A 72,089-nucleotide genomic window follows, 5' to 3' on the forward strand; every position below is an offset into this window, starting at 1 on the left:
AGCACCCAGTAAGTGCTTAATAAATGCTGGCTGGTGTTAAATTGAGCTTAGGGACCAGTGAGAGGGAGCACATAGCCTCTGGCCATGGAAGGTCACTTTATGACCAACATGAGGCCAGGATGACAGCAGAGTGGGCCGAGGCAGGCTGGTCCCCTGACAGATGGGGCTGTGGCCCTGCCCCTGTGCTCACCATCAGCATCCTCCCCAGAGGACACCTAATCCTCTGCTCGTGACACCCCAGCCGCTGTGCTGAGAGCTGAGAGGTGGCCAGGAGGGATCTGCATGGCCTGGGACAGGGAGAAGGCAGGCTCCGCCCACTGACACCCAGCCCACCTTTCCTGGCCGTCCAGTAGGTGCTCAGAAGAGGCAGCCTCGGTGACTTCCTCTCCCCTCTTCATGGGAACATCACCCGGATTTATAACCAATGTGACAGCTAAGAGTTCAGAGTCTGGCTGTTATGAACAGATCTTAACATTAACCACTAGGGGTTGGCTAAGGTTAAATACAGGAAGAAAAGGAAAGTGGCAATATTGTCACCAAACCAGATCCATTGAGCTCTCATTGTTCTGCAGAGACATGACCTTGTGGGACCCAAGGTCAGGGCTCTGGTCCCACCCACTGCCCCACAGCAGGCAAAGCAGCCAGCTACACTTTTATCATATAATGGGCTACCCTCATTGGACTAAACGATTCTGTTACCAAAAAAATTGGAAAACCCCTGTCCTGGTCCAATTATCCTTTTCATCAATTAATTCATTTATTCAGCTAGCAAGTATGGAGACCTACTAAGTGCAGGCATACAGTGGTGCTGAGCACAAGAATACAGTGGCCTCTGCCCTCATGGAACTTTGGGTATGGAGGGAGAGACAGACATCAGACAAGTAAATGTAATGCCTCCAAGGTGATGAGAGTGAGGCGGGACTTCTGTGGAGTTATGAGAATATGGAGCTGGGGAGCCAGGGGTGGGAGAAGCAGGCCAGGCAGAAGGGCCTCTCCACTCTTAAGGATAAGAGGCAGGCAGGGAAGCTACAACACCTGGCATAGATATTAAGAGGTACCCCTGGCAGCTGAGTGGAGAATGGTTCGTAGGGGATCAGGGAGACAGGGAAGCCAGTGAGGAGGCAGCGAGAAGCAAGCGATGCTGGTGGCCTGGACCAGAGCAAGGGCATCTTCGTCGGTGTGCAACCTGTGCAACCGCACAGGGCCCTCACCCAGAAGGGCCCCACACTTGGTTTAATACCCTGCTGTCACTGTCTTGAAATTGTTAATAATTTTTGAACAAGGGGCCCCACATTTTCATGTTGCATGGCCCCGGCAAATTACACAGAGGGTCCTGACCAAAGCAGAGAAAGAATCTTTCTTAAACACTCAGAGTCATAAACATTTTTGCACTGGTGTGCTGGAGCGGGCTTGTACCATCTCGGAGAGCCAATTTTTCAATTTTGAGGAATTTTGTTGTCTTGTTGGTAGCTTGAAATTGGCCTTGGTGGGAGTATTTACACCATGGAAATCAGCAAACATTACAAGTCAGAGTTCGCCTGAGGTGGGAGTGTGCGGGTCCAGCTTCAGGTCAAGAACTGAAGTCCCGGGCCTGGGACCCATACCCGCCTTCCCACGTGGAGGCCAAGCCCAAGGAGGAGGTGTCACTCACAGGGCTGACCTCCTTTACAGGACTCCTGGGCGAGGGCAGGGACCTACAGAGCGAGCTCCTAGAGGACGAGGGAGCAGCGCACACCTGCCGCACCTCCTCGCCCGCCCGGTCCCTGGGGCTCAGTAGATAATTATTATTATTACGATTGTTGTGGTTATAATGCCCCCACCCACCCACCAACCCCAGTATCCCCGCGTCCGTCTCTCTCATCAGACCCCAGAAAGCAGGCAGGTGGGGATGGCTGGGGTGGGGGGGATTCTAAGCCCATGCCCATCCCACCTCCCCCACCCCACCTCCTCTCGCCCTTCCCTCCAAGGGCGCAGACCACCCGGGAAGAGCCCATCCCCTCCCAGAGGTTCCAGCAGAGCTCGGTGCCTCACTTCCTGGGAGATGGCGCCACCTGCAGGCACCCGGGCGCGCGGCAGCGTAGGTCCCTCAAACCGGGGAGGAGGGGGCGGGAAGGACCCCACTCTCTTTGGGGGCCGGGGCTCCTGCACTGCACCACAGCATCACACCGCCTACTGGATGGAGTGGTAGCAGAGTTTCCCAAAAAGTGTTCGGTGGAAACTACACCCAGATCGAGAAGTTTGGAAAACGCCCCCTGGAGATTCTCCGTGCACATTTGCCCTGAAGGCTGACGAGTTAACCCTTCAGTTCAGTTCAGTTCAGTTAACCCTTCAGTATGAATCAGTTATCCATATACAATATCCGCTCTTTTTTAGGTTCTTCTCCCATATAGGCCATAACAGAGTATTGAGCAGAGTTCCCTGTGCTATACAGTAGGTCCTTATTAGTTATCTATTTTATATATCATAGTGTGTATATGTCAATCCCAAGCTCCCAATTTATCCCACCCTCCCTCATGCTCTTTTAGAACTAAGCCTGCCCTCATTGGGTGGTGGAGTTCCCCTCCCCTTGAACCTGGGTGGGTCTGCAATTCATTGGTAATCAGTAAAACACAGTGATGTGACTCCGCGTGACTTCCAAGACTAGGTCATAAAGGTGAGGCACCTCCACAGGACAACTACTCTTAGAGCCCTGAGCTCGGACTACATTGAGGCCTGCATGCTGTGAGGAGGCTCGAGCCACATGGAGAAGCCACACATACCATGCCACTGAAGAGGCCTCCAGGCGGTCCAGCTGTTGACGTCACCAGCCTCCGGGGCTTTGCAGGTGAAGCCCCAGTTACCATGGAACAGAGACAAGTCATCCCCATTGGGCCCTTTCTGAATTTCTGACCACAGAATCCGTGAACATAATGAAACAGTTGCTTTTCACAACTAAGTTTCAGGGTGGTTTACTGTGAAGCAATAGATAAGCGGAAATGCCATCGAATATACCACGGGATCCCTGTCCACACTTTCTGCAAGGGAACCAAGTGTCCCCCCCATAGCTGCCCAAGTGGAGGAGGAAGAGAAGGAAACAGAGGTAGTACTGGTGAGACGGTTTGGGGGAAAAGAGGTGGGGCCTCGGGGTGGGAAGGGCAAACCAGCCCCAAAGGAGTCCCATCCTCAAAGCCCCTTGTGGAAGGAGCTAGGAGCCCAATTCCACTTGTATGATTCTGACCCCACAGCTCCATTCCAGGTCACCTGGATGATTCTAGATCCTGTTGCCTATGGCCTTTCTACTCTCAGTAGGAAGATTTCCGAGAGAGTTGGCCTCCTCTTTGGACCTCAGCACTTGGTCACATTCAGAGTGGCACCTTCTAAAGGAGACAGGGGAGTCCCTGCGAACCTACCCCTCTCCCACCAACATGGCAGGGAAGGGCTTGGGGTCTGGACTCTTGTGGCTCCGCAGCTCGCCAGCTCTGTGACCTTGGGCCAGTCACTTTATCCCTCTGAGCCTATTTTCTCAGCTGTAAAATAGGACAATGAGTGGTCCAGCCCTGAAACAGTTCTTGTGTGGATTAAATGAGATGAAGCAGATTAAGCACCTGGTCTTAGTAAATGCTCCCTTAATGTCTGCCATTCTTTCGAGACTGTTATTCTTGATGAAAACCAAAAAGTCCAGGCAAGTAACATCACTGTGAGCAGGAGAACACACGTCTGCTTTCCCCTACTGCGGCCCAAGTTGCCCAGTGGGAATTTGGGTCCAGTTTAGCCTGAGCCTCACGGAAATCTAGCCTGGGATGGGTGCAGAGTCTGGGCTGCGGGACCCAAAGATTTATGCTTCTATCCTAGCTCCATCTGCTTCCTCTGTTTATTGGGTAAGGCTAGGATGCAGCCTAGCAGGAAGGAAGGAAGCTGTTTCTGCAAGGTGGGTACCCAGGGCAGACAGGAAGAGACCTGGATGGGGAGACGGGGACTCAAGTCAAGTTCATGTCTTTTAGCTCTGCCTGTACTTGCTATAGGACTTGAAATGCCTTGGCACCTCAGTTTCCTCATCTGTAATTCATTTCATAAATACTTACCAAAGGTCTATTGATTCTGTGTCATTGTCCTGCTCAGACCCACGAGCAAGCCCAAGGTGGCCTCCGGGCCTTTGCACATGCTCTTGAAAACTATCCTCCTGGCTCCCTGTCTTTCACATCTTTTCCTTTTGAGTCCTTAGCACCCCTCATTCTTGGCTGAGAGAGTGCTTCCTCCCACAAGCCCTCCTGGGTCAGGTGCCCCCTTCTCAACTGGTTTCACTGCATTGATTATCCAGCCTGTGCTGGCAATGGTGATGAAGAGGAGGATGGCGATGGCCTAATTTTCCCACCAAGAGCTTTGTGAGAGCTGGCACAAAGGTGCCCAAAGTACAGTTGTTGAATGAATGGCCTTCATAGTACAGTTGTTGAATGAGTGGCCTTCTTCTCTCTGTCACTTATTAGCGGTGACACCCAAAGCTTCTCTAAGCCTTGGTTTTCACATCTAGCAAATGGGGCTTGTAATACCTCACAGAGCTTCCAAAACCCTGCTGGGTGCTTTACAGGCCATGATCTCACAGCTGCATGAGGCAGCACAGTGGGTGAATAGTGTCCCCTAAATTAATGTCCACATGGAACGTCACAATGTGACTTCATTTGGAAATAGGGTCTTTGCAGATGTAGTTAAGGGTCAAGATGAGATCACATTGAATTAGGGTGGACCCTAACGTGATGACAAGTGTCCTTGTGAGTGACAGAAAAGGACACACAGAGACAGGGAAGAAGGCCATGTGAAGATGGAGGCAGAGATTAGAGTGATGCAGCTATAAGCCAAGGAATGCTAGGAGCTACCTGAAGATTGAAGAGATGAGGAAGGATCCTCCCTAGGCCTCTGGAGGAAGCGTGGCCCTGCTGATACCTCGATTTTGTACTTCTGACCTCTTGAACTGTAAGAGAATAAATTTCTATTGTTTTAAGCACCTAGCTTGTGGTCATTTGTTACACCAGCCCTAGGAAACTAATACAGGCAGGTGTGTTATGACCTGCATTTTACAGATGAGAAAAACTGAGGTTGAGGCGTGAGGTCACCTCCCCAGGCTCACACAGTCCCTGGGCACTGCAAGGGGCAGGATCTGAAGCTTGTGCGCCGGACTCCAGAGCCCTGTGCTCTTGGCATCTGTATACCTTGTCCTGCTGCTGCGGTGGTCTGTCCACACACCCACCCAGTGTCCAGAATTTTACTCCACGGTACCGCTGCTTCTAAAAATGCTACACTCACTTCACTAAGGGAAATGGGAGGCAGCCTAGAAAGCTTCTTCTCTACCCCTCCTCTGGCCCCCAAATCATTGCCTGAGCAACTGATTTTCTTTCCTCCTTTCCCCCTGCCCTCCCGCCCCTCCTTCCTTTCTCCCTTCCCTGCCTGATTCTTAAGGACTGCGTAGACTCCTTACTCTCAGACACTCCAGATCCCTGTCCAGCCCCAACCTCTCCACTTCTACCTCCCACCTCTTCCCAAGCAAGCCCTTCCCGGAGTCAAATCCTCCTGAGGCAGCCCCTCAGCTCCCTGCCCCCTCGTCTCCCTTCACAAGCTCCCCTGGGTCTAGAACTCCCCATCCCTCACAGGCACACAAGCCCAAGTGCAAATTCCACCCCGTCCTGGCTAGGCAGTCCTCTCTGACCGCACACATCATTCACACAAACGCCCTCGAGTACCTGACCTGTGCCAAGGAGATCCAGGAGGCAGGAAGTGAAGTGACCTCACTGTCTGGGGAGTGAGTGGGGAATCACAAGAGCCGGGGGGGGGGGGGGCAGGTGGGAGCAGAGGAAGCAGCAAGCCCGCACAGGACAAGGCGGGATGTGTGCAGAGGAAGGCCCGGGGGCTGGAGCCTGCATGAAGGGGAGACACGGGGGGAGGTGAAACAGGGGCAGGTCACTGGAGGGGCCATGTAAGCCATTCTGCCTTATCCCGTCCACTTGAGTGCTCCAAAGTGTAGCCCCAGCCCACTTACATCAGAATCACCCAAGGGGTCCCCACCCACCTCTGGGGATGGGGCCCAGGAGACTGAATTTTTAACAAGTTCCCTGGGTAATTCCAATATACCTTTAGTTTTCCAACCACAGAAGAGGAGAGGGTGGAGGCAGATTGAGGGGTTTGAAAGGAACACGTCAGGATCCAATCTGCTTTTTAGAAGAAACTGAAGCACGTAATCTCCCATCTGTCTGGTTTTTGGTATCTGCCTCCAAGGCAGATACTTGATGCCACCTACTCAGCAACCATCCCCTCTTCTTCCTTCCTGGGTTTCTGGAGAAACCCAGTTTAGTCCAGATATCAAGTGGGCAGTAATGGGCTCCGGGAAGGGAGGCCCCCAACCCCGCCCCAAGTGGAGGATCCTGATTGGACCCCTTTGTCTGGTCCCCACTTTCCCAGATACCTTTGCAGCAAGAAGTGGCCATGTGACAGTTATGGCCCATGAGACACAGGGGTAGTTTGTGTAGAGTCTTCTGGGAAAGGTTTGCCTCCTGCTAACCTGGGCAGAGGTGAAAGAAAATCTGGCTAGTGCTGACCCTCCTGCTTCTAGACCCTGGGTGTGTGATAAAGGACCATCTCATGACCAAGAGGCAGCAAGCCAGATAAGGAAAAGCTAATGTTCATGGGGAGCAGAGCAGAAGGATACAAAGAACCTGGTTCTTGAGGACACGGTTGAGCCACTGCTACAAATCCAGACTCCCCCCATGCCCCCGCCGCCCCCATCCAAACCCCCGGCCAACGTAAGACTTTGTGTGTGTGTGTGGCCACACTGCATGGCACGTGGGATGTTGGTTCCCCAACCAGGGATCGAACCCATGCCCCCTGCAGTGGAAGCACAGAGTCAACCCCTGGACCTCCAGGGAAGTCCCAAACCTAAGACTTCTTGTCCTGAGATTATTAGAATATAAACATCTTGAGGGCAGGGCCTTGGTCTGCTGCATATACTCCCAGTGCCTTGAACAGTGCCTGGCAACAGGAGGTGCTCAATAAATAAGTTTTGAATGGATAAGTAAATGTCTTTACTGCTTTTATCAGTTGAATCTTCTGTAGCTTGTAGCAAAGGAATCCTGATACGGTCGCTTCTCTCTCCAGCCTGAGAACCTCCAGAGAGCAGGAAAGGGACTGGGCATTACTGAACAGTGCATCCCACAGGCCCGGCACGAAGCCCACATCTAGTAGGATTAAGCAGCTGTTTCTCAGAGGAGCCCCAGACACTGCCCAAGAATTAGCTTCAGGCCTGCCAGAGCTGGGTGCTTGGATGTGCCAGCTCCCCTCCCCTATTCCTGGGGTGAGAAGCCCCTGAGGCAGTTGACAAGAAGAGCGTAATGTCCACTCTACATTTCCCACACCAAATGATGCCTTCGGACCACCAACTGCAGGCTGAGAAGATGGAATCTGGCAGCAAACGTTGCCACTAGATTCTTGTTGAGGTGGAAAGAACTTCTGAGAATGTCCAGACCCAACACCCAGACAAGTCATGAATTTTCAAGCTACTGTGGTCAAGTCCTGATTCTAAGTGTGGCAGCCCTGGGAGGAGGACCAGTGAGGGGTGAGGGGCGGGGCAGGAGCATCTTCTCAGACAGGACATCTGAAATGATCTGGTCCCGCCCTGCTGTTTCACACATGGGAAAATGTGATCCAGGGCAGGTGGACAGCTTGGAACCCAGTGAGCGATGGCGTGTTTAACTGTGAACTCAGGTTGCCTCTTTTTTTTTTTTTTTTTGACTTCTCTTTTTTCCTTATTTATTTTTTTATTGAAGTATAGTTGATTGACAGTGTTGTGTTAATTTCTGCTGTACAGCAAAGTGACTCAGTTATACACATATATACATTCTTTTTTATATTCTTTTCCATTATGGTTTATCCCAGGATACTGAATATAATTCCCTGTGCTATACAGTAGGACCTTGTTTATCAGGTTGGTTTTAATCTCAAGAGGTTTGGGGATGGGTACTGGAGGGCAATCCTCTCAATTCTGCCAATTTGCATGCAGAATTAGGGATGAATAGGCATAGATCCACTTTTCTGAAGGAGAGGGTCCACAGTGTTCATCAGATTCTTAAGGTAGTATAAGACTAAAGAAAACTAGAGACAGTGGAAGAGGCCGGGTCAAAGTCACAGGGCAAGTCACAGCAGACCTGAGACTAGGACTTGTGAGCTAGATTCTCAGTCACTGCCCTACGCTTCCACCCCACAGGAAAGGCACCAGATGGGCCTAGTCAGTGGGCACACCAATGTTTCCAACAGGTGGAGGGTCTGTTGTCCTGCTGGCATTGCCCATGGATGCTGACGGAGAACTAGGGAAGACCCTGGAGCCACACAAGAACCAACTCACTCCTGAACTATGCCCAGAGGGTCCCCAAGCAAGGTGAAGGTCACAGATCCATGGCTTCTGGAACCTAAACACATTTCTAGTAAGACACACTCTGCTCTTGGTTCAAATTGTTGATACACATCATGCTCAAGTCTTCCATGTTTCTACAGACTCCACTGGATACCACGCTGGCCTGGAAAGGGCCAACCCCCAAAGCAAACGACAGACTGATTAAACACAATGGCAAAGTATGAAAATTAATCAAGGTATTTAATAGACGGTGCAAACCATAACTTCATCTGAATATAAATGTATGCACATGTTTCCAATGAGTTATCTCTCAGTTATCACAAACAGCAACAAGGACCTTATTTAGAGCTATGTTAGAAAAATGTATAGCTGGAATTTAACTCTAACAATCTCACACGCTCTCAAAAGAACACCAGCCATTTCAAATCAGTGTCACAAACTCCAAAAAGACCAGACGAGTGGGAGAGAGGAGTGGGACAGAGTGGGAAACACAGGGGCCCGTACACACGTGATGGACAGAAATACAGCTCTTGAGGAAACCAAAATCAGATGCATTATTACAACCAAGGACAAGGAAAAGCCTATGGCTTTAAAAAAATGACTCTTCTGTCAGTACCATACAAGTCTTACAAAGAGATGTGCGACAAGTCAGCTGACATAAAAGGACAGAGGCTGCATTTTCAGATCATTTCAACTGCAAACGGTCGACCCTTTCCGTTGAGGCTCAGCAGTGGAGTTAGCGTAGTCCAGAAGCTCAATGTTGGATTTGCAAATACAGTTTATTTTACAGAAATTCAACATTATAAACAGCAGGCACCTCCCAGCCCCCCACCCCCCTCCCCCCAACCCGTACCGCTGGGTGCAGACCATGCTATGCAGAGTGAGCAGTGATGCAGCCCTACTGCTTTGCAGGGAGATTCGAGAGCGACGGAACCTGCCTGCACCACGGCCTGCCTGCCCCACACACGCACGTGCCTGCCCGCCTCACAGGCCACCAGAGTCTGTCTGGGCCCAGCCCGCGCTGGACCAGTTAAATGGATCCAGCCCAGTTCTCCAATTCCTTCATGTCGTCGTCTTCCTCTTCCTTCTTCTTGGCTGTGTGAAGAGAGGAAAAGCTGTTTAGTTTAGGAAGGCTGGCTGCAGTGTTCGCCACACACTCTGGCTGGATGCCAGGGCTGCGCTACACTGCGTCTACAGAACAGCCCCGCCCCTGCAGCCAGCCTCACCTCCAGGCTATCAGCAGACTGCTTCTCTGCGCCTAAAAGCTGCAACATGCAACTCCAGATAACCAGGCACACCTTCCCCAGCACCTCCCCTCCCCCCACACCGGAGCCAGACAAAGCGGGGAGAACTCTACACTGAGAGTCCATCAGGCTCCATGCGTGGCCTCAGTCCCAGAGCATGCAAGGTGGGGGAGAGCGGGAAGGACCCCGGAAGAGCTCTAATCCCCGCCCGCCACCCCCTTCCACCTCAAGGGCTTGAGCCACCTCTATACACTGCCGGCAGCTTGCTGGACAGCCTCCGGACCCCCTCTGCCCACACCCCATCCCGGGCAGCGGACTCGACTAGAGGGGCCACTTCCCCCTGATGTGTGGAAGAGTGAGGTGACACACCTGGTCACACCCTGCTCCCTGGCCTCTCCCTCCATGCCAAATCAAGCAGCTTCACCTTTTCTAGAAGCTCTGTGTGGAATACTTCTACCCAAGGGTGAAACAGTGCGGGGCGGCGGGTGGTGTGGGCAAGGAAGAAGGAAGTGAAGGTTTTATAGAACCAGGTTTCTAAAAAAGCCAAAGCTGTTTCCTTCCTACCGTGGCAACCTCTGAGGCCCCGGCTTTTACAGGTGTGCACAGCACGGGGTACTAGATGGGGAGCAAGAGCTGTCAAACTCTCCCCTTGTTTGGTGACACAGCGAAAGTCATTCTACAATAATGGTTCTCAACTGGCTGTGACCCGCCCCACCCCCCAACATCTGGCAAAAGCCGGTGACATTTTTGGTTGTCAAAACCTGGGGAGGGGGATGCTACTGGCATCTAGTGGGTAGAGGCCATGGGTGCTGCTAGACATCCACAGAGCACGGGACAGGGCCCCCCTCCCAGTCCCCACCCAAAGAACGGTCTGGCTATGTCAACAGTGCCAAGGTTAAGAAACCCTGCTCTACAGAGAAACTAGGAAAGAGCAGGTGACACTGTCTTTAGAGCTGTCACAACAGATCCTATCTGGTTCTCAACTCTGGGCAACTCAGGACCCAAACTGAAGCCAACCAACCACAAGATTAACCACCACGTGGGTCATGGGTATGTCATGACTGTGGCTAAGAAGTACTCACTGGGTTTTGATGGTAGGGATATAGAGGGAACATTTGGTAGAGGGACTGTTTCCGGTCCACTGATTTCCAGCAAATTCTTGTCTAGTTCCTCCTGTTCTAGTTCTTCTAATTCTGCCATGAGCTCATCCTGGTAAAAGCAAACACAAAAATGAGAGACAACCTGGGAATCCCAGCCCCTCCAGGGGTACCTCTTAGCTGATGGCTCAGGGGACGGCTCATTTTTTAAAAGCCCCACAGCCCCTCTGAGAAGGTCAGAGGGGAGATGAACTCCAGGTCCACACTCTGTGACTCAAACATCCTAAACATACTTCTACCGGTGAACGTAACACACTACGAGCTATTATTGCTGTCTACATCTGGGGTCCCTGCACCAGGCGGTGAGCATCCTGAGAAAAGGGATTGTATTTTATCATTCCCATTTCTTTATCTCAGAACTGGGCGCACTGAGTGAATGTTCAGGAATGTCTGCTGAATTGAAATAAACTTGACTAGTCCCTCAAACTCCAGTCTGAAAACATGAAAACCCTGGTGCTGGAAGCCAAGGGTAAGAGCCACAGGCTGTTTCCTCAGCTATACAGTGGGAATCAGCACAAAGAATTAGGTTTGATGAAGACAGCCTGACCTTCAGTGGACTCAAGTCTAAGGCAGAATGAGGTACAGGGCCTGTAACTGTATTTTAAAAACCTAACAGACCCAACGTTCTAATTGCCACAGCAGAAATTGGTAGGTGGCCAAGTTCCAGATGGATCCTTCAGGGGGGATCAGGTATAAATGTTCCTTCTTTGGCTTCACCTTTATCTCACATCAGAGTGGTCTGAGGGCAAATCCTGTAAACTTCTCCAGGGCATGGTGACCTCAGCTGCCCCAGCTCTGAGCCCAGGACTCACCACGGAAAGGTGCAGGTAACTACTTGTTGAAAACAATACTGACCTGAAGTCTGCTGAGGGGTCCCAACAAAGGTTCCTTTACTCCACCTAAGCTCCCCAAACAGTGAAAGCAGCCCTCAAAACCCAGAATTAGGGAGGGTTAATACCATGTCTATGTTCAAGTCTCTGGAGGGACGAGAACTGGTGATTTCCAAACCACATATTCCTTGCCAGAGAGGCTTCAAGAGCACATCAGAGGCAGCCCAGAAATCATCTGTGAAGCCTGTGTGATCTGCATGAAACCACTCACCTCGTCAAACTCTTCTCCAAACCCTACAGGTTTTGAAATAGCTGTTGAAATCTCTTCTGCAAGTTCCTGCTGGTCAGCAATGTCCTGCATTAACTCATCAACTTTATCGATGTCCCTTTAAATGAAACAGACAGATGTCATGTCAGACAGTCTGTGTAAAGAGGGCCTGGGAGGCAGAAGCAGAAGCCCCGCTCCCCGCAATCTGCTGCCCAGCCCCAGCCCCACAATTACTCCCTCTGAGGAATTCCTTTTTTGTCTTTACTTTGTCTTCCTCCTCCTCTTTAAAATAGAGGATCACAGAATCAAGAAGATGGAAGCATCCTCAGACATCGCCTAGTCCAACACCCTAAGGAAATAAGGCTTGGCGGAGTCAGGTGCCATTGTCAGGGTCTCTCATGCAAGCTGGTAAACACGTTAGATGAGACCCTGGGACTTGAACTCCTGGGCCAGTAGCTCTTCAAGCCCAAGGGCAACTCTGCACCAGGGGAGGTAAAATCACAAATCATAAAACAGAGCCACGCCATTTGACAGGCCCTTCCCATCTACACAGATCCACTTATGGCTCCTCTACTAGGCCCCAAAGGAAAAGCAAACAATGCAGAATTATTTTCTATACACTGTCAATCATATAAACTTACAATTAATCAATGTAATATACACATGTATACTTCAAGGCATGCACAGTATTCACTGAGACGTGCTGTGCGCCAGGCATCTTGGAGAACATGGACATGAAGCAGACATGGGCCTCACTCAGGAAGCTCAGTCCAGTGAACATCCCCTCAGACGATAGCTCAGTTATTTGAAGGCTACTTTTCCTGCAATCCCACACTTCTAGAACAGGGATCAGCAAACTTTTTCTGTAAAGGGCCAAACAGTAAATATTTTAGAATTTGTGGGCCATACGATCTCTGTCACAAAAATTCAACCCTGCCATGTGCCACAAAAGCAGCCACAGACAATATGTATTAATGGACACAACTGTGTTTCAATAAAATTTTATTTACAAAAATTGGCAGCAGGCCCACAGGCTGCATTTGGCCAGTCCCTGTTCTACAGCGCGGCTGAGTACCCAAAGGAAGCAAAAAAGTGCTCCAAGCACCCCCAAATATACGATGCCAAGTTCAAGCACTAAAACAAATGCAGAATTTTGTTCTGTTTGGGAGAGGTCCTCATTTGGAGCCTAGTGTTACCCTGGCCTTTAATTACAAATATAACAAGCTCGGTTATCTAGTTTCTTAGGCCACTGTATATGAGAAGTAGCCACATAAAGGAAGGAATGCTGAGGTCAAGAACACTGTCAACATGATAGCCAAAGCCCAAGAGCAAGGGGGGAGGCAGAAAATTCCATCAAAAACAGACCTAAGAAGAGAGGGAGTTAAAGCCCTCAAATGTACCACATTTTTCAGGACCCCTGACAGCATGAGGCGAAAGTCACGGGCATTGATTCTAATCCCAGTTCTATCCAAGTTTACACAAACCCAGGGCAAGTCACCTCCCCTCCCTGGGACAAACTTCCCCACCTTGATGATCAGAGGCTTGGGTGAGAGAACCTTCTAAGGACCTTTCCAGCTTGAAACTCTATATTCATCCCAATAACCCTGAATTACTCAGAAAACACTGTTTCATTCCATGAGATCTGCTTCCGAGGGCAGCAGGGCACATAATCCATTTTAGAAGGAGTTCCAAAAAAGAATGCAAATTAAAACAAACTCAGGTGCTTGAATGGATAAGTCAAGGGGTCTGCCCAAGGCCATGGCCCGGGACTGAGGCACTCCAGGGCCAGCACTGCCCTTCCACATGGGTGCCCCCCTCCACCAGTGGGTGACCACGTACATGTTGTCGTGGGCAGCCTTCATGGCTTTGGCGGCATAGCCCATGTTCTTGAGCACCTCGGTGTTGGTGTTAGCATTCTCCAGGGCCTCTCGCTGGAACTCGATGGTTGACAGTGTGCCATCGATCTGTGCCAGCTGCTTTTCATACCTCTTCTTGCGCTTCAGTGCCTGGAGGGCAGCTGCACAGGGGGAAGAAAACAGGTTCAGAGAGCCCAGACACAGGGCAATGTCCTAGAGTTCACTGAGTCTTCTCCCTAACTGTGATGGATGCACTTCAGTTTCTGCTTCCACTATAACAGAGGGCTAATAATCTCTCCTACACAAAAAGCACATTCAGTTTTCTAAGGAAACTATATAAGGGACTTCCCTGGTGGCACAGTGGTTAAGAATCCACCTGCCAATGCAGGGGACACGGGTTCGATCCCTGGTCCGGGAAGATCCCATATGCCACAGAGCAACTAAGCCCACTCACCACAACTACTGAAGCCCGTGTACTCTAGGGCCCACGTGCCGCAACTACTGAGCCCACATGCTGTAACTACTGAAGCCCGTGTGCCTAGAGCCCGTGCTCTGCAACAAGAGAAGCCACCGCAATGAGAAGCCCGTGCACCGCAACGAAGAGTAGCCCCTTCTCGCCACAACTGAAAAAAACCCGTGCGCAGCAACAAAGACCCAATGCAGCGAAAAATAAATTGTAAAAAAAAGAAAATTATACAAAATTCACAGACTTCAAAATGCAGCCAGGCACATAAGCAAAAGTTCACACTCTTTGGTAACCGCACACACACAAATCAAAGCATGGAGGGCACCCAGAAAAAGAATGTGCTTGGAAGTCAAATTGCCTTAGGTTCAAACCCCAGCTCTCAGACTTGGTGAGCTACTTAGCCTCCCTGATAGGTTCACTGTGAATGAGATAACATAACAGAAACACTTAGCACAACATTAAACATAGTGCACACCCAAAAAACCAGCAGCTCTAATTATTATAAAGCAGCTTTGAAGTATCATTTTATGTCAACTAAATTACAAAATAATAAATAACGACTATAGCAAATACTGGATCATTGGGGGTTAAAATGCTATCTCACACACAGCCGACAACTGTAAATTGTTATAATGTTTCTGAAAAGTAACATGGCAACACACAGCAACAGCCATAATATTGTTCCTGCCCTCTGACCCAGTAATTTCCTTCTGGAAATGTATTCAACAAAAGCAAAAAGCCCCATGCCTGAAGATGATAACTACAGCATTCCCTATCATAGAAAGCACAGCACAAGTGAAATAAAGACAGAACTCCCTGTCAGGGACTAATCTAGAGTCTGACCATTTGGTCAAATCAATGCCATCATCACTCTCAGCCTCCTGGTGTGTTAAGGCTATAGGAGATAATCTTGTTTTAAGGTTCAGTCAGGGCAAGCAATTTGATCAAGATGAGTTGGTAGCAGAGCAAGGGCCAAACCACATCTCCCGAGTCAAAACCCAGGCTCCCCTCCCCTTACTATTTTAGTTCCCCTCTTTACACTGAAAAGCATCTTTAGCACACATCTTAGCTGGGCATCAAAGCCAGGAAGGAGGCTCTGCACAGAATCAAGCAGAAGGAATGGGCTGCCGGCACCTGCCTTGGCCTGGACAGCACTAGCCTCACATACATATGTAGACACATATGCACCCATGCACTCGTGCCCCCCAGCTCCATACCAAAGCCACCTCCTGCAGGCTGTAGGCAACAGTCAATCACCTCCCCAACAGGGCTGTGGTTTCTCCATATGTCACCTGAACAGGTCACGTACTCCTTCCACTAAAACTCCCTGTTAGCCTAGGATAGCACCCTGAGAATCATTTGTCAAGGGAATAGGGCCTTGGCTTGCATGTAAGCAGTCCATAGTTCCTTTAAAAGCAGCAGACAAGGGCTTCCCTGGTGGTGCAGTGGTTAAGAATCCGCCTGCCCTGAATGCAGGGGACACGGGTTCGAGCCCTGGGCTGGGAAGATCCCACATGCCACGGAGCAACGAAGCCTGTGTGCCACAACTACTGAGCCTGCACTCTAGAGCCCACGAACCACATCTACTGAAGCCCGTGCGCCTAGAGCCCGTGCCCCGCAACAAGTGAAGCCACCGCAATGAGAAGCCCATGAAGCCCGTGCACCACAATGAAGAGTAGCCCCTGCTCACCATAACTAGAGAAAGCTCGCGCGCAGCAATGAAGACCTGATGCAGAAATAAATAAATAAATAAATTTAAAAATAAAAGCAGCAGACAAAAACCACCAGGAAAATTCCTCCAGCCAAAGGATAAAGCAGGCTAAAGAAACACTGCTAAAAATCTGAAGAACAATGAAATGTGCCTCATTAAAAGCTGAAAAACCATTCAACCTGCTATCTCCCTCATTCTGGTATGAATGGCCAGATGGCCTATGACTCCAAAAAATCCAACCTGCAGACACACCCAGGGGTCCCCAAGACCCTTTACTGAACATCTTCACCTTCTGCTAGTATTAAGCCATGCCTGCCAGGTAAGTACCTCACAACAGCGACCCTTTAAGGTAGAAATGACCACCCTTCTTAGCAGATGAGGAAACAGGTTCAGAGAGGTTCTGTAACTCAGGTTACCAGGTGGTAGGCAGCAGAGAGGGGATTAAGCCAGGTATGGAACTCCAAAGTCCATGGGCTGCCATGCTAACTGTTATGCCTCCCAATGAATGAAAAAGACAGGACCCTGCCCTGGAGGCACCATCCAGTGCAGCAGGGAGCGTCCAGGGAACTGTGGCATCACAGAAGAGGGAGTACATATTCAACCATGCCATTCCTTTGCTTAAGAACCCACAACAGCTCCCTCTGCCCACAGGACAAAGCCTCCACGTGGTTTAATGTGGCCTGCAAGGCCCCACGGGAGGCAAGGGACTGGGATTCTCACCACAAGCCTGGTTCCGGGAGCCCCAGCACCAGTTCCAAATCCCTTTGCCATTGACCGTCATGGCACAGGGAAGGCATCCGGGGAGAGTCCTGGTATGCAAATGCTCAGGGCCTGGGGCTGCTTCCTCCTGACTTCGCTGAGACTGTGTTGCTTTTCCACAGAAACCGACTTAGTCACACCCTAATCAACAAGAGATTCTCAAGCCTTCTGAGGCCAATGTCCCACACTTACTCCTTTCCCAGGTCCTCCTCAGCCTCCCCTAACACCCACAGCATAGCCCAGCCTATAACAACTTGTTCACCAGTCAAGATTCAATAGGTGTTCTGAGCGCCAGCTGCATGATAAGCAAGCAGGGCGGCTGCTGCAGTCTTGCCCGCCTCCTCATTCAATCCTCCCGCATGGTCCAGGGGCACAGATCCCAGATCCACACCAACAAGACTGGGGATCAGAAAGGTGGAGTGGGGACTTCCCTGGTGGCGCAGTGGTTAAGAATCCGCCTGCCAATGCAGGGGACACAGGTTCGAGCCCTGGTCCAGGAAGATCCCACATGCCGCAGAGCAACTAAACCCGTGTGCCACAACTACTAAGCCTGTGCTCTAGAGTCCGAGAGCCACGACTAACTGAGCCCACGCGCCGCAACTACTGAAGCCCACGTGCCTAGAGCCCATGCTCCGCAACAAGAGAAGCCACTGCAATGAGAAGCCCATGCACTGCAACGAAGAGTAGCCCCCGCTAGCCGCAACTAGAGAAAGCCCTCGAGCAGCAATCAAGACCCAACGCAGTCAAAAGTAAATACATAAAATAAACAAATTAAAAAAAAAAAGAAAGGTGGAGTGGCTCATCCCGCTGTTATGAGAGGAGGGGAAGGCTCAACCACTAGTCTGTATAAACCCCCAGGCCTCTGCTCTTCCCACATGGGCTCGGGATGATGGCAAGTGACACTGGGACAGTTCTCAAGAACGAACAACAAGATGACATTTGCCTTGCTTCTCAGTGTCCTGAGTGTAGCGGGAGCCTTGATTTTATACAGTTAGCTATGTTCTGATTTTTAAAACCATTCCTTGCCTGTTAACATCATAGGTTTAGAACAGCTTTAACTTTTGCTTGAGTACATTTTCAATTGGCAGTGACTCCTTGCATGCCAATCTGGCATTTCTCTGATCTATACCCCACTGCTAAAATCCCCCAAGCAATAAATTATCTGGAAGCAAACACCCAAACATACCAGGGAGGTAAGCAAGAGTCCCCCATGAATGAAGTAATGTTTATATTATTCATCTTTACAAACCATCATCCAGCACAATGACTGGTACACAGCAAGTGCTTAATATATATTAAACTGAATCTCCAATTTCACCTGTTTTTTTAAGTTTTCCATATACTCTGCAGGGCTCCTCATGTGGGGTACACCCATATTTTATCTCCTGTGTACCTCTTACTCAATGGAGAAAAGATAACATCTCATTGAAACACTGGCTAAAACAGTCATTGGGCAGCATTCTTTCCCTGCATTCGTCCTGGTCCATAAAACAGGAATTTTTGCAAGGGCCCACCCTTCCCCTGTATGCTCGCCATGAGGTGTGCCCTGTCTGAGGGGAGGAAAAGGTTCTGAGTGAACAGCCTGGCCCTCCAGGGCTCCCCTTCCTGCCTGCAGGGTTCACACGGTCTCTTCCCCTCCTTGCAGTGAACTCTCCAGGACCGCTTCTGGCAGAGACAGTCCATTTGTTTACCCCAATCTAAATCCTGTGTGTATTTCTCAGCTAGTTGAGAACCCCAAAGTGAAAGGGTATGTGATTCGTTTCCCCCTTTCCATACATGGTTCATGAGTAGAGTAACCCTGAAATTAGACATGGGGTCAGCCTTTGGGCTGCGAGAATATGTGTAAACATATTCAGAGCCCTTGAACCACCCCGTATCTTACAAACATGTGGCACACTGGTGAAGTATAACTTAGGGCAAGCTAAATGCGTAAAAATGCCTCTCTTCCTGGAGACTATTCCACTTCAAGTAAACAGCCCCCATCCCTATCTTATTGCTGACCACAAAAATTTGCTTCTGTATATAGCCAAAGCCTAAAGGGCCAGACCCAATGTTTTTCAAAAATATGTGCTAGCTCTTAGTATCTTGCCTTACACTTCTCCAAATTCCTGATGGTTGGTTTAAAAAAACAAGTACTGAGTTCTCAATACAAGGTTTAAAAAAAATGTCATCATGTGAGGTGATGCATGTTAACTGAATGTATTTTGATAATCATTTCACAATATATACATACATTAAATCATTACGCTGTACACCTAAAAATAATATAATGTTATATGTCAATTATATCTCAATAAAACTGGTGGGGGGAATGGAAAAAAAATAAAAACAAGTACTGGGTTAACAAGGAGTTCATCTAAACCAAATATTCAAAGAAGGTGTCCAAAGAAATCCCTTTTCTGCCAAAGAACCCGCCACCACCCCTCTACCCGCCACCTTCCCCCCCCCCCCACCCCCGCTGTATCATTCATAAACACAATGCTTTAACAACTGAAATCTAACCCAGGCCAACAGAAGTTTAAAAGGTTGCTTTTAGATGGAAAAAAATAGTCCTTGGAATCTCCATATTTAATTACGCCTTTGCTGGTTCCAAGAGAGTAATTACAGCAGCAATTACAGAATCTAATAACCAGCTTTATTGGCTCTGAAAGCTGAAGCAAAAACAACTCCAACCATGTTGAAATAAACATTGGTCTCCAGACAGTTGCTTCATTAGAAACTCTAACAGCTATTTGAAGAAAAAATACAGAAGAGATACCCTAAGAAGCAGAGAGACCAGTGGAAAAGACATTCACCCAGGACCAGAAACTCCTTCTGCAAGGCATCTGGTAGTGACTGGTACAGAAACCATTTTCAAAGAATGCATCAGTTCGGTACAACTAGGTAGGACATTCCTTTTTCCTCGGCAAAGGCAGACTTAAGACTTATCTTTGAAGAGTTGCTGAGGAGGGCAAGTTTGCCTGCCCTGATCTGGGGGCATTCAGAATAGAGGCCATCAGCCCAGGGCATCTCAACAGATGCGAAGATCTCATAACTGTACACTAACGACTAACACATTGAGATTCAGGCATTGGGGAGAAGGAGGGTCCAGTAATATCCTCTCACTGAATGAATGAAGATGTCTAGAGTCCTTTCAAAGACTCAAGATTCTACATCTGAATTCATGCAGCAGAAGGTCCAAGGGCTGGGAGAGGAGGAGAGCGCTGGTTCTTTCCCACTCTCAGCATGAACTACATAGAAAACACAAACACACTCCAGGGGACACCTACCCACAAATGCAACGCTAAGTGAGAATTCGGAAGAACCTTCAGCAGCTTGGTCACGGCAGAGCTACTGGAGGGCAGGGAGCCGGTGAAGCTGAGGGAGCCCTGCTTTGCCCACCTCCAGCAATCAGTCAGATGCTCCTTGCTCACTGTGCCCATGAATAAACCTCAGATGTTCAGTGTGCCCTCAGCCAGGAGAACCACACCTGGCCCTCAAGCCACTAGTCGCTTTGCTGGGGTCACCTGTCATCTGCCCTGTGTATGGGCAAGAAAAGACCTAAAGTCAAAACTACAAAGTTCACCACCAATGTCAAAGAAGCCCATCCTCCTGCAGGGACGGTTATCAGTAAGCATCCCTGCACCACATGGCACTGGATGTCCTGCCAAACCCTGACCAAATGAGAGTTACATACTTGGCATCAAAGGCAGAGGGGGCTTGAAGGACTCTCGGAGATCCCGAAGTCCAACCCATCTCATTAGAAACTGAGAAAAAATGATGCCCAGAAAAGGTGACAAGGCCTGCAAGGATCCCGCAGTGAGTTAGAGGAAGAATCAGGACTAGAACCCAGGTCTGCAGCCCAGGGCTCTTTCTACCACCTCAACTCTGTTACCTACAAATTAAGTCGCTATAAATAAATCAATAGTTCCCCCTGCATAAGGAAAACAGTCTCCTAATGCTCTTTCATCCAATCATAAACTCTGCCTTTTGCAAACCCCATTTAAAAGCTCCCGCTGGGATTTCCCTGGTGGTGCAGTGGTTAAGAATCCACCTGCCAATGCAGGGGACACGGGTTCGATCCCTGGTCCGGGAAGATCCCACATGCCGCGGAGCAACTAAGCCCGTGCACCACAACTACTGAGCCTGCGCTCTAGAGCCCATGAGCCACAACTACTGAGCCCTCGGCACCACAACTACTGAAGCTCGTGCGCCTAGAGCCCCTGCTCCGCAAAAAGAGAAGCCACCACAATGAGAAGCCCCTGGACCGCAACAAAGAGTAGCCCCCGCTCACCACAACTAGAGAAAGCCCGTGCGCAGCAATGAAGACCCAACGCAGCCAAAAATAAATAAAAAATAAAAATAAAATAAAATAAAAGCTCATGCTAACACATCAAAGAACCGGAAAGCTACCTGATATGCTCTCCTAAGTCCCCATTTAGAAGAAAAAGAAAAACGAACGGAAAAGAGCTGCTGGTCTGCCTGGTTCCAAAGGACTCTCCCCAGAATGGGTGCTGCTGGTCCTGCCTGTAGTTTCAGAAGGCGGGGGCAGGACTGGGCTCTCATTTCTCTACCTTGTATAAAGGTGCCAGGAACCTACAGAAAGGTCTCCAAAACCAAAATGCCCAGACAGAGTCGATTTTGTGTTCATCGTCACTCAGTGTCCCAGGCTCACCTGTGGAAAAGAGGGTCTCATCCTACCAAAGCCTTAGAATGCTGTCCCTGACACTGCTGTGTTTATTCCCCCACAGCTGGAGAGTTCAGGCTAGAGGTGCAGACAGCATTTTTCAGAGCAGCCTCCTTCTCTGTGTTGTATCTCCCAGTTCCCCTAATTTGCTCTCCATGGCCTGGAGCTAATACACTCCATTTAGCAATGATAAAATAAGTACTTGTGTATGACCAGGAAAGCAGAGCCTGAAACCCTGGCTGACTTCATCAGCAAACACACAGGGAGTATAGTACTCCCTGCGAGGGAAGATTCTAGAGAGAAAGAAAAAAGCCCCTTAACTGTTTAACATGGACAGAGATGAAAGAAATAAGCCCCACTCAATTAACAATCTAACAAACTGCTTCAAAATCATTTAAACAGCAAACAGAAAGTATGTTCTGTAAAGAAAGGTAAAGGCAAGATAAGACACAGTCAAATAAGCTTAGGAAATGCAGGGTCACATCAAATTACAATGGTCATTTACGGAGTCCAGTTGTCCAGCTGTGAGTTTCAGCTGCACTAGCAAGTGAACCCTAAGCAAATTACTTAACCTCACTAATCCTCAGGTAATAATAAAACCCACCTCATAGTTACTGTGAGGATTAAAATGAGACATGTATGTGAAGCTCCTGGCACTGGGCCAGACATGCATACGTGTTCAGTTCATGTTGGTCATTGGTAGTACTACCTGCAGGACTTCTCAGAGCCTATTTTAGTAGAAAAAGAACCAATAGCACTACGACTCCCCATGCCACCACCACCCCCAAAACAGCTTGGGAAAAAACAATTTAAAACCACCTTGATTATGTACCCAACACAAGCTCCATCAACCTCTGTCCTGGTTGACTTGTACCAGCACTGGGGCACAGAGAAAAGAGCACAGGGCTTGGTGTCAGAATCCTGGCCCTGGGTCACACTGGCCTGGGGTAAATTATTTCACCTCTTCATCAAATGGAAAATGGGAGTGATATAGCTACCCCAAGGACAGGTGAGAAAGATAATGTCTGAAAATACTCGATAAACGTGAGTATTTTCCTTTTCTGCCTCTCTCTTTCCTTGCCCGTGTCTGACATTCTCTCTGAGGAGCTCTGTATCTTCCTGTCCCTCCCCCAGCCCAGTGTGTCCCTCCAAGAAAGAGTATACAGCTGAGGCACAGTGGAGAGAAATATATAACAACAGCTAACACCTATGGGGGGCTTCTTGGATGCCAGGCACCATGGCTTGTGCTTTATGTGCTCACTGGTCCCCAAAAAAAATCCTACCCTACGTGGTACTGCAGTGTCCCATCTCAAGATGGGGAAATTGAGGTTCAAAGAGTTTATCGCCTGCCCAAGTCATACAGTTAAGCAGTGGCAAGCATGGGATCAGTGCCAGGCTGCCTACCTGTAAAGTGCATGTTCTTGCTCCATGAAGGAACGTCTACCCTGCACCAGCTGGCCTGCTTCTGCCTGAGTCTGGGCTTCTGAGAGCCTCTGTGCTTCCCCACCCAACAGATTCTACAGGCCAGCAGTCTAGCACCAAAGGCATCCAAGGGGCAGCTCAGTCTGCCCAGAAACTCAAGTAATCGGTAATCCATGAGAGTAGGCAGTAAAAGCCTCTGACTAACAACAACAACAACAAAATTCTAGTGGATTTTAAATTGGTTAGACGTACACGTGATAAAATCCAACCATTTAATCAACCCCTCTGCATTTGGGATGACAATTCTACATAGTTAGGGAGTTTGTAGGGAGGCTTTTGTTCTTGTTTTAAAGAATAAATGTCTTCTTTCCTCATGCTTGCCCTATCTCTTCCCTAGACCACAAGCTTCTTAAGGTTCTCAAGAGCCGAACAGCACTGAGATAGGGAAGGGGGGGTATTCCAGAAAGTCCAGCGTTGCCCTGTCATTTCTTCTGAGGCCAGTGGGCTGGGCCCTCTGTCCTCTCTCCCTGTAATGGCCTCCAGATCTTTTCCAAGACCTAAAATGACCTCCCCACTGTATTCTAGAAGACCCAGAGACCACAGCTACAAGAACTTGGTAAGGTTTCTCAAACTCCTGTCACTTGTCCACTCTTTTTCTGCGTTAACCCCAACTGGAATGCCTAGAACTCTAAAACCAAAGGGTCCAGGGCTTGTTTAAGGGACAGCGAGTCTGGGACCTCCTCTGGGACCTCTGCTGTGACTACATTTGGAGAGAGGTGGCAGTGACCCAGAGTAAACAGCAGATGATTCCAGAGTGGGCCAGTGGGAGTGGCCTGGGCCATAAGGAGGAAAAGAAAATGGCCAAGGGGAGTCAGGCTCTCCCAGGGGAATACTGCAAAGGCCTGTGTGGCTGCATCTTTTTGTCCCCGAAAGGGCAGATGATGGCTTCCCACGGCTCTGCTGCAGCTGGGTTCAATTTGGGCAGGAAGAGGAGGTGTTCCACTTCCTGGAAACAGCAGGCATCCAGGAAGTATCTCCTTGTGATAAGGGTAACTCGAGGCCAGGCTGGGGAACTAGGATCCCAGGAAGGAAAGTGATCTGCCCTTGGTTTTTGAGGGCCACAGTCAGATAGCCTATGTTCTGGGATCTAAGGCAAGGTTCTTTCCTGTATGGCAACCAGGTCACAGAATTTTGTTTAAACAGCTATCAGAGACTAAAACTGCGCACCCATACAGTCCACAGATTTGTCTTAGTTGTCCCACGTCTTAATGCATAAATTTGATTTGAATGCACATTTCACACAAAAATCCAGATTTTGGGCTTCCTTTTGAAAATGCAGATTTTCCGGCAACACTGAGCCCACACTGCTGTCTGGCAACAATCGAGTGGAGCTAAGTAGCAGCAGTGCTTTTTGAAGGGGCACATACTCTCCAACTCACCTCCACACCCACCACTACCCACCACCTCACACCTGACCACCCCGCAACATCTTAGTTCTGGAAGACAACCCCTTGCCTTCAGGCAGTTAAGGTCATGCCCAATTTAAAGACAGGCAATGGAAGCCCCAAACGTTCAACAACTTGCTCAAGGTCACATGGTTAGAGGTAATGGCCAAGGAAGAATCCAAGCCAGGTGCCCTGACCCTGGACAACGCTCCTTCCACTACTTCTAGGGAGACCTCTGACTAGACAGAACCTGCAACCCAGGTCCTGTGCTCCTGGATTCGGCTTCTAGATCTAACTCTGCCAAGACCAAATTACATCACTTAGCAAGGCCCCTCATTTCTTAGGGCTTCAGACTCGTCATCAAGGATATGAGAAGAGTGTATCATTTCCCTCCTAAGGTCTTCCTCCAGCTCTAACAATATGTGAACCTATACAGTTCTAAGATTTCCAGTGATTGGTTGAAACAAACACAAAAGGTTGTTTCTGATTGACCCTGTGTGATCTGAAAATGTAATTAACATCAATACATTTCCCGAGTATTTCACATAATCAAGTTTTTCCTGTCCAATGAAATTAGTAGTATCTCTTTTTCACAAACTGAGTTAGAAAAACCAGAGATCACTTCCAGCCTCTGAACTCTGCTGTTCTAGCTGGGTGGAGGAAGTAACACTCAGATCAAACATTAGCCACAAATATCAATCACAAATGTCATTCAGGGAGAAGAGGTAACTGCAGTTAGACTGCAGGCCCCAATGCCCTCATCCTCCATCTCTTTATAAGTTCTAGGACTGCTGACATCCTCTCTCGGAAATTCCTCTCTTCTGCCAGCCTCTGGGGAGACACCCTTAGCCTGAGGTTCCCCAGCCTCTACAACGATTTCTTCTTGGCTTTTTTTTTTTTTTCTATCTAGATTCTTTCCCTCCTCTTCTCAATTCCTAATAGTTGCATGGAGCTCAAATCTTGGCCCTGCATTCTTTTTTCATATACTAACCTGAGCTAACACCTGTTCAGAGCCTTGTATTTTATTCCTTCATTTAATCCTCACAGTAAGGAATTAGTCTTTTTAGCCCATTTATGGATGAGGAGACTGGAGGCTGGAGAGATTAAGTAACTTGCTAAACTCTCAAAGCTTGTGAATAACTGGCAGACTCAAATCCACACTCCTGCTTCTAGCCAAGAAGAATGGTAGGGAATGGATCTACCTCCCCACCTAAAAGAAATGAAACAATGGTTTTCAAGACACTGGACATCAGGCAAAAAAGGACAGCAATTCTGGGAGATGAGAAATAAACAAGGTGGGGCTTCCCTGGTGGTGCAGTGGTTAAGAATCCGCCTGCCAGTGCAGGGGACACGGGTTCGAGCCCTGGTCCGGGAAGATCCCACGTGCTGCGGAGCAACTAAGCCCGTGCGCCACAACTATTAAGCCTGTGTTCTAGAACCCACGAGCTACAACTCCTGAAGCCCGGGCACCTAGAACCTGTGCTGTACAACAAGAGAAGCCACCGCAATGAGAAGCCCGCACACCGCAACGAAGAGTAGCCCCCGCTCACCACAACTAGAGAACGCCCACGCAGCCAACTTCTTGGGGAAGACCCAATGCAGCCAAAAACAAATAAATAAATAAATTTATTAAAAAAAAGAAAAAAAAGAAATAAACAAAGTGAGCCCTACAATTGCCCCAGTTTATTGCTTTGAGTTTCCAGACTTCAGTGCAAGGAGAGAAAACCCAGGCAGAACCTGGCAGACTTCCTGAGTTGAAGAGATAAGAGTTGAAAGTCTGGGGAGACCAAAACTGCTAGAGTTCACAGGAGAGAGTACCAGAGAGGAGAGAGCTGCAGAGAGAGAGCAAACTCTAGAGATCTGCAGAGGGTCATCAAGTATTCAGTAGAATACTTATCAGTACGTGTGTATGAAGAAACTACCTGTGGCCAGGGAAAGAACCACTTGAAAGGATTAGAGAAAACAGTACCAGGTAGGTGTTCACATGGGGCTAGATATAGTGCCTGCTCCTTAGCCATACTGGAAAAGTCATAATTCACAGGACTTTGGGTAGAGTATTCAGAAGGGTCTTGTCTCAACAGCAGGAAATAACTAGCCTTATACAAGATAAACATTGCTGTGGGCCCACCTAACAAATCTTAAAAGCAAGACCCAAAAGGACAAACTGTTACCAAGGAAACTATGCCCAAACAAAGCTTGAGAATATATATAGGAATACAGAAATATCCAATACCCAACAAGGTAAAATTTACAATATTTGACATTGAATCAAAAGTTACCTGCAAAGAAGCAGATGAACACTATCCATAACGCAGAGAAAAATCAATCAATTGCAAGTAGCCTAGAACTAATACAGATGTCAGAGTTAGCAAAGACTAAAGTTAAGGAGACCTACAGAAGATATATTTTTTAAAAAGATTCAAATTGGCTTCCAGACATTAAAATTATTGGATGGGATTAACAGCATAATAGAACTGCAGAAGAAAAGATTTGTAAACTTGAAGACATAGCAATAGAAACTATCCAAAAATGAAACATAGGAAAAATTTATTTATTTATTTATTTATTTATTTATTTATTTATTTATTTATTTATTTATTTATTTATTTATTTATTTATTTATTTATTTATGGCTGTGTTGGGTCTTCATTGCTGCTCATGGGCTTTCTCTAGTTGCGGAGAGTGGGGGCTACTCTTCACTGCAATGTGCGGGCTTCTCATTGCAGTGGCTTCTCTTGTTGTGGAGCACGGGATCTAGGCATGCAGGCTTCAGTAGTTGTGGCATGCGGGCTCAGCAGTTGTGGCTCGGGGGCTCCAGAGCGCAGGCTCAGTAGTTGTGGTGCACAGGCTAGTTGCTCCGCAGCACGTGCGATCTTCCCAGACCAGGGATCGAGCCCGTGTCCCCTGCATTGGCAGGTGGATTCTTAACCTCTGCGCCACCAGGGAAGTCCCGAAAAAAAATAATTTTAAAAATGAAAAGAGCTCAGTGAGCTGTGGGATGGCTGCAAGCAGCCTCTGTAAGTGTAACTGGAGTCCCCAAAGGAGAAGAGTAAATTAAAAAATATTTCAAGAAATAATAGCCAAAATTTTTCCAATTTGATAAAACCCCAAAACCCACAGATCCAAGAAGCTCAACAAACCCTGAGCATGAGAAAACTATACCAAAGCACATCATAATAAAACTGCTCAAGGGACTTCCTGGTCCTTCCTTCCTGAGCAACTAAGCCCGTGTGCCACAACTACTGAACCCGCGTGCCACAACTACTGAAGCCACGCGCCTGGAGCCTGTGCTCCACAACAAGAGAAGACACCACAATGAGAAGCCTGCGCTCCGCAATGAAGAGGAGCTCCCGCTCGCCACATCTAGAGAAAGCCTGTGCGCAGCAACGAAGACCCAACACAGCCAAAAATACATAAATAAAAAATAAATAAATAAAAAATAAATAAATAAATAAATAAATAAAATACATAAATAAATATATTTATTTTTAAAAATAAAATATAAAGTAAAAAGATCCAACTATATGGTGCCTACAAGGAATATACTTCAACTGTAAGACAAACAGGCTAAAACTAAAAGGATGGAAAAAGATACACCTTGGCTACACTACTAAAAAGAAAGTTCAAGTGGCTATATTAATATATCAGACAAGCAAATAATATTTCCAGGGACAAAAAAGGTCATTTTATAACGATAAAGGATCCATTTATCAGGAGGATATAACAACTGTAAATGTTTACACACCTAATAACAGAGTTTTAAAATACATGAAGCAAAAATGGATAGAACTGCCAGGAGAAATAGACAAATCCACAATCACCATTTCTGTCAGATTTCAATACCCCTCTTCAACAACTGATAGAATGAGTAGACAGGAAATCAGTAAGGATATTGAAGGCTTGAACAACATAAAATTAACAAACTTGACCTAACTGACATTTGTAAAACACTCCACTACAAACAGCAGAATACTCATTCTGTTCATGTGTATAACAAAACATTTACCAAGATGGATCAAATTTTGGGCCATAATACAAGTCTCAATAAATTTAAAAGGATTTAAGTCACACAAAATATGTTATCTGACCACAATAAAATTAAATGAGAAATCATAAAAAGAAGATCTCTGGAAAATCCCCAAGTATTTGGAAACTAAGTAACATATTGCCAAATAACCCATGGGTCCAAAAAGAAATAAAACGAGAAATTACAAAGTATTTTGAACTGAATGAAAATGAAAACACAACATATCAAGATTTGTGGGATGCCATTAAAGCACAAAGGGAAAATTTTATAGCACTAAATGCCTATAATAGAAAAGAAGACTTCAAATCAGTGACTTTAGCTTCCACCTAAAGAAACCGGAAAAAGAAGAACAAATGAAAACCCGAAGAAAGGGAATGAGGATCAAAGTGAAAATCAATAAAACAGAAAATAGATAGATGTTAACTACACTTATTATAGTGATCATTTATTGGGTCACCACTTATTGTGGTGATCATATATACACACTAATCAGTACGCTGTACACCTAAAACTAATACAATGTTATATGTCAATTATATCTCAATAAAAATTAAATAAATAAAATAGAAAACAGAAACAATAGAGGTCAATGAAACAAAAATCTGGCTCTTTGAGAAGATGAATAAAATTGAACTTCTAGCCAGACTGATGAGAAAAAAAAAAAAACTACTACTATCAGGAATGATAGGTGTAACATCACTACAGATTCCACAGATACTAAAAGGAAAAGAAGGGAATATTACAAACAACTTCCAATGCCAATATTCTGACAACTTACAATGACAAATACCTTGTACAACTCAAATCCATGCTCCTTCTACTATATGAGGAATTACACTTTGCTCATGACACTTTGCTACAAAAGCAGGGACAAAAATGATACAGCCCCAAGGCTGAAGGCGCTCACAAACCAGCAGACAGATGGACAATGCGATACGATGAGAGGTAAGCACAGGGAACTGTGGGTGCCCCAAAGAGGAGAACCTAACGTTTGGAGTTATTACACGTTTTAAAGAATGATAAGAGATAGCCAAGAGGGACCTATCCCAGGCAGGAAGAACAGAGGGCAGGAGAGAATGAGGGAGGGAGGAAGTAGAAAAGCCCAAGAGAGAAAGGCAAGAACAGGCTTTATGTCTTGTTAATATCCCAGAGTTAGAGGGAAGCCAGTGAAAAATTTGAAGCAGGCCAGGAGCGTGATCAGATCTGCCCTTCACAAAGCCCCCTGGCTGCTGTGGAGAAAAAGGACTGGCAACCCACTACAATAACCCAGAGGGTCTGGATTTAAGGGCCTAAACTAAGGCCACAGCAGAGGGGCTGACCAGGGGAGGATGAACTTGAGAGATACCAGGAGGGAAGACTCCATGGGCCTATATCACTTGTTTGACTGTACAGGGGAAGGAAATGGAGGAGTCAGGAATGACTTCCAGGCTCCCAGCAGGGGCAATCAGGTGACTGAGATACCATTTCTCAGAGAAACTAGTGACTCAGGGGAGAGAAGATGAGGCAGGAAGGGAAAGACCATTCTCAGCAGGTCTTTCTGTGGAGATATGAACTTCAAAATTCAAATTAGTGCCTGAAATTTGAATTAACGTCCTCTAAATCCATACGACGAAGACAAAGAAGTTCAAGGACTTCTGGGTGGGTCAAATCTAAGTAATTTCTTACAAAACTGTAAAGAGCACAGGATTCAAAGGTAACCTGATTGCTACCATTTCTGCATGTGTGTCAGGAAAATATGTAGGTATATGTCTGTAATTTGCAGAGACTATCTCTGGGCTTTTTAATCGGTTGCCTCATGAAGGGACACTGAATGGCTGGGGCAGAGGAGGCACTTTAAAAATTATGCACCCTTTACATGACTATCTAATCAAAACAAACAAAAAAAAGTAACTTAAATTAAACAGCCAATTTCTTCCCCATCCGCAGATATGAAAAGGCAGTTCTATTTAAAACAGCAAACATTTACTAAGAACAACTTAACAATGCCCGGCACTGCCCCTGTGGTCTGGTACCACAGTGGAGTGAAGGCATTGACTGAGCTCCTCCCAGTACCCACCAGGTCCAGGGCTTACTTGGGTTGACCAGGTTCTTGGCTGCAACAGACGGGAAGCAGAGCCTGCCCTTGGTTTCCTTTCCCAGGCTGGAATGAAATGTTTCTTTTCCAGCTGTCTTTTCTTCCTCTGCTTCCAGCTGAATCCATGCCAACAAGAGCCCCCTTCTGCCTGAGCAACCATGACAGCACCCTGGCAACTCAGATGACAACAGAGGTCTGGGGGCTGGGGTCTTTAGTGGGGAAGTGGTGGGGGGGGGAATGCCAGCAGAAACACACTTTTCAGGGTTTCTCCAAAGTAAGAGAGAAAACCAAACCAGCCTCCTCTCCTTTTAGAATCAGAGACAATTGAGAGGGTTGTAAAGACAAACCACCTTCCTTACCCAAATGGCAGCAAGGGATGGAGGGCAAGAGGAGCCATAGGAAGCTGGCGCCTTTCTGGAAAAAGACAATCTTGCCTTAGTCCACAAAAAATCTGGGCACAGAACCTCAGAGTCCTGGAACCCTATCGCATATCTCCATCTTCACACTGCCTGTAATTTAACTAGAATGCGAGCTCCTGGGAGGATGGACTGTGTCTCTCTATCTCAGCATCCTTGGTACACAGTAGGTGCTCAGTGAGGGATGGTTGGCTGGACAAACACACTCTTGGGGAATAAATCCAACCTTGTTTGTACAGAGGAGGAAACTAAGGCCCAGGGAGGTTCAGGCACAGAGTAAGTGCTCAGTAAACCCCCGCTGAGCCAAAGCCTGGTGGAGGGGTGGGCCTAGGACCAGAAACCAGGTCTCCAGTCCTTTTCCACAGGCCCTACTGGGGCTGGGAAAGAATGGATGAGCAGGAGCAGTGAGCTCTACCAGGGACGAGGAGAAAAGTGCAGGGGCAATTGTTTTCCTAAGGACAAACCCCCTCAAACTCCAAGCCTTTGCACACAGACCCTGCCTCCCTGGCCATAGGGGTGGAGTAGGCTTGTGATGCAAGCTGGGCTGCAGAACAGCCCCTCCTCCATAAGTGATTGGTCTAGTCATGAGCACATGACCCAAGCAGCCAATCAGATTCCTTCTCCAAAATCTGCTAGGAGATTCCAGAGGAGAGAAATGGGGGTAGAAGGAGGTAGCGATTCTTTTACCCCCAGGATCCAAGGCTATAAGCCAGAGCAGCCTGTGGCCATGGCCCAGACTCACGGGAAGTCAGTCAGTAAATCAATTAATCAGCAGAAAGAGACCAGCTCCACCCTGCCCTTTCCCACAGTCATGGGTCAACAAGTCCCCCTTCACCTGCAACTAAAACCAAACTGGCCATTTCAGGAAATGAGGTAGAACAGAAAAAGGGCAGGGGAGAGAATCTGGAGCAGGGATTCTCAACCTGGGTTCCAGAATCCCTAACACGACAATGCAACATTTCCTATGTACTATATGTGTAGTTTTCTGAAGCACTTACTGGATTTTCAAAAGGATCCATGACCCCCAACGAGTTAAGAATGAGGGAGCTAGAGCAAAAGGAGACAGATATTCCCAAAGCCAGAACCTCCTGGATCTATCAGGAGTTCTTGATTGGTCCACCAAGTTCTGCAGGTCAACTTCCTTACTATTTCCATCTCCCAACCCAGCTGCCCTGAATTTCCTCCATGCCTTTACCACTGCAACAGCCTCTGCACAGATCTTACTGCCTCTAGAAAGATAACAACAGAATTGACATTTTCTTCTAGCTATCCTCTGCCCTCAGCAACTTTTTTTGTGTGTGTGTGAACTGGGTTACCCCAAGTTCTCAGTAGCGTGACCATACATCCTGGTTTTGCGGGACAGTCCCAGTTTTTATCTGCTGTACCAGAGTAAATATTAATGGCATCTGCTTCTCCTAAGTGTCCTGATTTGGATGATATAAGGTCACCCTACCTCCCAGGATGAGAACCTCTCTGTTTCCTTTTCTTCCCAGTCACAGATCCTGTCCCATGGTGGGGAGATGCATACAGGGAAGGTTCTGAGGCTCTCAGAACAAAAGGAAAGTGAAGCTGAAGTGCATCTCAAGAGGACAGGGCCATTTCCTCCCCTACATGCACCCTGCCAGCCACCTAGGTCAGGGGGATAAGGTGGGAGTTTGGCTAAAGTCATGTTTCCTGCCTCTTATTTCTACACTCATTCTCCCTGAGAAGCTAGGTGGTCAGCAATCCCCACCTCCTCTCCTGTAACCATTTGTCACACCTCTCAATTCTGGCAGACCCGGATCAAGGCTGGAACATGAAAGGCAACTTCAGACTCTCCCTCCTTAAGGGCTCAAAAAGCTTCTCTACCCACACACAGATCATCGGCCTAAGCCGCAGCTTCTAGCTCCTCAACACACCGAGGGAAGGCCCCTCCCAAGCAGCTGGAGCAATGAGGACCCAAGAGCAAGAGGACTGTGTCCAGGGTAGGGCCCTGTGGGGTCAGCTGGGTGTGTGTTCTTGGGGGCAAGGGGACTGTGTTGGGTGCTTGCTCACTAGGCTGCGGACTGCGGTGTGTGAGCTGGGGAAAGGAGGGGGAGGGGAGTGTGTGATGGGGTTAGGGGTTGCCCCCTCCGGTCCCTTCTCCACTTGTCACCAGTGGTCTTTCTTTTGTTTGTTTTCTTCTAAACTTATTTATTCATTTATTTTTCACTGCATTGGGTCTTCATTGCTGTGTCCAGGCTTTTCTCTAGTTGCAGCGAGTGGGGGCTACTCTTTGTTGCAGTGCGCGGGCTTCTCATTGCGGTGGCTTCTCTTGTTGCAGAGCACAGGCTCTAGGCGCGCGGGCTTCAGTAGTTGTGGCTCATGGGCTCTAGAGCGCAGGCTCAGTAGTTGTGGCGCACGGGCTTAGTTGTTCCGCAGCATGTGGAATCTTCCCGGACCAGGGCTCGAACCCGTATCCCCTGCACTGGCAGGCAGATTCTTAACCACTGCGCCACCAGGGTAGTCCACCAGTGGTCTTTCTAAACACAGACTTTAACACTTCACTACCCTGCCAAGAAAACACTATACCGACTTTCATTCTCTGCAGCCTCATTAGGCTTCCCGTTCTCCCCAAATGCTCTTCTCATGCTTCATCTGGCTACCTTCCACTGGTCTTGCAGGGCTGCCCAGGAGTAGCTTCTTGATCACACCACTCCCCCAGGCCAGGCTAGGCCCCTTCCCCTGCGTGCTCCTGCACAGGCCCTCACTGAAGTGCCCGAAAACACTAACACCGTGCTGTAGCTGACATCCCCCTAGACAGCCCAGTGAACTTCCTGGGCACAGTCCCTGACATAGATGAGGTATTCAAGCCCAAGCGTCATTTGAATGAATGAGGGGGAAGCGATGTCTACAGTCTGGTCAGTCACTCTGCCTCAGCCAGTGGTTTTCAAGGACCCCTGGGCTTAAGGAAAATGTTTTAGAGGTTCTTCAAACAACCAAACATTTTCTACCAAGCCAGAAGGGTTTAAACTGCCCAAGGACCTGCCATCATTGCTTCTCCACAAGAGTTTATTTGAACCATGTCTAGCTGCTAAAAAAGTTCGAAAACTACCTCAATGGACTAAAAATCCCCAACAACAGCCTGAGATCCTGACAACTCTGGGAGAGAGCTCTAATGAGATTTTTATCCTTGCCAGATCTCCACACGTCTACCTCCAGGGTCAATGCGAGAGGAAAGAAGGAATCTGTTCCTGGCTCTGACCGCCTGAGAATATAATACAAAGAATGATAGCTTCTCTATTTCTGTTCTTTGCAAAGCTTCTGAACAGATATGCTAATAATGGCTGGGAAGGCCTCTTCCTTATACCACCCCCCCGACTCCAATGCCTTTTATTATTTTGTGATTCAAGTCAAATCTCACTGCAATTAACTTCTTGGGACTAGCCAAATTCTAATGCTGGAATGAAATTCATTTTTATCAACAACTGCTTCAAACAACTGGGCCACAATCAGGTAATCCTGAGGTACCATAATGTAGGAGTCAGGCAGACTTGGGTCCATATGCTGGCTTTATTGTTTACAATCTGGGTGAGCCTTAATTTCCTCATTTATAAAACGGTTGGGACTTCCCGGGCAGTCCAGTGGTTAAGACTCCGAAGTTCCACTGCAGGGGGCGCGGGTTTGATCCCTGGTTGGGGAAGTAAGACCCTGCATGCCGCCCGGTGCAGCCAAAAATTTTTTTTAAATAATTAAATAAAATGGTAATAAGACAATATCCTGGCATGAACTACCATGCCTATCACCTGAGAGAGGCTCAGCAAACATTAACTGAATCAGAATTTATATGAGGGGAAAAAAAAAAAATCCCATTTCAGAAAGTACCATAACAGTCACTCCTAAAAGGCTTTTCCCAAGACTTATTAAGTGGCTGACCTTGGGCAAGTCACTTAACCTCTCTGAGGCTCACAGTCCGTATGTGTAAAATCACATCTGCATCTCACGGGGCAATAAGGCAGCACATGCAAGATACCTGTGTAGCACAATACATAATAGTGGATGCTCAATAAATCTTCATTCCTTTCCCCTTCAAAATGGACAGAGTAGAAACTGAGACTCAGAAAGCTAAGTAACTTCCCCAAGATTGCAATTAGAAAGTAATGGAGCCTGAATTCAAACCCAGTTTTTCTGACTCCAGAGCCCTTATTATTACTCCTCCCATTTTACAGATGAGGACACAGGCTCAGAGAAGACAAATAGCTTCTCTTAACGGCAGACATCAAATTTAAGCACCTTTCTGCTCAATGGTTAATCCTGGCCCCCCAAAATTCAAAGAGTAAAAACAGATCAGGCACAACAATGTGAATGTACTTAATGCCACATAATAGTACACTTACAAATGGTTTAAATGGGGACTTCCCTGGTGGCGCAGTGGTTAAGAATCTGCCTGCCAATGCAGGAGACACGGATTCGATCCCTGGTCCGGGAAGATCCCACATGCCGCGGAGCAACTAAGCCTGTGCACCACAACTACTGAGCCTGTGTTCTAGAGCCCGCGAGCCACAACTACTGAGCCCGCGTGCCACAAATACTGAAGCCCGCATGCCTAGAGCCCGCGCTCCACAACGAGAGAAGCCACCGCAATGAGAAGCCGTGCACTGCAATGAGGAGTAGCCCCCGCTCGCCGCAACCAGAGAAAGCCCGCGCACAGCAACGAAGACCCAACACAGCCATTAATAAATAATTTTTTTAAAAATGGTTTAAATGGTAAATATTATGTTATATATAATTTACCACCAAAAAAACCCCCAGATGGGTTCATGAGCTTGCTATCTGGTCTTCCCTCTTGAACACTGTAGCTTTATAACCACATATGTGAGTGAGAATAATAAAAGTGGAGGACTAACTCCAAAGTGCACAGAATTAGCAGAAACTGAAAATCACCTCTATTCCCTTAAACAATACACAACAGTACTAGACTATATTCTGCTTATTTATTAAAGAATGCAAAGAAAGGAATGTCAAAAAGCAGGCTTCCTATCAAGGAAAGCAATATGTACCTCAAGTGTCCCCAAGTAGTCAATTAGAAAACAAAAAGGAGGATAAACACTAAAGATTCTCCAGCCAATTAATATCCTTAATCATGGCCACAGCAGCCCCCAAGCCCCCTTGCTGTGGGGCTCCCAGGTCCTCCCCTCAGATGACTGGCCGCCTTCCCTGCCTCTCCACTCTCACCTCCCCATCCGCCTTGGCACTTTGGTTCTCCTGCTCCAAATATGGGGAACCATGCAATGCACGGGCCACTCTGTTCACTGCCTCACCACCACTCTCTCCCAGCCAAGCTTCCTTCCAAATCCTGCTGAGCACTCACTCCTCCAGAACATCTTTGTAGTCCACCAGATATGAGACCTGGTTCTGGTTCCAGCTCTGGTCAAATCAAAGATTTAGTTTCTCCATCTGTAAAATGAGGGTGGGGAACAGACCCAGATGATCTAAGTCTCTTATGTTTCCAAGATACAGTAACTCATCAGATTCTGAACAAGGTTCAGCCAGACTAAGGCAACTGCCCCTCTTTCTTTCCTCGCTACCATTTACACATGGACCAAGATATAGCTCTGTCATGTTCAGATGTCCTGGCGTGTTATCTCTTCATGATGACCTTGTCTCAGGTATTGCTTCACTACTTCAGGAGACTCTAAATTTAAAGAAAGGAATCACCTTGTGTCTACTTTGGAATGGCCTTCTCCCCTCCTACCAACCAGAGCCATATGCCTTTATTAGTAATTAAAACAAAACAAAAACTTGCTTCTCACACATGAAAAAAATCAGACAAGTCCGTCTTGGGTCTGTTTTCACTTAAGAGACAGAAAATTTCTATGTTTTAACTATTCAACCAAGGGGGGCAGAGAAATTCAGGCCAAAATTAACTCACATAAGACCTGTAGCCTTATGAGTCTTAAAACCCAAGGGAGAAGGGAGGTCAGCTCCTAAGAGCCTGGGGGCCAAAGAAGTGGAGTGGGGAGTGCCTCTTGGTTTTGCTTTCCTCCACACTGCCGAGCTCTCCCCTGCTTCCCAGCAGAGAAGGCAATGCTGAGCATACCCCATAGATGTGGATTTTCAGCTGGGCCTGCACCTCTCCAAGTTCCCAGCATGGCCTGCGAATGCAAACAACTGGCCGAGAAGAGACTGAAAGTCCATAATCCGGCCCCTTTCCTGTATTTCTAGTGAGGGAAGTGGGGAAAATTGTGTGTCTACATAAATACACACATCCTCTCCTCTCCCAGCAAGAGGCAGCCTCTCTCCTCCAAGCTGCCTCTCACAGCCCTTCTCTTTCTCCCTTGGATTCTAGTCATAATCCCTGACAGGTTGTGAGCCAAGACAGGCCAACACTTACCCGTTTCTGTACTCCCAGCACAGAACCCTGCACTACTAGGTGTTTAGGAAACATACGTTGAGTGAGTAACAGAAGGAAAATATAATGGCCTCTGAGATTCTTAAAGAGGCCAGAGTAGACAAATACCACTCTCTTCTCAAGTCCTGAGATACTATAAAAATCAAGACTGCTAGAGAGCTGGAAGTGTCCAATATCTTGATCTGGGCAGTGGTTACGTTTGTAAAAGTTCACAAAGCTGTCTAATTAAGACTTGTCTGCTTTACCATAAACAAGTTATACCTCAATAACTTGAAAAGAAGAAAAAATCAGGAAGCACCAAAAATTACTATTTATGTGCCAACTCTTTCCTAGATCTCTTTATAGACTTCCTAGCCCTCCAGAGTCCTGTAAAATGGGCCAGAAGTAGGAATCATTCACACCCCTTGCACAGGAGGATCCTGCGAGGCAGAGAAAGACAGCCTGGTTACACAGAGTGTCAGGAATGTAGCAACAAAAAGACCCTGAGGTCTGGATCCTCCAGGCAGCCCACAAAACCACCAACAGCCAGTTATAACTCAAAAGAAAACAACCCTCTAAAATAGTAGCTGTCTACTCCATCTCTCCTGTCAGCCGGCTTCCTTTCATGGCAACTTTAATTTTATTTTCAAAACCATTCTGGCAGGGCTGGGAACATGCCACCGCAGCATTTGTTGAGAAGCAGTGAGGCACAACTCACTGGAATGAGGCGATAGGAGCTATGGGTTCCAGTCCCAGGTTGGCTTTCATGAGCTGTGTCACTTTTAATAGGTCACCAACCTCTCTGGACCTGGGATTTCCCTCTGTACACAGGACAGATGAGCTCTAAAGTTGTGTGATTTTCCAGAACTGTTTAGGAGACAGGAATGTAATGTGAAAGTTAATAAAAGGGACAGAACTGTTTTAATGGGCACTAGTAGACACTTGAAGTTTTAAAGGCCTTAATTTAGAACCAGGTGGGTAAATGTCTTACATATCCCTAAGAGACTTAGCCACTCGTGGTGGTGCCAGATTTACACTAAGCACAGGAGGCCTTTGCAGAGAAGGCCATGGCTCTCCCTAAGACTACAACTACATCTACAACTGCCATCCTAAAGAGTAGATTTAATTAAAATGACTCAAGTCAGGCCAGCCCTTAGTAGCTGGTTCCTTTCTCCACTCCCCTCACACAGGAGACAAATCCCCTGTGTCCCCAAAGGTGGGTCGGTGAGGAAGTCAAGTCCTACCACAAGGAAGCACCCCCGGTATGTTTAACTGGTCAGTGCTGAGTTTTTGTCCAGCGGGGTTTGAACCTGCTCAGCCCCAGCAGAAATCTGTGTCTCTGATTTGCCAAAAGGCTGGCAGTCTAGTCAGAGACAGGCTACTGATCCAAACGAGGAGATGCCCTCCAGCATCTGTGCTGTTCGCCTGGATGGAGGCTCAGGGGAGCAGCTAAAAACCATTATTCAGCTCTGGCCTCTGAACCAGGGAATCAAAATGGAAAATGTCCAGCACTTTCTACAAAATAGTCTGTGGCTTCCCCGACTTTTACAATGAGCAGGGATGTACCCAAAGCGTTAACAGACAAAATGAATGCTGAGCTACTCCATCTTTTTACACAGCAAAACTGCTTGGAGCAACACCTGCTTCTCTGGCAGATCACTGTAATATGGCACTTGTTGACTCAGAGAACGTTAGAGCAGGAAGGAATCTTAGCATTCTTTTAATCTGCCCTTCTCATTTTATTGTGAGAAAACAAATGCCCAGAGTTGGGCAGGCACTTGCCCAAAGATACCAGTGGACAGAGTCACAACTAGGACCAGGCTGCTCTAAGTCCTAGGGCTCTGTTCAACCAACCTGCATGCCGGGGGCGCCCAGGGAACAGGCAAGATAACAGGAGGCCGGGAGCTCAGGAAACAGGGAGGAAAAAAAGAGTTAGTTCAGATTCTTGTGATTAGGATAGGAGAGCCCAGGCTGAACCTGAAACGTATGGCCTCAGAAACAGAGGTCCTTGTCATCAGCAAAGAGAGTAACTAGTTCTCTCTTGGCTCAAAGATAAACAAAGGAAAGATTAAATAACCACAAAAATCACAACTAATTGAGTGAGCCAGCCAGGCAGCTGAGGGTGAGATGCCCAATATGAGGCAGCAAAGGACCTGATGAGGCTGGGTCAAGCTGGTTTAGGTCGGAAATATTTATTTGCCTGCTTACCTTCGGCATGTAATCTGAGATACTCTCAGAGTGGAAAAAAGTTGCTACTCTGCCTCTACCCAGCTGTCCAGGATGTGCTGGCCTTCGGAAAAAGCAGAAGGGGAACCAGGAAGAAGTAATGAGAAAAAGGGTGGTGAGCCATGTGTCTTCCCTTATAAGGAAACAGCCCCTATACCTACCTCATTCCTTCAAGTAATAATGGGTAGAAAGCCTACCAATGGGAAACCTCACCGGGTGCTGCAGAAAGATGGCTGCTGGTCCCCAGCACACTGCTCTCTAGACAGACTGTGTCTATCTGGTATGTGCCTCACTAAATTGAGCCTAAGACAGATTCCTCAGCTTGGCATCCAGTGCCTTCTTAGGGAGGCCACAGCTTACCTTTCCAACTCTTACTCCACCTGAGCCACCACCGCCCCTCTCCCACACCCCATAATGCTCCCACCCCTCCCATATATACACAGTGTACACTAATCTCAGTACCTTGGCTCCCACAATCCCCTCTGCCTGGAATGACCTTGACCCCCTCCTCTGTCCCAAATCCCGTTCATCTGTACCCCATTCAGCTGTGTCCTATACAGTCCCTTCACATGGAGTCTTTCACAGCAGGCACTCAAAATGTTGGCCACATTGGGTGGGACTTAATCTAACAACCCTTGTCCTTTTCCACCATCATCGGATAGAAACAAAGAGCTCCATCCTGGGATGCCAACTAGAGTCCCAGCTCCTAAACCTTAGAGTAGCTGGCTCTCTTTCAGGGACTATTTGTGTGGCCTGGCCTCTCTGCCTCTTATCTCTGAAATAAGAGTAATAGTCCTTGTCAGAGAAGCTGAGTGCCTCGAGATGAGAGGCTTTGGAAACACAGATTCTCAAGTTCAAGGCCATTATTTTAAACTCCCCTTAGACCCATGCACCATTTACCAACTAATGCTAGGAACCTAAAGCTGTTTCCAGCCAAATGCCTCTTCTTGTATCACAAATGCCCCCGTGTATAGCTGTTGAGAGAGCTACAGTGAGGACTCTGAGTAGCCTGTTGGCTTTTTATTTCCACAGAGTGTGGAGACTTCCATCTCAAGTGTGGCGACAGTTCATGGTTTCAAGAAAAGCCTGGAGTTTTAGGCCTGTTGTTCTCTCAAATCTCATGGTATAATTCATCAACTGGTTCCCAGTCTATGATTGTGAGCCCATGGGGTTCACAGTTATCACTCCACTGCTCTGTGAATGAGCCGACCCAGCACCGCCTGCACTAAATGATGAATATATTGCACAATAACAAAAACAACCGCCACTTGACCACGTACTACTGTTCATGTCAGACACAGTCCTAGGACGAAGACACAAAATAGTGGGTATTCAGTAAATACTGGTTGAACGGAATAATGTACCTCTCAATTAATGGGTACTAAAAGCACAACTATTATCACATGATCGTACCAAATATTTTTTGGATCTAGATAAGGGTCCTCCAACCTGAGAAGACTGAGGGCCTCTGGGATGATGAAAGAAGTCTTGGGTAGGAAGGATTCAGGTCTGGACACTATTACTAGTTACACTCCCAGAAAGCAGAGCCAGGATGCCCTGAGCTATCTCTAGACCTTGGTTTCCTCAGCAGAACAACAAAAAGGTAGGATTAAAAGCACTCTAACAGGAAATGCAAATGAAACTACAATGAGGTACTACCTCACACTGGTCAGAATGACCATCATTAAAAAATCTACAAATAACAAATGCTGCAGAGGGTGTGGAGAAAACGGAACCCTCCTACACCGTTGGTGGGAATGTAAATTGGTGCAGCCACTATGGAAAACAGTACGGAAGTTCCTCAAAAGACTAAAAATACTGTTGCCATATGATTCAGCAATCCCACTCCTGGGCATATATTCAGACAAAACTATAATTCAAAAAGATACAATATACAGACTACTATATATAAAATAGATAACTAATAAGGACCTACTGTATAGCACAGGGAACTCTACTCAATACTCTGTAATGGCCTATATGGGATAAGAATCTAAAAAAGAGTGGATATATGTATATGTATAACTGATTCACTTTGCTATACACCTGAAACTAACACAACATTGTAAATCAACTATATTTCAATAAAAATTAAGAAAAAAAAAAGATACACGCACCCCTATGTTCACAGAGGCACTATTTACAATAGGCAAGACATGGAAACAACCTAAATGTCCATCGACAGATAAATGGATAAAGAACATGTGAGATACACACACACACACACACACACACACAATGGAATACTACTCAGCCGTAAAAAAGAATGAAATAATGCCATTTGCAGCTACATGGATAGACCTAGAGATTATCAGGTCAGGGATTAGTAGATGCAAACTATTATATAGAGAACGGGTAAACAACAAGGTCCTACTGTATAGCACAGGGAACTACAGTCAATATCCTGTGATAAACCACAATGGAAAAGAATATGAAAAAGAATGTATATATATATATGTATGAATCACTTTGCTGTACAGCAGAAATTAGCACAACATTGTAAATCAACTATACTTCAATAAAATAAATTAAAAAACAAAAATAAAAAAAAGCACTCTAACAGGTCCTCCCAGCTCTGCTCTTTAAGATCCCTTACCCTTAGGCCAGCCTCTGAAGCTCTAGAGCTGTACCTGTGTGGCTTCACCGACCCTAGAATAGTGGTCCTCAACCCTAGGAGCTTTTGGCCCCCAGGGGACATTTAGCAGTTTTTGGAGACATTTTTGGTTGTCACAACTGGGGGATCAGGGGGTGCTATGGACATCTAGTGAGTAGAGGCCAAGGGGGCTGCTAACCGTCCTGCAATGCACAGGACAGCTCCCCACCACAAACAATTATCAAACCCAAAATGTCAATAGTGCCGAGGCTGAGAAACACTGCTCTAGAGACTGCTGAGGAAAGAAGCTTACTGCTGTAAAATAAAGGCTGGGGAATGCACAGCGCCGATGTTGTAGCGGACTGTGAATGAACGAACACAGTGAATAAGGGCTCTCAAACCATTCCAGACACGTACGAACAGCCTCCTCTCCATCTTCTCTCTGGCACTAGTCCCACTGTGTATAAGATGATTCAGTCACTCTAAGAACCTGAAACCTTATCCTCCTTCACCCAACCCATACCCATTACTGACACACAGCCTTTCGAGATTGAGCATAAATAAGAGGGAGCCTGAATGGTGCACGATGTGGCAGGAAAGCACTAGACTTGGAGCCTAATGAAGGCTAGCCTTGGCTCAGACCCTAGGGAAACCACTTAATTGCTTTGAGCCTTAGTTTCCTCCTCGGCAAAGTGGGTTAAAATCACTTTGCCCCATCTGCCTTTTAAAGCTTCTCTGAGTTTCAAAATAAGATCATGGATGTGAAAGTGTTTTGGAAGCCACAGAACCCAGCACAAATGTGAAGTACTCTCCTGCAGAATAACAGGTGCTCATACTCCGGAGGGAATATTGTAAAAATTAATTTCCAATAACAAGATTTTGTCCACTGGTGAGTTATAAGCACTCCAGGTTATGGAGTCCTGGCCCTATGGAACACCAAAGATACTAGAGCCCACCGTGATGCAGCCCACCTCAGGATGCCCAAGGCTCCTGGGTCAGCCCAGTGACTCAAGTAATCTGAACCTCAGCTTTCTCATCTCTAAAATGGGGGGATGGGGGGAATAATACCACTTAATACATGAGGTTGTTGAAAAGATCAAACCTGATCAAGTTTGTAAAGTGCATGGCATTTCCCAAAGATGGGGGGGAATATTTTCATTTTCTGAAGATTTTTGTCCTGAAAAAAAATTTTTGCTTCAAAATACTTTTTTAGAATGATGAAAATAACTTAAGAAAGGGTGTTTTCTACAATGCTATTTGTCCTTTACACCTCCAAAAGTATCTCTGAAATCTAAGCATAAGAAGGGTTGTCAGGAACTTCCCTGGTAGTCCAGTGGTTAGGACTCCGCGCTTCCACTGCAGGGGCACGTGTTCGATCTCTGGTTGGGAACTAAGATCCCGAATGTCTCGTGATGAGGCCAGAAAAAAGAAAAAGAAGGGTAGTCAGCAGCCGCCAGCCCTTCGGCCCTGCCTCCTAAGAGCAACAAGCTGAATGCCAGGCTGATACCAGCTCCCTCTTTGGCTATGGCCACAGAGGGCTACCAGCACCCACTACAGCTCAACACCCAAATCTTCTAAGCAATCTGCAACCAATTACTGCCCTTGTGCAAGATTCTAAAAGGAGAAAATGCTCTGGAGAGGTGAAAGCAACTGATCCAGCTGATGGAAAATTAAGAAACTAGTCTAATGAGTTCTGGGGACACTGAGCTGATCAAACTCCTCACCCAAATGGGGAGCCTTTCAGGTGGCCTCATCTGAGTAGCAACTCCTCTTCAAACCTCTGCAGAGAACAGCAGCCGCTACACACGTGTGCAAGTCTTGTGTTTGCTTTTACAACTATCAGGTCTTATACATGTTACAAGCCTTACACAGATTACAAACAAAGAACTTACAGTTCCTGCTTTAGCAGACAGTAAAGAACCCACTCCTCAGGTTTATTAGTTCCTACTTCCTTTTGTAGGAAGTAAGACAACTGTAAAGCAAATTGTAAAGCAAAGTAATAAACGTCAGAATAAGCTGCACTTTAGATTTAATATTCTAAAGCTAATTATTTTATGACTAGACTAAGTTAAACATTTATCCATTCTTATGTCCTCACCAAAGGGGCTTCTGATTCAAATAAAGTACTTTTTAAAGGTACTGCATATATCCCCATGTTCCTGGTTTTCCTTCTCAAAACTTTTCCTATTAATTCAAAGTTTCAAGCACTCACACATTTTGAGTTCCCTACTGCTTTAACATTCTACCACTCTCCAAAATAACTATTTAACAAAACACAGATTCAAGTAACACACACACACAGAGCTATTTTGACTCCCTCCACTGCATATCCTATTCTCTGAAGTCTGAATATGCTTCTAGAACAGATCATACTGTACCTTGATTGTATCTGTTTACTTGTCTGTCACTCTAGCTAGATTATGAGCACCTCAGAGGCAACGACCTGTCTCCACCTGCATGTCCCCAGTAAACTAGGACAGTACCTGGCACACACCTCAAGTTAATATATATTTATCAAATGGGTGCATGAAGGAAGCGAACATTTCTAGCAACCCTCTTTTAAAATGGACCATCTGAAATGCAAAATGAAATGCAAATGTCTATTGGGATCTCAACGTCAGAGTCCTGAAAGTGTACAATATCCAAATTCGTTTCAAAACCCCTTCCCTCAAATACACTCTACTCTTTACTCAACACAGCTAGAAGAGAGCAAAAGTTCTTCTGCAACTTCCAGTTGTAACTCTAGAGCTGAGGTGGTGCCTGTACCAAACAGGAAGTGCTCGCACCCAACCCCCACCTCTCCCCACCCGGTCACTGCCGACTCCTTTAAGGCCTAACGCAAAAGGTCACACTGTCATCCCCAACCCTAAACTGGGGCAAATCTCCCCAACTCAAATCTCCACCAAGCTACATTTAGGGTGTTCTTGCGGTTGGCACTAATGGCCAATTTTGGACTTTAATTACTGCTCTCCGAGGTTTATCCCCCCACCAGGAGTTGGGCCTCCAGGAAGCAGGAGTGTAAGGCAGGGCCTCACACTTCAGCAGAAAACCCTGACTGGGTAAATGTCTGAACTCCTGCTTTGGGACACACAGAGCCTCATGGCTCTGAGCAAACTCAACTGCCCTGATTGTTCAACAGGAGAAAACTTTCCTCAGCAGGTTGTGCTGTGCCTCAAGCTCCAGGGCAAGCATCCTAAGCAACCTGGTGCTTGATCCTGGGGTGTTTTGTTTTGTTTTGTTTTTTGGTTTGTTTGGTTGGTTTTGAGGGTGAAAAGGAGATGACAGAGCTCTTTGCTGGGTTTTAACCCAATTAGGAATCCTGCTCAAAAATTCACTATCACCTTAAAATCCAGAAAAATGTCATTTTACCGAATTAAATAGGGCAAATTTGATGATGAAATTTCCTGTTTCACCATCCCACCTCACTCCCTCTCCCCTAGCTGAGAAACTCCTTGCATTTTCTAGCTTGACTTTATCCATAAAGAAACACTCCTGAAAGAAACACTTTACCTAGGATGGTTCTAAGACTCCAGTCAGAAAATGTATGGGCTGTTTAGTCAGGATAACTTTTTCCTCTGAGAGAGCCACAGATCTGTCCAACAGTAGGATCCACTGCGCCAGGCTGTGTCTTTTTCACTGCCTGGAAATCCACATGGCATCTCAGACGGCTCCTAACACAGAACAGGCACTCAGAGAACATCTGTTCCTCCTGATGCAGAAAACTGGTGGATCATAACAGTATCAATGCCATATAAACAGAACAGGAAACAGTCACAAAGCCACTGAACCAAGAAATCAGAACTCACTGAAAAATAATTTCTGGTGGAAAAAGATATGACTTTAAAAAATTCACTTCTTAGCCCACTCCAGGTGGAGTTATCTCCTCACCTGGGGTCCTCATGGCACTCTACACAAGCTCACTGGGTGAAAATTCTTTCTTCACCACCCCACCAGGCAGTGGTGCTCCCTGAGGATGGGAACTACCCCTAACCTATCACCAGAGTTGTTGGTGCCTGACAACCAGTGGGACCTCATGACCAACAGCTTTACTGAATGCATGTCAATTATCTAGATGGCTGGCTTCTTTCATGAAGAAGGCTGCTACCCCATCAGGAGGACATGTGTTCAAGTTCTTTTTCTTTTTCTTTTTTTTTTTTAGTATTTATTTATTTATTTGGTTGCACCAGGTCTTAGTTGTGGCAGGCGGACTCCTTAGTTGCGGCTCGCTGGCTCCTTAGTTGCGGCACGTGGGCTCTTTAGTTGCGGCATGTGAACTCTTAGTTGCAGCATGCACATGGAATCTAGTTCCCTGACCAGGGATCGAACCCAGGCCCCCTGCATTGGGAGCGTGGAGTCTTAACCACTGCACCACCAGGGAAGTCCCTCAAGTTCTTTTTCAAGGGAAGGAAGGAAGACTTCCACTGAATTCTCCAACCATTCTGTGGCCTCATCAGATGACTGAAGGTATTTGGGAATAGGCTGAGCTGGATAAGAGTTCAATCTTTGAGCCACAAAATGAGTGAGCAAATTAGCCAGGTAGACAGCATCCCTGAGTGTCCAGGAAAGAATACTGGCATGGACATATGAAAAATGCCCAACATTCTCATGTAACCCCTACAATAACTATAGAGAGCTATCTCTTTAATGTGCATACAAACCACCTGGAGATCTCATAAAAATGCAGGTTCTCCTTCAGTAAGTCTGGGTGGGGCTTGAGAGTCTGCATTTCTAACAATTTCACAATGTTCCCACAGACCACACTTTGAGTGGCCAAGTTTTGTTGTTATTGCTGTTGTTTTTAACCTTTTTAAAAATTGAAGTATAGTTAATTTATAATGCTGTGCTGCTTTTTGTTTTTTTAATTGAAGTATAATTGACCTACAACACTATATTAGTTCCAGGTGCATATATAGTGATTCAATATTTCTATATGTTACAAAATGATCACCATGATAAGCCTAGTTATCATCTGTCACTACACAAAGTTATTACAATATTACTGACTATATTCCCCATGCGGTACATTTCCTCTGACTGACTCATTTATTTTTATAACTAAAAGTTTGTACCTCTTAATCTCCCTCACCTATTTCACTCATGCCTCCCATACCCCTGCCCTCTGGCAACCACCTGTTTGTTCTCTGTATGAGTAGCAAAGTTGTATAGTAAATAGTGCATCCTGTTCTTGCAGCTGAAGCAGCTGATGCTCAGAGACAGGAGGAGACTTCCACTAGCAAGCAGAGGTGGAATGTGAACTCAGGGCTTCTGATCCCAAACCCAGAGACTTTTCTACCATACCATTCCACTAATCTTTTCAGCTAAACATCCAGGACCATGAAGATGTGTAGCTTTCCCGCATCCCTCAAATAAGCCCTCCCGCCAGCTTTGCCATGTAAGGAAGAGGGAGGAGGGAAAACTAGAAATAGAAGCTATGGGTGAATCAAGCCAGCCAGATGCTCTTGTTAAGAACTTAAATCATTCAATCCTTCAGCTAAGACTCCTTAAGAAGGACCAAACAAACTTCAGGCGCTCCTAGATGCTCATTCCTTCACCAATGAAAGGCCACAGGGAAGTGTAATTGTTTAAAACAAAAAAAAACAACTGTGTCAGTGATATGGGAATTATCAGGGCCTTACAGCACACGGAACCAAATTAATTCCTAACAAACGGCTAGTCCTGTGTGTGCTGGGCTGTGCTGCTCAGACCTCAGCCGGCATATTCAGAATGGTCAGCTCTGCCCACTCCACACCTTAAGAGCAAAACTGATGAACAGGAGCCCACCCAGAGGAGGGTAACAAGGAAAGAACAGAAACACCAGGCAAGGAACCGTCAATGGAACAGAGAAGACCTGTTGAGACGTAAGCCCCATTTTCCTTGATCTGTCTTCCCAAAGGGGGATTAGACCTGTTCTCTGTGGCCCCAAGAGGCAGAATTAGCAACCTGTTTTCCCAGTTGAAGAAAACAGTTCACCACTGTCTAGTGTCAGAGCTGGGATCTGCCCGTGAACCTTCTAACTCCAGATCCCACATTCTTTCCTCCAGCCCAAACTGTTTCCCTACAGAGCTACCACCCCAACCTGTACCAGAGGTAGGCACTACAGGAAGACAGATCTCAGTTCCAAATAAGAAAGGTGATTTCATAGTCAGAGCTGTCCAAAGACAGACTATGCTGTAGCGTGGGAGGATAGAGCACCTAATACAAATCCTATCAGCAGAGAGGTTCAATCAGAGGTTAATCACTTGGCAGGAATACTGCAAAGGGAATTTGGGCACTGGATGGGTGACTGGGTGAGATGAACCTGCCACCCCTCAGAGATGAATTAATCTCTTCCTGCTGTATTTTCCTCTAACACTTCATTTGTACATAGTTTGCCTTTCATCAGTTACTTGTACATGTGTGTGTCATCTTCACTGAACTGTAAGCCCTTGTAGTGTCTTATCCATCTTTATATCCCTTATTGTGCCTAAGACTATACCTGGGAAACCAAGGAAACATTTACGTGCCTCCTCTGTGCCGGGCACTCTGGTGTGCATTCTGTACATATCACCTTATTCCGTATCCTCACAAGAACCCTAAGAAGTATTGTTATTACTGCCTTTTTATAGATGGGGAAACAAACTCAGAGGATAACTGCCAAGGCATTGCTGGTGAGTGGTGAAGCTGCCACTCAAACTGGGAATCTTCTACTTACACCATCATGCTGCCCTCCTCCTAGAAGGAACTGAACAAACATCTGCTGACTTAAGCCAGACACCTTAAAAAACAGGCCAGTACTATATCCAGCTAGGTCTGTTGTCGTTTTCTGCTGCTATGCTCAAATTTTCCTTCTAATTATAACCATCCATTCTCAAAGTGACCAATATAAAGTTGTTGTTTTTGGATATCCTCTCTCTCACTTTTTCAAAGACAGTGGCAGAGCAAGAGGACCAAGTTTTCACAAACCTTTCCTACCCAAAGGAATCCCTCAAGGCCCCAAGAACTCCACCCCCTCCTCCCAGTAGACCCTAGCTCCATCTCAGGGCTCTGGACCACTGTAAACAAATCAGGTCCTGGCTTTCTGCCCCAGAGGTGTATGGCTCACACACATCTTCACAGGCTCTTCTCCAGAACCTCGTTCTCCACACTCAAACCCAACGCAGGGCAACTCAGAACTTCCCTGAGCAAAACAGTCTAGCTCACAGGTCCTCACATTTAGCTAAACTTCCAAACAAAATCTATCCTGAATTTCAAATCACATTAGAAACCTACTGGCAGGCACTTAAAAATATTTAATCTTCCTGCCAAATGGGGCAAAAAAAGATTTTGTAATTTGAATCAGAGGCGCCAGCATGTTTGGACAGCCAACGCATAGGCTTCTCTGACACTCCATCTGTCTTCAGAAGTAAACCAAAGCCAATCTGGCCAACCATCTCTTTAAACAAGAAACTTAAGCATCACCAAGGGAAATCCTCATTGCTCAGTTCCCTGGGTGGGTTTCGGGTTTTCCACCCCCGGGCCTCTGGGATAGGAGATACTGCAGGTACACGCACTATTAAGATGCTGTGCTTTTCAACCTGACACCTTGATTGCAGAGAACCAAAAAGCCACATTCACTATAAATTTAACTTATTAAGATGTCTTCCCATGTGTTAACATTTTAGAGCAACTTTATTAAACATGAGAGAGCCACCCCGGCTCCAGCAATAAGCAGGACTTAATGAAGATATATTTCCCATGAGCGTCTGGCCTCTCTGCATCCATCAGACATTTTCAACTGAACCTAAATTAACCTGTAAATGAACTGATTTGCATTCATAAACCCAACAGAAATATACCAGTTTAGGGTGAGATATCCAATCTCCATTTTCCAATCTCACACAATTCTCTTGTTAAACTAAAATATGATCCTTTCTACAACCTGGTTTCATCTTTATTAAAATGGGAAAACAGGGAAATCTGAACCACCTAGGGTAGATATTTCATAACTAGTTACAATGCCTTAAGAAGAAAATAATCTTCGATATATGATCACCTTTCTTATGGAGAACACCAACTGGGCACTGTTCAGAAAGGTACCAAAAAAGACCTAAGCTGGGGAGATTTTCGTCAGTTCACCTATACTGCATTCCTGGTTCCCATCTATTTCTCAGTGAAAGAACTTTTCCACTTGACCAAAGAGGTTTGATCAACAATAACTTTATCAGAAAAGGAAAAAAGTATACTTACTCAATATCCACAATGTGCCACACTCTTTCATATATTGAATATTATCTTAGTTAATCCTCACCACAGTCATGTGAGATGAATATTATTTCCACTTGATAGTAAAGGAAAAATGACAATATTTAAGTGCCTTGGATGGCAGGGCCTGTGTCTGGTTTCTCTATATTCCCAGCACTAAGCTCCAGGCACTTAGCATGGGACCTAGGACACAGTTTAAGAGCCTGCCACATGCTTAAGAATGAATACATCGCTAAAGGAAACAAAAAGAAATTTGGAAAAAATATGCAATCCAAATTTTGCTCTAGGCCCCTACCTGAAACCACTGCCTGGAACACACCTGCCTGATGCAAATAATCTACTTGAGCAGCAGAGGTTTGTTTCAAAGGACAATTTATCATCTTTCCAACACCTACGTCACAAAAATAGCATCCACATTTGGCTACACACTTCACAGGGCAGGACCTAGTCCTGTCTCACTTCTTTTTCCCCCCGACTCAGCACCACACCTTGCACAGGTGGGTGTTTAATGATCTGAGTGATGACAAAGGTCATGATGATGCCTTCAGCCATCATGGGAGTAAACAAAACACAAGATGCCCACAGCCACCAGAAGAACTGGTCTCTGAGTCAAGTTACATCCTCTCTCCAGCCTCATTTTCCTCTCCGGACAATATGAATAACAGATCATACCCCCAAGACTGTTTGCAATCATTTAATAAATACTTACTGAGCATTAGCTACATGCCAGCACCGTGCTAGATACAGGGGACACAGCAATGAACATGACTATCACATCCTGCCTCATGGAGCTCAAAGTCTCGGTGGATATCATGAGACTCCTAAGAAAAAAGGAGTTTTACAAACTTCAAAGGACTCACAATTATGAAGAATTGCTCCTCCTCTGAGTTTCTGAAGTTGGTTAATGGCATCACCATCCACCCATTGTCCAAGCTGTAAACTTGGGAATTGTCTTCAACTCCTCCCTCTCCTTCATCTTGCCCACAATTCTGACCAATCACCAACCTTCTTCTGATTCTCCTTCAGAAAAGTCTCTGATATGTATTACTTCTCATCTAGTTTTCCATGCTTCTACTCTAGGCCCTTTGTTCCCACCTGAAGAGTCTCCTTGTAATAATGATAATGGCAACCATTTATTGAACACTTACCATATGGCAGGCATTCTACTAAGAACTTTGCATGCATAACATAATTTAATCTAATAAGGTAGATACTAGTACCCCTATTTACAGAGGAGGAATCTGAGGTACAGAGTAACCTGCCCAAGACACACAGCTAGTGACAAAGCTACAGCTCAAGTGCACTGTCCATGAGATTCTACCCATATCCCTTACTGGATTCCTGCCTCCAGTCCCTTCTTGGTCAGCTGACACTCCTTCCTTTATTGCTACTGCTGCAGTGCTCTTTCAGAAATCCAAGCTGGTCTGTCTCTTCTGCTTTAAGACAGCCTATGCTCCTCACCATCTCCAGGTCAAAGTCTAAAGGCTACAGGTCACTCCCCAGTGTTAACCATCTGCTGTCCTGCCCCACAGACTCCCACCAGGAGATGCTCTCACTCAGGGCTCCCCAAACTCCTTGCTGACCCACTTCACATCTCCTTCCTCAGCCAAGCCACCTTTGCCCTTTCCCCTCCAGACAAGAATATTCTCCTCTGCAGCCTGAGCCCCACGTACACACTCAATGTTTCAGCACTGACTGGTATGTTTCCTTCCCTCTCTTCCTCCTCCCTCCTCCTCCTTCTCCTCCTTGTCCTCCCTCTCTCTTTCTCTCTCTCTCACACAAACTCAAAAAACAAACAAACAAAACAAAACAAACAAAAAAACCCACCATACACACACTTCCAATCCTGAGTCCCTGGAGGGCAGGCACAGTGTTATTTTCATCTCTGATCCTCCAAGTCCCAGCACAGCTCAAGTCAGTAAGTAACTAAATGAATGGTATGTTGTGGTGTTAACACCTCTGAGCACTATTCCTATAAGCAAATAAGACCTTCCCCGAGAGGACACTAAAAAGAAAGGCAGTAGCTCCTGTCCTCTCAAGCAAACTCAAGAAGACAGACTGCTTTCCAAAAAGTTATTACAACTAGCTGAGATTGGTCCTCCACAGTCTGCTGGCAGCCTCTCTCCAAGCCTCTTGAAAGCCAATTAATCACCTCTAAAACGGTAGAAACAAAACTGCTCCAGACCAAAAGACCACAGGAGAATTGCTCTCTCAGTTCGGAGATGATGTAAACTGATGCCCTCCTCCATCCGGCAATGGGCAAAGCATTCCCCAAATGCAGCCTGGTCAAAACACTGACTCTAAATTACCTCTGTGAACAACAGAGGATCCTGACTGAGGGAGAGTCATCACAGAAAAATGCCAGAGACAGCAAAATCTAACCCTGCTCTCCATCTCCAGAGCTACAACTGGACTCCAGGCCACAAATGCATGGCTGCCTCTGTCCTCACTGGTCTCCCAGCTCCCATTCTCACCCCCCACAGGTCTACTTTCCAAAGAGAGGCCAGATGGTGTTTTTAAAACTATGTGAATGATAAGGACACACGTAACACCCTCCAACAGCTTTCCATCCACTTGGAATAAAATCTAAACTCTTTACCAGGAAGTTCAAAGTCCACCCCACACCCACTTATTTTATACCACTCTCCTCTTCAATCACTACATTCCAGAAACAGAGGTCTTCTGTTTCTTAAAAGAGGCCAACCTCCGGGCGTTTTTCTATGCTGTCTGCCTGCCTGGAAGGCTTCTCCCCTAGATTTCTACAGAGCTGGTAAGTTCTCAAGGTTCAGTTCAAACTTGACCTTTTCAAAGAGGACTCCCCCTGACCACCCTATCTAAAGTGACACCCCTTCCCACCCCATCACTCCCCATCCAATTTTTTTTTTAGCACTTTTCATCACTAGACAAAATTTTCTTCATTTATTTCTCTGTCTTCTCCCTCATTAGGGTGGAAGCTGCATTTTGTTCACCCTGTGAATATAGTGCATGCAGTAAGCCCCCAAAAAGAATGTCCAGAGTATCCACTGACTATCAGCAAAGGAGCATCCTCAGGATGGGTTATTTTGTGCTTTTGTTAAAATGAAGAAAACATCTATTTAACCCCTACTGTATACTGGGCACTGTAAATCCATATCTTCCTTTCAGAGGTAAATTCACTAGCTCAAGGTCACACAGCTAGTGACTTGCGGACTTCTGAGTTAAATACTTGTTTGTAAAGCTCCTAAACCCCTCTCACCTTTCCTCCTTCTCAGGGGGAGGGTTGTTACGCTATGGCTCACTCTCATATTGCCATAACAACGAGAAAAATCAAATATTCCTGAATTGCTTTACAGTTACTAAAGCGTTTTCACATTCACCTCACTTAAGAAGAATACAAAGCACTTGCCCAGAAAGCCATACAACGGTAAGTAAAGTGCCTCAGAGTTCAATATCCCTGCCCTGAACCACAGTGGGGACTGGGGGAGGAGTCGGGGCCAAAGGAGGAATGGAATCCCTATTTCTGGTACACAGGGACTGGGAAGCAGTGAGTCACCAGGTGAAGGCTTGCGCTACGTGAAACTCTGATAAGGCAACAAGAAGTGAATCACAGGGCTGGAAGGCACCTTAGGCCTCATGGAGGCCAAAGCTCGGCTGACGGATGGGGAAAATGAGGCTCAAGAAGAAAAGGAACTTGCTCAAGCTCACTCAGCAAGTGAATAGAAACCGAACCAGGGGGTCTCCTCTCCCCCAGTCCCTTTTTCTCTCCATCCAGGCGGCTTCTTAAGAAGAATTCTGAGTCAGGGGGATGGGGAGGGACCAAGGACTGCTCATGTACTCCATAGAGGGGTCGGGAGAGGGTAGGGGTGGGACTAGGAAGGACACAAGTGTCAGGATGGAGGGCAGAAATGAGCCAAGGAGGCGGCGGCAGTATCTGGGAAGGTGGGTGAGGGCAGGCCAGAAGGAGGAGGAAAAGGCGGAAGAGAAACGAATAGAGTGAGGGCGGAGGAAGAAGTGCTGTGAAATTAGAGTCGAAAGGGCCTGGCAGAATGGGGAGAGCCTGAGACGAGACGGCTGAAATAGCAGTATGACGATGGAGGAGTCCAGGGCTCCGGGAGACACTGAAGGGAGTCAGACGGGGAGGGGTCCCGGACCGGGAAAGGCAAGGAAGGGAGTCTGACGGGATAAGAGTTCCAGAACCTGAGCAAACACTGGGGCAAGTCTCACGAAGGTGGAGTCCGGGCCAGAGGAGTCTGAGGGGGCCGGGCCGACTCACCGCGCTTGTTTTTGGTGCCGTGCTTCTTGGCGGCTGTCAGCTCCTGCTCGATCTTCTTCTCCAGGAATTCCTGCTTCTTACTTAGCATCTCCTCCGTGTCCCGAAGCCTCTGGATGGCCTCCTGGGGGGTCGGGCCGCCCTTGCCGGCTTTACCCCCTCCAGCCCCGAACAGCTTCCCGAACACCGACATGGTTGCTGCTCGCCGTGCCGGCCTGCGCCGCCCGCTCCGGCTCGGCTCGGCTCCGGCGCCTTCTCCCCGCTCCCCGCTCCGCCGCTCCCTGCCGCCGCAGGCCTCTCCGCCACCTCCGCCCCGCAGCTGCGCCCTGCCGCGCCACCTACCACAGGCCCCCACGCCCGGCCCGGCCGGCGTCAAGGAAACACGCCACTGACTACAACTCCCGGTGGGCAACGCGCCGTCCGTCCCTCAAATCTAACGGAGGGTGGCGCGCTGCATGCCGGGAGGCTATAGTCTTCCTGCTTAAAGCTCTCGGCGGCGCGCTTTTTAGGTCTAGCTAGGGTCAAAGGGCGAGGTCGCATGCTGGGAAATGTAGTCTCCTTGGAATCAGTTCTGTAGCGGTAGAAGAACAGGAAGAGAAGTAAGAATATTTTATAAAACAGTAATTAACGTTATGCACAGTCTATGATCCAGGCATTGTGGAAAATGCTTTACATGCATTATCACATTTAATTCTCACAAGCCTATGAGAGATAATACTGTTACTATTTTTGTAGGTGAGTAAGCAAGACTCAGAGAAATTGAGTGACTGACTAGCTTAACTTAATAGCCTTCGCATATGCTGTTTCTCTACCTGCAATGCCTGTCTACTCCGTATTCACCTAACACGTTCTTCGAAACCTAGTAGAGGCTAACAGCAAAGCTAGACTGCAAAGGTTCAAAACCCACTTTGAATACTTACTTGAGCAGTTACTTCCTCTACTCTGAGCTTCCCTTTCCAAAACTGTAAACTGGAGATAGCAATAGGACCACCTCCAACCTTGTGTGAGATAGGGAATGTAAGATGCTTACTTAGCATAGGCCTAGCACAGTAGGTGCTCAGAAATGTATATTTTATTCTGGGTCATCATTATGCACAATAGCAATTAAACCGGGAGAAGACTCAAAACTTTCAAAAGTAGCAGAATTGAGGATTTTTTTGCCCCTGCATTACAAAGGGCCAACTGGTTGTGGGATCACATTTCATTGTTTTTCCTTGTCTTTTGCTGTCAAGAATCACTTCTCCGGATTTCCTTGGTGGTCCAATGGTTAAGACTCCGCGCTTCCAATGCAGGGGGCGTGGGTTAGATCCCTGGTCAGGCAAGTAAGATCCCACATGCTGCACGGTGTGGCCAAAAAAAAAAAAAAAAAAGGAATCACTTCTCCATCTATTAGCACTGAGGCTGTGTCTAGTAGCCAATACTTCGCCCAAGCCCACCAATCTAATTTGCTGCTTCCAATCTTTTGCATTTGTTAGCCTTGAATGAAAACAAAGAGTAAAGCAGTTCTGAGTAAACCAGTTCTGAAGTGCTCTCCAATGAAGAAAAACTTGGCTTCTTTTTTATCCCTTCCTGGACTCTGTTGCTTAGGAACAGAGTTTCAAATAAATGAGAGCTTAATGGAACTTTTCCTCTATTATTTCACATATATGAGTCTCCTCCCCAGACTATTATCTACATATAGACAAAAATATGCCTTGAATGTTGTCCTTGTCGTTGTTGTTGTAATCTGCCACGACCCCAGCCTGCACCTAAAGGTAACTATTCCCAAAGGATGAGAGAGTTCATCTCACCCAACTTTCCAGGTTGGAAGAAATTTTTCAAATGTGAGAGACATACTAGAACTGTCAAGAATTCACAGCAGCATAAATTGTGAAACATAAATCACACTTCTGTTTGTTTTGTAATTGAGACATTGCAATGTTTTTATCAAAATAAAAAACAAAAACGAGGTGGATTCCATCAAGCCATCAACCCCTCCATATCTAAGAAATCTGCCTCTCCCCTCTTATCTAAGTCATGGTGCAACCAGGCACACAGGTAGCAAAACATTTGCTGGGTTTGAGCCATGGCCCAAAGAATATATTAACAGTCAGACTCTGCAGACCTCACCACCACCAGTCTCATATTGCTGTGGGGTAAGCCGGGATGATAGCAGAGCCCCTCATGTCATAACTCTGGGAGCCCAGAAATACATCTTGGTGATATGATAGCAGAATATTCCGATTTAATCTTTAGTACCAACCCCAATTAATTGGTGTGTGGGTCACTCGGATTACTGGGTTGAGAAGAATTCTGAGTCTGCATCAGGACACCTCTTAAAAATGTTCTGAGATCAATTCATGATGTCTGCGGACTTCCCTGGCAGTCCAGCGGTTAAGACTCTGGGCTTTCAATGCAGGAGGTGCGGGTTCGATCCCTGGTCGGGGAACTAAGATCCCACAGGCCACGAAGCATGGCCAAAAAAAAAAAAATTCATGATGTCTGCCTAGCATGTGGGATGAGAGGTAATGACACATGGGCAAGGTAGCTGCCATCCTGGATTCAGCTGCCTTGGTAGAGATCCACAGGGTGTATTGGCTCAACACTGGAGAGCCCTGGGCTTCCCTGTTCCTCATTTTTCTGGTCTCTTGGGCAAATGCACAGCCTTTTCAAACTGTGACCGACTGGTGTTAGCTCATTAAAAACTTGGTGAAAAAAACTTTGTGAAAAGAATGAGCTACCAGTACTTGCAACAACTTGAATAACTTGAAGATATTATGCTGACTGAAAGAAATTAGACACAAAAGCCTGTATGATTCCAATTATACGAAGTTCAAAAACAGGCAGAACTAATTTATAATTTGTGGTGATAGGAGTCAGAATAGTAGTTACCTCCTGGGATAGTATAGACCAGGAAGAATGACCATTGTCGGGTGCTGACAGGTTCAGTATCAAGATCCAGTGGTATTCACATGGGTGTATACAAATTTATATTTTTATACTTAAGGTCAGTGTCCTTTACATACCTTATGTACTTAACTAAACACGTTACATTGCAATGTTAAAATATCTCTGGTAAGAGCAGCCATAGAAGCATGTCGTTTTGATTTGTTTACCAAGTACCCTGCCTTCAAAAATCTCATCTTATTTCCATCCACCACAGCCCCATGAAATAAGCATTACTATACCATCTCCATGTTATAGTTGAGGAAACTGAGAACCACAGAAGTAGAAACTGCCCAAGGTCACGTGGTTAAAGATACCCTGCCATATATTTGTAATTTTCTTTAAAAATATGTCAAGGAGGTAATTCCCTGGCGGTCCAGTGATTAGGACTCTTCACTTCCACTGCCAGGGGGCCGGGTTCGATCCCTGGTTGGGGAGCTAAGATCCTGCCAGCTGTGTGATGCAGCCAAAAAAAAAGTCAAGAAAAGCTGAATTAATAAAGCCTATTATGAAGAATGGGTTTTGAATATGAATCATAAAAATTATTATGATTTGGTCTCACATAATTATACCAAGTCAAATACAGAGGACTTTGCTAATTTTTAGCTGTAAAAACCAAGCAGAGTATATCCAACACCCTTTCCTGATAAAAACACTCAACAAACTAGGAACAGAAGAGAAGTGTTCAACCTAATAAAGTCAAGTCTTGTACACTGAGAAGTACAAAACTTTGTTGAAAGAAATTAAACATCTAAATAAGTTGAAAGACATCCCATATTCATGGATTGGAAGACTTATTATTGTTGGGTCACAAAACTCCCCAGATTTATCTACAGATTCAATACAACCCCTATAAAAACATGAGCTGCCTTTTTTTGGAGAAATGGATAAGCTGCATTTTAAAATTCATATGGAATTTTAAAGGGCCTTGAATAGTCAAAACAAAATTGGAGGACTCACACGTCCCAATTTCAAAACTTACTGCAAATCTACAATAATCAAAACGATGTAGTCCTGGTCACTCTCACTTTCTGAGATGGACTGCATTCTGTCAATGGAATGTGTATCTTTCTAAAGAAATCTGCTTTCCCTCTACTTGGGCTCACTCTTGAATTCCTTCCTGAGCGAAGCCAAGGACCCTCACTTGGCGGCCCGTCCCAGGGACTCGCCTGAGACCTGGAATGTGACCATCCTCTTTCACCCTATTTTTTTTTTTTCCCTGCAACACAGCTGGCAGAACCGGGGAAGGAGGTAACTGCGGGAGGAGGTAACTGGGGGATCTCAGAGGAACCGGGCCCAGGAGTCACCCTTGGGTCTCTCATCACAACAGAGAGAAGCTCCCTGTGGTCCAGGAGCTCAAGCAGAGAAGCCAAGTCATGGCCTGGCCCTGGGGATGAGGGCGATGGTAAGATTGGGTTAGCCACTTGCTCAGGGTGACAGTTTTGCTCCTTGACAAGCAAATGCACACCTGGTGGCAGGAGCTTTCAGGAAAAGGCAAAACCCAGATGGTACCTTGTAGGCATCATTCTGGCAGGGAACACAGACCTTTGGTTCTGCATCAAAACCCACACTTGGCCTTCTCAAGATGGCCCCCAGTGGTAGGGACAACCTCCTGCCATGCCTTTCGCTGGGCTCCCTTGTTGGAATCTCTGACCTACTGTGACACTGTGTATCTGGTGCACGACCACCTGGATCTCACGGACCAGAGGGACACACATCCCCACACCTCGTGCTGGTGACACCATCTCCCTGAGGGTCTCCACGTTCAGCCTGGGAGCCCACCTCTCAGTCCCACGTTCTATATGCCTGTTCACAGGGAGACCTGCACTGGCCCTCAATATTCCAGCCTCCTCCCAAAGTTCATGAACACGCCATGACCAGCGGCAGCTATCTGGTCGTTATTATTTACCCCGAACAATGCCCTGGCAGTCACTCTGCTGAGCATGCTGCCCTGTGACTCTCCTTCCAGAAGAGAATCTGTTTTAAAGTTCAAGTACACATTCCTCAATTCAGAGCGGAAGCTGAGCGACATTTAAAGTGAGCCACCGGCTTGGTTTCAGGTGGTTCAGAGGGACTAGGTGCCCATGAAGAGCAATGTGGGGGAATCGGATTTAGGTGAGGGTTTTTTTCTCGGGGGGGGGAGGGTATCTGGGATTGCTCCTTAAAAATATCTTCAGCACACACAAAAATACCAATTTGTAGCTACATATGGTGACGCATGTTAACCAGACTTATTGTGGTGATCGTTTCACAATATACACAAATATTGAGTCATTATGTTATAAACCTGAAACTAATATACAGTCAGCCCTCCATATCCACAGGATCTGTATCCATGGATTCAACCAACTGAGGTTTGAAAATAGTAACAACAACAACAAAAAAATCCAGAAAGTTCCAAAAAGCAAAACTTGAATTTGCTGTGCACCAGCAACTATTTATATAGCATTTACATTGTATTAGATATTGTAAGTAACCTAGAGATGATTTAAAGTATACTAGAGGATGTTATATGCAAATACTACACCATTTTATAATAAGGGACTTGAGCACCCTCAAATTTTGGTATCTGAGGGGGATTCTGGAACGAATCCCCTGAGGATAGCAAGAGATAACTATAATGTTATATGTCAATTATATCTCAATAAAAAATGCAAAAAAGCCCACCCCCATTAACAGATACAAACTACTATACATAAAATAGATAAGCAACAAGGATTTACTGTACAGCACAGGGAATTATATTCAACATCTTGTAATAACCTATGATGGAATATAATCAGAAAAAAATATATAACCGAATCACTATGCTGTACACTTGAAACTAACACAATATTGTAAATCAACTATACCTCAATTAAAAAAAAGTTCTCAGTAAAACAACAAAAACAACAGCAAAACCCAGACAAAACAAAACAAAAACAGTGTGGCCCTGACATAAAGATAGATATATAGATCAATGGAATAGAACTGAGAGTCCAGAAAGAAACCCATACATCTGTGGTCAATTGATTTTCAACAAGAGTACCAAGACCATTCAATAGGGAAAGAACAGTCTTTCAACAAACAGTGCTGGGACAACTGGATATTCAGATGCAAAAGAATGAATTTATATCCCTACCTCTCACCATATACAAAAAAGGACTCAAAATGGATCAAAGACCTAAATGTAAGAACTAAAACTATAAAACTCTTAGAAGGAAACATAGGTATAAATCTTTGTGACCTTCAATTAGGCAACAGTTTCTTAAATATGACACAAAAAGCACAAGCAACAAAAGAAGAAAATAGATACATTGGACTTCACCAACATTAAAAACTTTTGTGCACCAAAGTCCATTATCAAGAAAGTGAAAGGGCAACTCACAAAATGAGAGAAAATACTGGTAAATTCCATACCTGGCAAGGGGTTAATATTCAGAATACATTTTTTTAAATTTTTTAAAAATTAGTTTATTTTATTTTTGGCTGTGTTGTGTCTTTGTTGCTGCACGCGGGCTTTTCTCTAGTGGCGGCGAGCAGGGGTTACTCTTCGTTGCGGTGCACGGGCTTCTATTGCGGTGGCTTCTCTTGTTGCAGAGCACGGGCTCTAGGCGTGTGGGCTTCAGTAGTTGTGGCGTGTGGGCTCAGTAGTTGTGGCTCGCGAGCTCTAGAGTGCAGGCTCAGTAGTTGTGGTGCGCAGGCTTATTTGCTCCGCGGCATGTGGGATCTTCCTGGACCAGGGCTCAAACCTGTATCCCCTGCATTGGCAGGCAGATTCTTAGCCACTGTGTCACCAGGGAAGCCCCAGAATACAATTTTTAAAAAGGGACTTCCCTGGTGGTCCAGTGGTTAAGAATCTGCCTTCCAGTGCAGGGGACGCAGGTTCGATCACTGGTCGGGGGACTAAGATCCCACATGCCGCAGAGCAACTAAGCCCACACGCTGCAACTACTGAGCATGCAAGCCACAACTAGAGAGAAGCCTGCGTGCCCCAAAGAAGAGCCCACGCACCGCAACGAAAGACCCCGAATGCCACAACAAAGATCCCGTGCAACCAAGACCCAACGCAGCCAAAAATAAATAAATAAATAAATATTTTTTTAAAAAATAAATAAAATTATCTTTAAAAAAAAAAACTATTACAACTCAAAAACAAAAAACACAAACAACCCAATTAAAAAGCACTGAATTGTACACTTTAAATAGTTAAAATGGTGAATTTTATGTTATGTGAATTTTAACTCAAAAAAAAGTGTGTTGAAGTAATGAAAAGAAAACATGTTTGGGGGTAGGGGATTATGAGGTACAAACTATTATGTATAAAATAAGCTAAAAGATATATTGTACAACATGGGGAATATAGCCAATATTTTATAACTGTAAATGGAGTATAACCTATAAAATTGTGAATCACTATATTGTACGCCTGTAAATTATGTAATACTGTACATAAACAAAAAGAAAACATGTTTTGGTGCCTACCACACAAACCTAGTTTAGAACTGGGGCTCTTCCATTCAGCCATGTGGCAAAGTGCATCATCTGACTCAGTTTCCCCATCTGTGAAAGAGACACTAACTTCCACACCAGGCCACATTCTGAGGATTCATTGAGAATACAGGTAAAGGGCCTGGCACAGAATATGCAACCAATATATATTTACACAATAAATAAACAATAATGACAGGAATAATAGTCAATAACATCTATTGAGCCCTCATGCTGAAGCAGATGGCTTACAGAGAATACCTCATTTAATCATCCCAACTATAGCTCGATGAGGTAGGTACAGATTACAGCTGAGGAAATAGAAGCTTCGAGAGGTTGAATGACTTGCCCAGGGTCACACCATTATTAAGTAGTGTGGCTGGCATCTGATACCCCAGCAGGTAATAGAAAATCTTTATTGAGCACTTTGTTCTAAGCAAGGCACCAAACTGAGCATTTTACAAGAAATAGCTCATTTAGCCCACACAACAACTGCATGAAATGAGCATTATTATCGTCCCAATTTTGTACATTAGATACTGGAGAAACAGAGAAGTTGAAGAGCTTGCCCAAGGTCACACAGCTTGTAGGGACAGAGCTGGGATTCTTACTGTAAATACAACCTGCTTAGCCACTATGCTTATACCGCCTACATCCAAATGAATAAATGGACAGAGAGATACACATGAAACCGAGCAAGAGCTCGTGTGCCCGTGATGCAGAAAGCCAAACTCTGACAGCGGGCATTTGCAGCAAAGTAAGGATTTATTTGCAGGGCATCAAGCTAAGGAGTGGGAGACAAGTCTCAGATCCACTTCATCTTGGTCTTTGAGTTAGGGATGTTTTAAGGGGGAAGAACAAAGGAACTAGGATTAATCATCGTCTTGTGACATTTCTTAATCATGGTTTCAGGAATCAGGAGGTCTCCTTTTTATAATTCTCTGTCCAGGCGGTCCATGGCTTGAGGATCTGTGGGCTCATCTTGCCCTAGAGAAACAACCTGAGCTTGTAAGTTAATGATGACATAGTAGCAATTTTAGTACATTGATGTTGTTATCAAGAATAGCTGACTCTGGTTGATTAGTGTTCAGTTAGCACAGGATTGAGGCCAGAGGGGACAAAAAAGGGATTGAGGTCAGAGGAGACAAGCAGGGGAATAAAGTTTTGGATAGAGAGATTAATCATAAACTCAGTATGGGAACTCGGTTTTAGGGAGACTCGGCTTCACACATAAACAAACACATAAATAAAGTGTGATGGACATGGGAGCAAGTGTGACCTTCCTGGGGAACAGGCCAAAGTTAGCAATAGGCATAGGTCAGGCCCAGCAGAACCTGGACAGTGGGGAGTTGGGGGAGATTGTGCCCTGGAGGGACCCCTGCCCTTGAGCTAATGGTGGGTTACAAGACGTACTTCATACCCCTTCAACTGAGCACGTGCAGGCCATGTAACAGGCACCAGGCCCTAGGGAGCCACATAGGCTCCAATAATGGATTGATGACTCCTTGGTCCTCATGCCAGAGAAACCCACATCCTCACCCAGGTCCAGGCCCAACACAGAGGTAGACTAGAAGTCCCCCTCCACTGGAAAAGAAAGGTCCACATGCAATCTCAGAATATCCTGTTGGCTCTACCCTCAAAATATATCCAGAACCCCACCTCTTCTCACCATCTTCACTGCTGTCACTCTGACTCATTTCACCATCATTTCTTGCCTGGATTTTTGCAGTAGCCTCCAGTGGTAGGCAGAATATTGGCCTTCCAAAGATGTCCACATACTATAGAATGTCATCTTAAGTGGCAAAAAGGGCTTTGCAGAAGAATTAAATTAAGGATCTTGAGATGGGGAGATTATCCTGGTGGGCCCAATGCAATCACATGAAGAAAGCAGAAGGGTCAGAGTCAGAGAGAGAATGGAAGATGCTACCTTTCTGGCTTTGAAGCCAGAAAGGGGTCACAAGCCAAGGAATGCAGGTGGCTTCTAGAAACTGGAAAAGGCATGGGAATGGATTTTCCCCAAGAGCCTCCAAAAGGAACACATCCCTGCCAGTAACTTGATCTCAGTCCATTGAGAACCATACCAGACCCCTGACCTCCAACACTGAAAGATAATAAACTTGAGTTGTTTTAAGCCACAGAGTTTGTAGTAATTTGTTACAGCAGCAATAGGAAACTAATACACTTCCTCACTGGCCTTCCTGTCTCCACCCTTACCCGCTCCAGCACATTCTCTAAATGGCAGCCTGAGGGGTCCTTTAAAAAATACATGTCAGATCCACTGCTCACAGCCCCCCCGATGGCTCCCCACATACCTCAGAGTAAAAGCCAAAGGCCTTTCAATGTCCCTCAAGTCCCTATATGATGTGTCATGATCCTCCCGTCACCTCACTGCCTTTCCAACTCCTCGCTCCAGCCACACTGGCCTCTCTACTGTTCTTCAAACACAGCAGGGCCCTCCAACCTTAGGGCATTGCTTTGCAAGGGCTGTGCCCTCTCCCTGACATGCTGTTTCCCAGATAACCACATGGCTCATTTCCTCTTCCTTGAGTCTTTTCCTAAATGTTTCCTTCCTAGTGAGGCCTTCCAGGCCACCCCAAATAATGCTGCAACCTGCCCCACACCCCATACTCCCCAAACCTCTACTTGTCTCTAGTTTTTCTCTTTTCTACAGTAATTTATCACCTCCTAACATATTATATAATTGCTTATTTACTTTGTTATTTATCTTCTGCTTCCTCTACAGGGGAACTCCACAGATCATTACCTGTTTGGTTCACCGTGTACTGCCAATGCCTAGAACTATGCCTGGCATATAGTAGGTGCTCATTAAATATTTGTTGCATGAATAAATGAATGGACTGAGGTAGCTGTGACCCGGGGGTCAGGAGAGCTGGATCTGAACTCAGTTTGCCATGACAAGACCCTTTCGCTTTCTGGGCTTCAGTTTACTCTCTGTGATTCTATACAGAGAAGTTGGGCCTTGGCCTCCTGCCTCAGGTTCTGTGCCTGACCATACACCAGCCATCCTTGACCAGTAGGGGGTCACCCCCAACCCTGAGGTAGAATCTACTAAACTCCCTGACACCACCACCCTTCAGGTCCTGAGAATCCATGGGGCACTTGCTGGCAGCCTTGGGGGTTGGGAGCATCTGCAGCTGCCACCTCCACTCCTTCCTCCCCAGGGGTGATAAAATTGGTGCAACCGGTTCTCCTGGGCCAGGCAGGATACTTGCTCTGTCAACTGAGACTTCCAAGCCACCGCCTTTGTCATTTGTCCCAGATATTCTCAGCTCCCCTTTAAGACAAAGGAAAGAGTCCTTTATAACCAGACATTACCTCCCAATTCTCTCTCAGCCTATGTGGCAGATTCTTACTGGGGGAAACTTACCCTTGGCCTCTGTGAGGTGGGAGGAGAGGATGTGTGGAGGGGACCTTGTTCGTTCAAAATATCTCAAGAAATATTGATCGAGCAATTCCTGGGAAGTTCTAGGCACTGCAGATATACCAGTGAACAAAACAGAAAAAAGTCCTTGTCCTTGTGGGTTTCTAATGAGGGGAACAGACAATAAAGAAACGTCTAATATAACATCAAGGGTGATGAATAAAAATGAAGCAGGCTAAGGGACTAGAGAATGATGGGAGTGGGTAGGGGTTATTTTAGACAGATTGGCCAGGGAAGACCTCTCTGAGGAAATGACTTTTGGACAAAGGTGAATAGAAGGAGGGAGCCAGCCATAAAAAATCTGGGAGAAGAGCATTCTAGACAGAGGGAACAGCAAGTGCAAAGGCCCCGAGGCAGGAACTAGTTTATATGATGGAAGAACAGCTAGGGGGCAGGTGTGGCTGGAGTGGAGTGAAATAAGAAAAGAGTGGTAGGAGGGCTTCCCTGGTAGTGCAGTGGTTAAAGAATCCGCCAGCCAAGGCAGGGGACACGGGTTTGAGCCCTGGTCCGGGAAGATCCCACATGCCACGGAGCAACTAAGCCCATGCGCCACAACTACTGAGCCTGCGCTCTAGAGCCCGTGAGCCACAACTACTGAACCTGCGTGCCTAGAGCCCGTGCTCCGCAACAAGAGAAGCCACCGCAATGAGAAGCCCGCGCACCGCAACGAAGAGCTGCCCCTGCTCGCCGCAACTAGAGAAAGCCCGCGTGTGGCAACAAAGACCCAACACAGCCAAAAAATAAAAAAATAAACAAAATAAATAAATTTAAAGAAAAAAGAAAAGAGTGGTAGGAGATGAGGGCTGCATGGTATAGAACCTTGAAATCTACAGGGAGAACTTTAGATTTCACCCTGGGAAGGATTGGAAGCCACTGGAGGGTTTTTTTGTTTGTTTGTTTGTTTGTTTATTTATGGCTGTGTTGGGTCTTCGTTTCTGTACGAGGGCTTTCTCTAGTTGCGGCAAGTGGGGGCCACTCTTCATCGCGGTGCGCGGGCTTCTCGCTATCGCGGCCTCTCTTGCTGCGGAGCAGAGGCTCCAGACGCGCAGGCTCAGCAATTGTGGCTCACGGACGGGCCTAGTCGCTCCGCGGCATGTGGGATCTTCCCAGACCAGGGCTCGAACCCGTGTCCCCTGCATTGGCAGGCAGCTTCTCAACCACTGCGCCACCAGAGAAGCCCCCACTGGAGGGTTTTAAACAAGAAAGTGGCATAATCTGACCAGGCTCTAGAGAGATCCTTTGGGCTGCTGTCAAGAGAATGGATCATGGTGGAGGAATAGAGAAAGCAGGGAGACCAAAGAGAAGGCTGATAGGCTTCCCTGGTGGCGCAGTGGTTAAGAATCCGCCTGCCAATGCAGGGCACACGGGTTCAACCCCTGGTCCAGGAAGATCCCACATGCTGCGGAGCAACTAAGCCCTTGTGCCACATCTACTGCGCCCGCGCGCCTAGAGCCCGTGCTCCGCAACAAGAGAAGCCACCGCAATGAGAAGCCCACGCAGTGCAATGAAGAATAGCCCCCACTCACCACAACTAGAGAAAGCCTGTTCACAGCAACAAAGACCCAGTGCAGCCAAAAATAAATAAAATAAAATTAATTAATTTTTTAAAAAAGAGAAGGCTGATGATATGGTCATTCATGCAGGAGAGCCTGGTGGCCTGGACGGGGTAGTGTGGCCAAGGAGATGAGCTGTGGCTGGAGCCTCAGAGAAGTGGTTCCAAAGATAACCATCTCATCAGAGCTGGTGAGAGCTTTAGAAATCCTAAGACTAGGCAGGAGTTCTGGAGTCTGTCAGTCCTGGACTGGAGGCCCAGCTCCACACATTCCAGCTGTGAGTCCTTGGGCAAGTTGTTATACCTCTCTGAGCCTTGGTTTCCCCACCTGTAAAATGGACATGATAAGAGAGCTTGCTTCCAAGGGGTGTCTTGAGGACTCAGTAACATATAAATAAGGCACAGAGCACAGGGTGTGGCACTTAGTATACAGTCAGTAAAACCATGACTCAACTCCCCACATTTATTGATAGAGAAACTGAGGGCAGCTCTGGCTTAGAAGCAGACAGAGGACTGGACGTAAAGGAAGCAGAATTTACAGGGTTCCTCAAAGTTATATACCCACAGAGTCTATAAATAAGATGAATGAGTAAAGTGGGCCAGGGACATGAAAAATCATGTGGCCCTGCCTGGCCATCTTGCTTTTCCACTTTTCAGACACATGTAATATATGTGCTCACCTAAAGGGCTGGCTAGCCCAGCTCCACCTGACTACTGCCCCATGGTACCAGACATCCCATTTTTATCTTTTTTTTATTTTTTTTTTCTGTGGCCACGCCACGCACCTTGCAGGATCTTAGTTCCCCGACCGGGGATTGAACCCACGCCCTCAACAGTGAAGGGCCGGAGTCCTAACCACTGGACAACCAGGGAATTCCCCCCATTTTTCAATAGAAGTCAGAAACCCAGATTTTTATGTGAAATCTCCCAACTTTAAATTACATTTTCTAATTACTTCTAGAGTATAGGAACACAGTAAATTTTTATATATTTGTCTTACTATTATTTCAGCATCCTTGCTATTATTTCCTCCTTTCCAATCCTTACATCATTTATTTTCCTTGCCTTGTTCCTTTTGCTAGACCTCCAACATAATGTTGAAGTCATGATAGCAGGCACCATGGTCTTGTTCCTGACACAGAAGGAATGAATCTTACTTTTCATGATTGCAGGTCTCCAATTTCATTATTTTTAAATGTTGGCTCATTTTTCAAACATTGTGAATGCCAAAGTCTATCAACCTGTGGGCTGCCAATTTGTGATCTCTGCTTTACCAGAATTCTCTCCCTCAGTTGCAACAACAGTCTCATTGGGTAGGTACTATTATTCTCCCCATTTGACATATGAGGACCCCAAGGTTCAGAGAGGTGAAGTGACTTGCCACAGTTACACAGCTGGGAAGAGGCAGAGCCAGGATTCAAACCCAGCTCCGCCTGATGCCAAAATCTGTGGGACCTTGGATGCCCAGGTCAGTTCCTCTTTATACTACACACTGTCCTGCATCTAGGGGCTCTGGGGTCCTGGAGAAGCTCTGTCATCAACTTTGAGTGACCCTTGACCATGGGCCTTCTGCTCTCTGGGCCTCAGTCTCTCATCTGCCAACCTGGGACACGCTCAGCTATGAGAACCCCAGTAGTGCCCCAGCCTCCTCCCCCACAGTCCAACTGCACATCTGTTAAGTATTAGACCTGATCTTGATATGGTCCTTGTTTGGGGGCCTGGCTCTGTCACTTACTGCTGTGTGACTTGGGCTGCTTAACCTTGCCTCATCTCAGCTGTAAAATATGATTAAAAGTAGCACCTACCTTAAAGTGCTTAGGACACACCAGGCATGATATAAGTGCCTAGTAAACTTTAGTCCTCGTGATTACTGGTAAGTGCATGCATGTGTACATTGGCAGGAAGAAAAGAGAAATATAATTTAAATAGTTGTATTAGGATGGAGATGTGGTTTTTAACATTTTTTACTATCACTGTTACAATTTTTTAAAAAATGTTTAATGCCACCCATGACTCTTCCATTATAGAGAATATATTAATTGTAGAGAATAAAATTCCTTAACCCAACATCCAAGGCTCTCTCTGATTAGACATCAACCCATATTTCAGTAGAGCAGAGTGGCTAAGGCCACGTGGAGTCAGGCCACTCAGCCTGAATCCCAACTCTCTGACTTATTAGCTGTGTGAGTTTGGATAAGAAACTTTACCTCTCTGTGCCTACATTTCCTCATCTGTAAAATAAGGAAAGTGACAATTCTCACCTGATGGGGCTGAGGTGATACGACATAAAAGGCTTATAGCACAGTGTCAATCACATGAAGGCTCGAAGCATATTAGTGATTATCATGATCTACCCACTTCCCCCAAATCTCTGTCACCCTGGACCATTCACCAGCCCCAGAACACAACACACCTTGAGCACTGTCATACCTCGAGGTCTTTGCTCATGCCCTGCTCTACTTGGCATGCCTTCTTCTTCTTCTTCTTCTTTTTAATTTTTGAATTTTATTTATTTTTTTTTACAGCAGGTTCTTATTAGTTATCCATTTTATACATATTAGTGTATATATGTCAATCCCAATCTCCCAATTCATCCCACCACCACCACCCCCCCGCCACTTTCCCCCCTTGTTGTCCATACGTTTGTTCTCTACATCTGTGTCTCTATTTCTGCCCAGCAAACCGGTTCATCTGTACCATTTTTCTAGGTTCCACATATATGCGTCTATATACGATATTTGTTTTTCTCTTCCTGACTTACTTCACTCTCTATGACAGTCTCTAGATCCATCCACATCTCTACAAATGATCCAGTTTCATTCCTTTTTATGGCTGAGTAATATTCCATTGCATATATGTACCACATGTTCTTTACCCATTCGTCTGTCGATGGGCATTTAGGTTGCTTCCATGACCTGGCTATTGTAAATAGTGCTGCAATGAACATTGGGGTGCATGTGTCTTTTTGAATTATGGTTATCTCAGGGTATATGCCCAGTAGCAAGATTGCTGGGTCATATGGTAATTCTATTTTTAGTTTTTTAAGGAACCTCCATACTGTTCTCCATAGTGGCTGTATCAATTTACATTCCCACCAACAGTGCAAGAGGGTTCCCTTTTCTCCACACCCTCTCTAGCATTTGTTGTTTGTAGATTTTCTGATGATGCCCATTCTAACTGGTGTGAGGTGATACCTCATTGTAGTTTTGATTTGCATTTCTCTAATAATTAGTGATGTTGAGCAGCTTTTCACGTGCTTCTTGGCCACCTGTATGTCTTCTTTGGAGAAATGTCTATTTAGGTCTTCTGCCCATTTTTGGATTGGGTTGTTTGTTTCTTTAATATTGAGCTGCATGAGCTGTTTATATATTTTGGAGATTAATCCTTTGTCCGTTGATTCGTTTGCAAATATTTTCTCCCATTCTGAGGGTTGTCTTTTCGTCTTGTTTGTAGTTTCCTTTGCTTTGCAAAAGCTTTTCAGTTTCATTAAGTCCCATTTGTTTATTTTTGTTTTTATTCCCATTACTCTAGGAGATGGATCAAAAAAGATCTTGCTGTGATTTATGTCAGAGAGTGTTCTTCCTATGATTTCCTCTAAGAGTTTTATAGTGTCTGGTCTTACATTTAGGTCTCGAATCCATTTTGAGTTTATTTTTGTGTATGGTGTTAGGGAGTGTTCTAATTTCATTCTTTTACATGTAGTGGTCCAGTTTTCCCAGCACCACTTATTGAAGAGACTGTCTTTTCTCCATTGTATATCCTTACCTCCTTTGTCATAGATTAGTTGACCATAGGTGTGTCGGTTTATCTCTGGGCTTTCTGTCCTGTTCCATTGATCTATATTCTGTTTTTGTGTCAGTACCATATTGTCTTGCTTACTGTAGCTTTGTAGTAGAGTCTGAAGTCAGGGAGTCTGATTCCTCCAGCTCCATTTTTTTCCCTCAAGACTGCTTTGGCTATTCAGGGTCTTTAGGGTCTCCATACAAATTTTAAGATTTTTTGTTCTACTTCTGTAAAAAATGCCATTGGTAATTTGATAGGGATTGCATTGAATCTGTAGATTGCTTTGGGTAGTATAGTCATTTTCACAATATTGATTCTCCCAATCCAAGAACAGGGTATATCTCTCCATCTGTTTAAATCATCTAATTTCTTTCATCAGTGTCTTATAGTTTTCTGTATCCAGCTCTTTTGTCTCCCTAGGTAGGTTTATTCCTAGGTATTTTATTCTTTTTGTTGCAGTGGTAAATGGGAGTGTTTCCTTAATTTCTCTTTCAGATTTTTCATCATTAGTGTATAGGAATGCAAGAGATTTCTGTGCATTAATTTTGTATCCTGCAACTTTATCAAATTCATTGATTAGCTCTAGTAGTTTTCTGGTGGCATCTTTAGGATTTTCTATGTATAGTATCATGTCATCTGCAAACAGTGACAGTTTTACTTCTTCTTTTCCAATTTGTATTCCTTTTCTTTTTCTTCTCTGATTGCCGTGGCTAGGACTTCCAAAACTATGTTGAATAATTGTGGCGAGAGTGGACATCCTTGTCTTGTTCCTGATCTTAGAGGAAATGCTTTCAGTGTTTCACCATTGAGAATGATGTTTGCTGTGGGTTTGTCATATATGGCCTTTATTATGTTGAGGTAGGTTCCCTCTATCCCCACTTTCTGGAGAGGTTTTTTTTAATCATAAATGGGTGTTGAATTTTGTCAAAATCTTTTTCTGCATCTATTGAGATGATCATATGGTTTTTATTCTTCAATTTGTTAATATGGTGTATCACATTGATTGATTTGCGTATATTGAAGAATCCTTGCATCCCTGGGATAAATCCCACTTGATCATGGTGTATGATCCTTTTAATGTGTTGTTGGACTCTGTTTGCTAGTATTTTGTTGAGGATTTTTGCATCTATATTCATCAGTGATATTGGTCTGTAATTTTCTTTTTGTGTAGTATCTTTGTCTGGTTTTGGTATCGGGGTGATGGTGGCCTCGTAGAATGAGTTTGGGAGTGTTCCTTCTTCAGCAATTTTTTGGAAGAGTTTGAGAAGGATGGGTGTTAGCTCTTCTCTAAATGTTTGATAGAATTCACCTGTGAAGCCATCTGGTCCTGGACTTTTGTTTGTTGGAAGATTTTTAATCACAGTTTCAATTTCATAACTTGTGATTTGTCTGTTCATGTTTTCTGTTTCTTCCTGGTTCAGTCTTGGAACGTTATACCTTTCTAAGAATTTTTCCATTTCTTCCAGGTTGTCCATTTTATTGGCATAGAGTTGCTTATAGCAGTCTCTTAGGATGCTTTGTATTTCTGCAGTGTCTGTTGTAACTTCTCCTTTATCATTTCTAATTTT

The 72,089-nt window shown here is 45.9% G+C and overlaps 1 protein-coding gene across 1 annotated transcript; it reads right to left on the bottom strand.

Moving 5' to 3' along the window:
* Positions 1-8,592: 8,592 nt before the first annotated feature.
* On the bottom strand, positions 8,593-54,671 carry CHMP4B (charged multivesicular body protein 4B). The gene is made up of 5 exons (XM_068524448.1): positions 54,353-54,671; positions 13,710-13,887; positions 11,874-11,988; positions 10,698-10,824; positions 8,593-9,466 (listed from the first exon to the last, which is right to left on the bottom strand). Exons 1-5 carry the CDS (start codon positions 54,540-54,542, stop codon positions 9,402-9,404), a joined length of 675 nt encoding a protein of 224 aa, XP_068380549.1. The 5' UTR covers positions 54,543-54,671; the 3' UTR covers positions 8,593-9,401.
* Positions 54,672-72,089: the final 17,418 nt, after the last annotated feature.

Source organism: Eschrichtius robustus, chromosome 16 (assembly GCF_028021215.1).
Source record: "Eschrichtius robustus isolate mEscRob2 chromosome 16, mEscRob2.pri, whole genome shotgun sequence".
Lineage (NCBI taxonomy): Eukaryota > Metazoa > Chordata > Mammalia > Artiodactyla > Eschrichtiidae > Eschrichtius > Eschrichtius robustus.

Bases quoted from the DNA above. Each gene is read 5' to 3' on its own strand.
- CHMP4B (XM_068524448.1), bottom strand. From the start codon at position 54,542: ATGTCGGTGTTCGGGAAGCTGTTCGGGGCTGGAGGGGGTAAAGCCGGC. The intron at 11,989-13,709 runs GTACGTGGTCAC...TTTCATTTAAAG, and splicing joins AAGGCTGCCCACGACAACAT to GGACATCGATAAAGTTGATG. The intron at 10,825-11,873 runs GTGAGTGGTTTC...TGCTTTTACCAG, and splicing joins TTGGAGAAGAGTTTGACGAG to GATGAGCTCATGGCAGAATT.